This window comes from Leucopleurus acutus (genome assembly GCF_964270905.1).
Source record: "Leucopleurus acutus genome assembly, chromosome: X".
NCBI lineage: Eukaryota > Metazoa > Chordata > Mammalia > Artiodactyla > Delphinidae > Leucopleurus > Leucopleurus acutus.
Genome location: NC_139148.1, coordinates 93,177,500 through 93,233,356, shown reverse-complemented (window position 1 = coordinate 93,233,356; position 55,857 = coordinate 93,177,500). Strand labels below are relative to the sequence as shown.

The 55,857-nt window shown below is 37.1% G+C and overlaps 1 protein-coding gene across 1 annotated transcript; it reads left to right on the top strand.

The window, feature by feature from the left end:
• Positions 1–6,048: 6,048 nt before the first annotated feature.
• NUP62CL (nucleoporin 62 C-terminal like) lies at positions 6,049–52,640 on the top strand (the record flags this gene model as incomplete). The annotated part of the gene is made up of 10 exons (XM_082865133.1): positions 6,049–6,210; positions 9,720–9,744; positions 25,116–25,307; positions 37,254–37,358; positions 38,769–38,867; positions 48,644–48,755; positions 50,100–50,250; positions 50,509–50,558; positions 50,703–50,837; positions 52,520–52,640. The coding sequence occupies 10 exons, from the start codon at positions 6,049–6,051 to the stop codon at positions 52,638–52,640; spliced, it is 1,152 nt and encodes a 383-aa protein (XP_082721259.1).
• Positions 52,641–55,857: the final 3,217 nt, after the last annotated feature.

The window sequence follows — 55,857 nt, the reverse complement described above, 5'->3', positions numbered from 1 at the left end:
ATTTAAAATTTTAATCAACCCTTGATGATGCCTTGCATTATATTGCTGTTTGAGACCTCTAGTGGGTTGGTTCATTAACTTTAGTGAAAGTTCACACAAAATAAATTGTTTTTTTCTGATTATAATAGTGATACTATATATGTCTATTGTGGAAATTTTAGGAAATAATACATTAAAAGTAGAAATAAGAGAATCACAACTACTTGTAATCCTACCAACCAGACATCAGTCTTTTAAATAATCTCTACCGTTATATTTGGAGTAGGAATTCAGGATCTTTAAAAATCTTGGGAGTGTCACACTTTAATGAGTAACCTGAATAAAGACTGTAGAATTAGGCCTATTGTTAGTGATTTGGGCATAAATATAATAGGACTCTTTTTTACACTTCTGCTGATATTTTTTGAATATTATTTCAGAAAATTAATTCACAGGAAGCTTTTCTTTAGTGCTTTTATTAAATGATCCACTAAAATTTTTGTGTTGTGCCTAGAACAGTAATACAAAGGAATTCTCAAAAGTGTGCTGGTACAATCACCTGTCAAAATCAATCTGCATGTAAATGGCGTTTTACAAACCTTTTGTTTTACTATTATATTTTACCATTATCTTGACTTTCCTTTTTAAAAGGAAAACTGATCTGAATGCTTATCGGAGATGTCAAGGGTATGAAACAAATGTTAAATTGCCCTATAGATCTAGCACAGAGGCAAGTATATCATAGTGGTTAAGAGTAAGGGCTCTGGAGTGATGTTGCTTAGATTTGTATCTATCGTTTACTTCCTAGCTCTGTGACTCTGGGCTACATCATTTAAACTAATAATGATGTCGAATAACTTAATGATAAAACTCATTACATTGAAAACTCATTAAATTGGAAAAGGTGAAATAAGAGCCGATTAAAACAATCTTCTCTCACAGTATGGTCTGGTAGTCTGCTATGGAAATGAATAATTGACACATTAAATTAAACAAAGAGGCTTCTGTTTATATTGTTAAAGCCCTAGATGATTATGTGTTCATTAAATATTTACTTAACATTAAAAGCAAAAAGTTTATTGAAACATTTTTTACCTTTGACAGTGAAAGGGAAAAATGGATCCAGATATCAGATGCAATGATATAAATGGTATTTTGAATTGAAATTGTACAATGAGACTTTTAAAAAACAAATATAGCCAAAATTGTTTTACTATTCCAGCATTGCCTACCTTACAATATTGTTGTGATGGCCGTATTATGCACCGTAGGTAAAAGAGTTTGCTGAAATATGAAAAGCTTTATAAAACTATCATTATTATTTGGCACATAGTGACAGCACCCACAGGTACACGATGATGAGGCTTGCTAGAGCTTAATGGTGGGCTGGTGAGAAGGGAAAAAACTGGAACCAGTAGAACTAACCCAGAAGAAGGGTATTCAGAAGTGCCAAATATAGCATCTGAGTTAGCAATCAGAGCTGCTATTCACTCATGCTCATGGGCTTGGCAGTGACATGGCAGCGAGAGTTTCAGGACGTGAGCAGTGTTTCGGCAGAAAGGTTGAATAGCCATGGTTACAGGGAGGCCTATTTAGGTAAAGTAGGATCCTGGTCCATAGGTGGGGGTATAGGAGGCAGGGGTTCTTGAGTATTATGGGGGAGTCGGCAGCTAGAGGAAGGTTCAGAATAAGGCTGGGCTCAACATCACAGCTATAAAAGAGAAAAGGAAACAGGCACTCCATCAGAGGCTTTCTAATGTCCCAGTGGAGGTTATGAAGGAAGGCTGTGGTTCAGTAAGTACACTGGATACTGTATTTAGGAAAGCAGATTAATTCTAAATCCCCATCAGTTGGGAAGTAGCTCTCGCCTGGTTCTCATTTGGTAAGAGGCAGGGCAGTGTGGGCAGTGGGAAGCTACACCGAGAGGCTGAGCGTCTTCAGTAACCAGAGCTGGCAGGTAGTCAGCAGTTGGTGAATACTGAACGAAGCATGACTAAATTCATACGAATGTTGATTTCAAAATAGTCACCTTGAAAGGTTATACATTGATGTAAATTACGCTATCAATGCTCAAAATATTTTGGAACTGCCTTCATATGTATCACCAAGAAAACAGGTATCACTATGGTATCACTCAGTGTGATTACACATCAGATTTGTCTCCAAGTGATTTCTAGATATATCTAGATATCACATCTACTTTCAAAATATGAAGATTTAATACTTTGAGGATATTCAAAAGAATGTGCTGCAAGCCTCAAGGCGATTCTAAAAGAGTAGCTTCAAAAGTAATTTGAGCAATAACAACAGCATTAGAATAAGTGGATAGCCTCCCAAAGTGACTGCTTTGAAGGGAATACCACTCCTTGGGACGTAAAACAAATCATTCACAATAATTTATAGTATGCTCTTTATATCTGAAGTATATTAGGAATCAGACTTTTTAAATTCCAAATTATGCTGGCATACAATGGCATAGGTTCATACTTAGCTAAATTGGAGTAGAAATATCATAATAAAATTGGCACTCCAGCAAAAATAATTTTTGCCATATCAACCATAATAATCATCTATAAACACAAAATAATAAATCACAAGTTTGTTGATATTGTATTTTGACAAACAAAAGAATCAGCAATACTTTATAAGTAACTAATCAAAGAACTCAAAGTATCAAAAGAGAAAAACAATGATCTGAATTTTTAGAAAACTATATTCTAATTTCAATGGAAATGAAGATTCTACTAGCTTTTTTAGAAGTCTAACAAACTAAGAATAATTTGTTAAACTATTAAAAACATATTAAAGTTCATTTGACAAATACATAACATCGGAAAAATTAAAGCAAGATGCCTTTTTATGAACTATGCAGTGTTATTTATTTGTAGGACTATCTTTTATTTGTAAATTTGATATAAAGTTCATCTTGAGCCTGACAGTCAAGGTCCTTCAGGATTTAACCCCAACCTAATTTTCTGCCCTTCCCTCCTATTATTCTCCTACCTGTAATCTGCATTCTGTTAAAAACTGAACTGCTAATTAAACATACCCTATAATCTCCTGCCTTTGTACTTTGGAATGTATTCTTCCTTTTGCTTAGACTACCCAGATAGTATAGTGTAGTGATTAAAAAAAAAAATTCTAGAGCCACACTGCCTGTTTGAATCTGTCATTGCCACTTAAATAGGCCAAGAATAAATTTAAGGCAAATTTAAGCAGGAACTTCATTTTAAAAATATATTGCTAAATCTTTTATTTGAGATTTGGTTATTTAGAAAGTAAATTTTCTAGACCCTTCTTTTTTCTCTCACTCTTTTGCTAGGCCAATTCCAGTGGCAGAGTTTTCTAGACAGTGCTTTTAATTTTTCCCACATCAACTTGAATCCTTAGGGCCTTCATAGGTGATTGGGGTATCTCTTTCGGTACTAGCCACAATGAGCTAAAGAGACAGATGCTTCAGAACCAGCTCTTTACCAAAACATTGGAGCCATTTAGGGACTAAACAAGCTCAACCAGGATGACTCCAGACTCACGGCACCATAACAATAATATCAATAACCCGAGATTAAGTCAGACTCTAGTTAAGAGGGCTGGGGTCTCAGCAGGAATGGCTCTTCGACCTGAACTAATTGGAGAGAAGTCTAGGTTAAATTAGTGAAGATTCTGAATTACACACTATTCAAAAAGAAATGACATTTTATTAATTCAAATTTATATAGCAAATAAAATCAGGGTAATAAAGAATCACCAAATAGTATCATTTGGGAACTTGGTTAATAGGTAAACACATATCCCTATGTAGAGTACTGACTGTTTATAGCTGAATGATTTCAAAGTATTAAAAATTCATTTACTCTCTTAAATAAAATTGGCATTTCTTCTGCAACTTTATGTATATAGTACCTTATTTAACAATTCCTGTATTAAAATTCTTCTGAAAACACAAAAGTAAACATCATCTATGCCTATGTCTGAGTTAAATTATAATATACTGGTTGGTTTTTTCTTACATTTTTTGACAACTATACACATCAGTGATTCCCTGACTATTAAAACTAATTCATTTTGACTTGTTTTTACAATACCAAGAATAATTTCCTTTTTTAGGTCTCTAACTTTCACTGCTATCGAATGTACCAAGTCATAAGTAACTATGGGGACTTAACAAGAGTTTTTGTTACAAATTTAAAATATATTTAATGGAAGATGATTTTTGAAAGTACCTGGAATATTTCATAAATCTAAATGTCAAGAAATGAGCCTCTTGATTTAATATTTCCTCTACCCATTATTCTTTGTTTTAGCCAAACTTAATACACTTGCCAACAATTTTTTTGTTTCTGTCTCATTCCCATACTCCACCTCTATCTAAAAAGGAGTTGAGACAGCTCATTTTCCTTCAGGGCTTTGAAATTTTCTCCCTAAGTCAACAGGCCTGTTTTCTTCATTTCTTCAGGAAATAGTCTCTGTTCTGAATCCCTGTCACAAGAAGCTCTTAGGAAAAGAGGCCCCTACCTCTCTGCTCAAACTCTGTACTCTCCCCTCACTCAGATTTTATTTTTTGTCACAGTCCCTTACCTTTTGACGGGTACAGTCCAACGACATGTAACACTTACTCTCCCAATCAGCCCTTGGTGAGTAGCAGGTTTGGTAGGGACAAGTAGGCTTTTGCACACCACGCTCCAGGCCCCCAAGTGCGGTCTGACTGCTTCTCACTCCTCAACGAATCTGACCAACTGTGGTTGGAACTCTCAGGCCACAGTGCTCACATTCCGACACACAGGGCATTGTCCACGAAATACAGGCCATTTTTTTCAGTCTGAACAGCGTTATACCCCCTAAAAAATATATCCCAACCAAGGCAACCTGGTCCAAGATAAATCATGCCTGTACATGTAAAACAGAAGATAACAGTGGCTACTTCAACTTAGAGCACCCTGATCTACCTACAAGGAAATAATAGTTTTCACTCTCAAATTAGCGTTACAACAGTAAGTGTATGTAAGTGTCTAGAGAAAAACGTCGGGAAGGTTCGCATGTTCATTTTGGCCTTCTGACATTCCATCCGCATCCATCCCTTGTCTGGTAAAACTGCCCCATCTCACTCACATTCTGACAGACTGAGTTTTGTTAAAGCTGAATCCTGCTTCTAGAGCGTCTTGGGCAGGGGGATTTAGAGAACAGATCTGTTCTATCGGCAACTTGTGGCTTTTTTAGGGTATCTCTCAGAGCCGTAAGTATCTAGAGTTCTCCCTAATTTCTCTGATAGCTAAGGCATCTGAGGACCCCTTCTTTCCCCCTTCTAAGGTTCGGGTTTCCTCACCTGGGTCAGTTTTTGGGTGGCTCTCTAGGATCCAAAAATACACTGCGGAGAGCTCTGCGTCCCTCTGTTGCCTGGGTAACAACGTCGTTTAAGATCGCCGCCAACCCCCACCTCCGGGTTCCCGCTTGACTTTCCTGGCCAACCATAGAAGAGTGTCCTTTGAAACCTCACGAGAAGTAACCAATCCGGGCGCGTGCCAGTTGTGGTCAATGGCCGCCCTTTCCAGTTAACTAGGTCGACCCCTTTTAAGCCTGGGTCTCAGCATCGCTCCGCGGAGAAGCGCCCGCTGCGCAGGCTGGCTCTTTTCGGCCGCAGAAGTTCCGGGTCCGCCTCTGGCCGCTCCGCACTTTTAACTGCCTTCGCCTTTACTTTGCAGCCACCAGAGTTACCGCCACCACCGGTTTTCGTTTGTTCAGGAAATCAGCGGGCTCCCTCACTGTTACTTTCTTCCTGCACGTGTATTCTAGATCGGACCGCTAGTTGTGCAGCAGATCCCGAACAGCGTGGGCAGAAAGGTAGGCTCGGTGGCCGGGGGGTTTGAGGAGGTTTTGTGGCGGCTCCCCACGCGCTCCCCACGCCCCCTTTCCGCGCTGTGACAGAGACACGTGTTGTGGTTCCGTCCCGGCTCAGCGTTTGTGTGTGTGTTTGTGTCTATGTGTGTGTAGGGTGGGATCGCGCTTTTTTTCCTCTGCTGTGGGCAAGCCTTCTGGATCCGGAGCCCCAGGGGGAGCACCCCTACGGCTGCCATGCAGCTCCAGCGAGGCACCGGCCGGAGCTACGCGTCGCTCCCACTCACGGGGACGTCGCCGGACCCGGTGCCCCGCTTTTCCCGCTTTGGAGTGCAGAAACGCTGGCGCGGCGCCAGTTTGCTCTGCTTGGCAATCGGAGTGTTTGCACTTGGCCTAGAGGTACAGTTGTGACCCTAGTTTCTCAGGAATTCCGTGGTTTGGTTTTAAATAAAAGGGAAACAGAATAGATGGCTTAATAAATGTTTGGAGTATTCAAAACTGATTAGCTATACATATAACCCCTTCCATGCCCTCAAGAGGAATCCTAACAAGAAGGCCAGGAATCTGGACCTGAGCTGTGAATTTTTGCCCCCTTGGATGTATGGATTTGCCCCTCTAGGTTTCTCTGTGCTGGAGTAGCAGTCATCAACCACAATATGAGTTAGGTTGAATGTATTTTTTTAACTAATAAATATGGACATTTTCAAAAGGATACACTCTAAAAAATGTATGAATCATAGCATATTCAAGCAGATTCAAGTGCCATAATAACACTCATGGTGATTAGCTTTCTTTTTGAATGTCTTTTCCAAAGATTATATGAGTATGTATTCATTTGTAATTTACATTTTTTATAAAGGAAGCAATTAAGTTGACTGGGAGAATAAAAGCTATAATTGGTCTGTATTAGCACATTCCCCCTTTTCAAAGCACACAGGTTGTCTTATTTTCTGTCATTCTAAAACATTCTAAAACTAGAGCCTCTTTTTAAAATTATAAAATATTTCAGACAGAAAATTACAGAGACTATTATACACCATCATCCATGTACCCACGAAAGATTTAACAATTGTTAACCTTTTGCCATATTTTCATTAGATATTGTTTTTTTTTAAAGAACTAAAACATTACACTAAAACTAAACATAAAACTAAAACACTACTCTTTGTACCCCTTCCCAATCCCAGAGATATTTGTTCTTCTGAAGTTGTTAAATATTTTTCCCGTGTTTTTTTTTTTTTTAACATCTTTATTGGGGTATAATTGCTTTACAATGGTGTGTTAGTTTCTGCTTTATAACAAAGTGAATCAGTCATACATAAACATATGTTCCCATATGTCTTCCCTGTTGCGTCTCCCTCCCTCCCACCCTCCCTATCCCACCCCTCCAGGCTGTCACAAAGCACCGAGTCAATATCCCTGTGCCATGCGGCTGCTTCCCACTAGCTATCTACCTTACTACGTTTGTTAGTGTGTATATGCCCATGACTCTCTCTCGCCCTGTCACAGCTCACCCTTCCCCCTCCCCATAACCTCAAGTCCGTTCTCTAGGAGGTCTGCCTCTTTATTCCTGCTTTACCCCTAGGTTCTTCATGACATTTTTTTTCTTAAATTCCATATATATGTGTTAGCATACGGTATTTGTCTTTTTCTTTCTGACTTACTTCACTCTGTATGACAGACTCTAGGTCTATCCACCTCATTACAAATAGCTCAATTTCATTTCTTTTTATGGCTGAGTAATATTCCATTGTATATATGTGCCACATCTTCTTTATCCATTCATCCGATGACGGGCACTTAGGTTGTTTCCATCTCCGGGCTATTGTAAATAGAGCTGCAATGAACATTTTGGTACATGACTCTTTTTGAATTTTGGTTTTCTCAGGGTATATGCCCAGTAGTGGGATTGCTGGGTCATATGGTAGTTCTATTTGTAGTTTTTTAAGGAACCTCCATACTGTTCTCCATAGTGGCTGAACCAATTCACATTCCCACCAGCAGTGCAAGAGTGTTCCCTTTTCTCCACACCCTCTCCAGCATTTATTGTTTCTAGATTTTTTGATGATGGCCATTCTGACTGGTGTGAGATGATATCTCATTGTAGTTTTGATTTGCATTTCTCTAATGATTAATGATGTTGAGCATTCTTTCATGTGTTTGTTGGCAGTCTGTATATCTTCTTTGGAGAAATGTCTATTTAGGTCTTCTGCCCATTTTTGGATTGGGTTGTTTGTTTTCTTGTTATTGAGCTGCATGAGCTGCTTGTAAATTTTGGAGATTAATCCTTTGTCGGTTGCTTCATTTGCAAATATTTTCTCCCATTCTGAGGGTTGTCTTTTGGTCCTGTTTATGGTTTCCTTTGCTGTGCAAAAGCTTTGAAGTTTCATTAGGTCCCATTTGTTTATTTTTGTTTTTATTTCCATTACTCTAGGAGGTGGGTCAGAAAGGATCTTGCTGTGATTTATGTCATAGAGTGTTCTGCCTATGTTTTCCTCTAAGAGTTTGATAGTTTCTGGCCTTACATTTAGGTCTTTAATCCTTTCCCGTGTTTTTAAGTGCACTCAAACATAGATGGCCATAAATGATTTGTAATATATTGTTCTGTATGTCCTTTGACATTTTCATAAATGGTATACTGTACTTACTCTTCTGCAACTTTTTGGGGGTCAACATTGTTTTTGAGATTTGTCTATACTGATAAATGTAGATAAAGTTAGTTATTTTAGGGGGGATAAACTGGGAGATTGGGATTGACATATACACACTACTATTATATAAAGATAACTAATAAGAACCTACTGTATAGACAGGGAGCTCTATTCAGTGCTCTGTAATGACTTGTATGGGAATGGAGTCTGGAAGAGAGTGAATATATGTATATGTATGTCTGATTCACTTTGCTGTACAGCAGAGATTAACACAACATGGTAAATCAACTATACCCCAATTAAAAAATTAATTTAAAAAATTTTAAAAATGAAATAACACATATATAACTCACATAAATACTAAAATGTGAAGTGACTTTTATTTTTTACACAATTATTTCAGTAACACAGAAATATTCAAAAATGCTATCTTGCCATTTAATATGTACAGTTTTCATAGGTTTCTCCCGGTAGACTTATTGCACAATCCAGGAATAAAGCTTAAAACAGAAAGTCATTTAGGAGTAATAAAACCTAAATTAAGAAAAGAAAAAAAAGTTGCTTTTATTGCTGTAAAGTAGCCCTCATATAACTATGCCACTTAAAAATATCTCCATTCCACTATTGTTGTTGGACATTTAGGTTGTTTCAAGTATACAAATATTCATATAAATCATACCACTAAAAGAGGTACCTAAATTAGGCAAATTCATAGACACAGAAAGTGAAATAGAGGTTACCAAAAAGTAAAATAGAGGGGCTGGGGGAGTGGGCAATGGGAAGTTATCGTTCAATGGGTACAGAATTTCTGTTTGTGGTGATGAAAAAGTTTCGTAAATATTGAATAGAGAGTGGTGATGGTTAAACAATGTTGTGAATGTACTTAATGCCACTGAATTGTACACTTAAAAATGGTTAAAATGGTAAATTTTACATTATATTTTACCACACAAAAAATTACAAACATAAGAATTATGCTTATTTTTCAAAGGCATACCTTGAAAAATATACTTGATGACTAGTTTTTTTGTGGAGTAAAGCCCTGAGAAAAGTGAGATTTATTTTAAAAAATAAACTTGAATTAAGTTATATTAGCCAGATCTATTTTTCCTTGTAAAATGATATTTTTTTGAAATCTTTAAATGACTACTATTACTTCATGCTTAAGATTTTTATGAATACTAGTATGCTTCAGAAGTTTCCAGTTTTTCATTTGTTGTTGTTTTTTTTTTTTTTTTTTTGCTCTTTTTCTCCAAGGTTTTGAGGGAGGATTCTTCTAAAAGTGAGTAGGCCTTGAGGCTGTACTTTGCATTTGAATGCCATTCCTCTTTCATTTCTTAGACTAGTTCTCTCCAGTGATGTACTCTCTTCTTTCTCCTCTCCCCTCTCCTAATCCTGTTCTTTCACTGCTGCCCTTTTGGGTCCCTCTGCCTCCTTTCCATTTAGCCAAGCCTTCTCTTTGGGTTTCTCTGCCCTCCACTCTCGTCCTCTATTGAGTCCCCTCCCCTGCCTTGTATCCTTCTCAGCTCCTCCAAGATTTCCCCTCTCTTGAGTCCTTCTGCCCACCCTCCCCTGTGGTCTCATCCCCGGTCTTTTCTTTTCCACTGTTGTAACTGCTAAAGGCATTCACTAAAATAAGACTTGTTTCATGGAAATGTACAGTCTTCTCTGCAGTGTCAGACTTGTAATATTCGGAAAGTTGGTCTTAATTTTGGGATTTGAAAAAACCTTTCTAGCCTTTAAAATAAGATTCTGACATTATGGCCTTGACAAGTTATAGTATGAGTACGAAGGGGGAGAAAAACACTTAACGTGAAAGATAATCAGTGAGTTATATTGCTTAAGATGTTTAATATGAACTGAAAACTAATGTACAATTTTCCATAGCTCTATATTTTATTTTGGCATAAAATAAAATGATTACCATTAGAGGTATGATCCCTTCCTATTTCCATGAAAATGGCTGTGCTAATTTCACCTCTCCCTATCCATTTCTCTCTGGGGACTCAAACATTTAGGATAAAACATTGGTAACTCAGTTTCTACTTCCAGAGTTGGCATCAATAACTGTCAGTGCAAATAAGGACCCTATTGTACTTTGAGGCTTCAATTTTTCTACTTTCTTCTTTAGTTCCATTTCTGTAATGCTTTCTTGGTGGAAAAGGGGTTTCTTCAATGATTTGGTACTTTTCCTTTGCTTCTCTGCCTCTCTCCTTAGTTCGATAATTAATATGTTAAGGAACCATATGTATCATCAGAAGTTACTATTTATTGGAATGGTTTTATACCAGAACTAATCACATTGCATGAATTTTCAGGCCAGGTTGTTTAGTCATGATGTTCTTGAGAAGGTGAACTGAATTCGTGGAATGGTGAATGGAATTCACCATTCACGTGGAATTCATGAATGGTTATCTAGTAACTAGGCATTTTAGGGAGAACGTTGTCTCCAAAGAGGATTTGCTTCCAAGAAGGCAGAAAAACTTTTTAATCCATTACATGGCTGAACTTCTATGCTAGTCACTTCTTGACAGTTATTTCTCAAAGTCATGTGGGGGAATAATGGCATGAGTGATTTCCCCCAAAATCATTTATACTTTGTGAGACAGAAGCCCCTAAACATTTATGTTGAAATGACCTATAATAGGTACCCAGACTTGAACTTATTTTGTTTCTGCTCTTTGAGATGCGGACTTATCTTCCTAATATGCGTTGCTTAAGCTAATGTTACAGTGAAAGTATTGTGTTCAGTTCCTTCATTTACTATTTGTTTGACCTTGGGAAAGTAATTTAGTATCTTAGAGCCTCAGTTTCTTCAACTATAGAATGGAGATCAAAATACCTTTACGGTTTGTTGTAGGTAATTAAAAGATGAGGAATGTCAGATTCGATAAGTGCTTTTATCATTTCCCTTTTATTCAAGAGATTCAAGAACTTAAGTGGTAAAATGGTGTGTCCTGAAATGACCTACCATCATTTATTGATCCTCAGTCAGGTTTCCTACTAACCAGAACACTCCTAGGACCTATAAAGGACGATAGGTAGTACAAAAAGAAGATAATTTGCATGTTGATAAATGAGATAGTTGTCTAGTAATTTTTTTGAATTGTAATTTGAAATGCAATTTATGTACACTCTCTGGGCCAGCTTAGAGAGTGTCCCATAAATACCCCTGATTGACTGATCCTTCACTGACAGTGAGGACAACCCCAGCATTATATTTTAGAAAGCTTTCATATAGCACTTTACATTAAATTAAATTAGACAAGATAATATATGTGGAGGGCCCTTTGTAAACTTATTTTTAAGAAAACATTTTGGTTACTCAGTGAAACTGCCAGAATTTTAGAGGTGAGGAAACAGATTCTAATTCATTTAAGTGACTAGCACAGCCCGATAGGTGGCAGCACTGATTGAATTGTCTCATTTAGATTGGACTACCAGGCAGGGATCATCTGCCCAGTTCCAGGAGCCTTTTCAGTGAGCTCCGATGATTTTTTTAGGCCTAGTGAATTTTCTGCACAAGTCCTTCACCATCTAGTACTTCTTTCTTTGAACATGTGTGCTTGCATTAAGACATCCAGGATGGAACTGTAAGCTGGGCTCAACATAAAAAGCTGTAGTTTTGTCAACTTTAAGCTCCTAGTCAGGCAGTGTGGATAAGGAGAGAGCACTCTGAAGAGGAATAGAAAGAAGTTGGCTAGAGGAACTCAACAATGACAGAGACAGATATTCCTACTCATAGCCACATAGAGGGAGTACAGACTTGTTTTCCATTTTTATTAAAGTAGTGATATGCAGAGAGAAGCTAAAGTGTGCTAAGGTCTTATTTCTTTTTTTTTTTTTAGGCTACAGACATGCAGGCTCAGTGGCCATGGCCCACGGGCCCAGCCGCTCCGCAACATGTGGGATCCTCCCAGACCGGGGCACGAACCCGTGTCCCCTGATCGGCAGGCAGACTCTCAACCACTGCGCCACCAGGGAAGCCCCTAAGGTCTTATTTCTTAAAAAGGATATGGAATACTGATTAACTTCAGGCTTTCTTAGAAGAACATAAATTTAAATGTGTTAAAGAATTCAAGAGAAACTCATACAAATAAATATAATTAGCATATGTAACTTCCAAGTATGGGAAAAATGATGGAATACAGAAAATTCCATCAGTCCAATTACGCAGAAAAAGATAAAAGATAATACAACATGGCAAATAAAAAAGACAAAATAAGGAGAAATATGAATCCAGTTGTGTCAGTAGTCATAATAAATGTAAATAAATTAAACTCACTCATTAAGAGATTCTTAGACTCTATTTTAAAATTTTCAGCTTTGCTATTCATAAAAGCCATGCTAAAAATGACTCAGAAAGGTTGAAAACAAAGGGAAGGAAAAAGATACACTAGGCATATAGCAACCAAAAGAAAAATGGTGAAGCAACATTAATGTCAGACAAAATGTGATCTAAGGCAATTTAGTAATAAACAGATATTTCACACTGATGAAAGAAAGGAGATCTGCCAAGAGAGTATCAACCATGAATCTATGCCCATAACAGCATAGTCTTGAAATATATAAAGCAAAAAAACAATGGAATTATAAGCAGAAATTGATAATCTCTAATAATGAGAGACCTTTTTTTTTTTGGAAACGAGGTTTATTTATTTATTTTTTGGTGCGTTGGGTCTTCGTTGCTGCGCGTAGGCTTTCTTCTAGTTGCAGCAAGCGGGGGCTACTCTTCGTTGCAGTGCGTGGGCTTCTCCTTGCAGTGGCTTCTCTTGTTGCGGAGCACGGGCTCTAGGTGTGCGGGCTTCAGTAGTTGTGTCATGTGGGCTCAGTAGTTGTGGCTCATGGGCTCTAGAGCGCAGGTTCAGTAGCTGTGGTGCACGGGCTTAGTTGCTCCGCGGCATCTGGGATCTTCCCGGACCAGGGCTCGAACCCGTGTCTCCCACGTTGGCAGGCGGATTCTTAACCACTGTGCCACCAGGGAGCCCATGAGAGACATTTAAAACACCCTTGTTAGAAACTGGTTAAGCAGAATAGATTAAAAAGATTTTTTAAAGTACAAGGATGTGACAGATATACGATCTAAATGAGACGGAAGGGAATTTTTAATTCCAAATTCTTAATGACAGATTCATTTTTAGTCCCAAGGTGATTTTCATTTGTTTTATTTCTCAATTTTCTAAGGAAGAAAATATTTAAATGTTCATGCTACATTTAGCAGAGAAATTCTAATAACAGGGTAATTCTTAAATTACTTTCAAAAGAATGGAAAGTCCACAAATGCGAGGGCACAAGAAAAAGTTCCACCTTTTGATGGCTACCAGAAGTTTTTCCTTTGGCCTGCAATATGACATTGATGACACTACCTAATTCTGAAAGTATCAATGTCTATGACAGTATAAGAACCATGGTTTGGCAACAGTATTTCTTCTGTCAACATCTGTGATATTATCATATACTTATATATCATAAATATGGAATATATAATTATATAACATAATAATATAATATTATTATCATATAATTTATAATGCTTATAACCTCAGGAGTGTGGTACCCTTGGGAATATAAGACTAAATACAGCAAGGGCTCTTATTCTGCCCAGAATACCTTTCTTTCTGTGCCTTCCAGGACTGAGTTATTACACCACTGAAATCACCCTTTGGAGCTCACATTTTAAAAGTTCTAAGATGTGTATGACTTAAAAATAAGCATGTCATATTAACACATTTAGATAAATATTGTCCTTCAGAGTTAGTCTTGGGGAGGTGTTCACTTATAACCATGACACAAACACTACTCAAGATACTGTATTTTACCAATTTTAAGAGGTATAGTTTTCCATATTTTAACATCTCTGCAATTGAAATGAGTCTTAACAGTTGATGGTATCTTACAATCCCTTTTGGCTAGGTGGCAGTTGTGATGTCATAGTTGTTTCCATATGCACATTTAATATCAAAATGTCTAGGATCAAAAACTGCCTAATGGGTGTCTTGGGTGAAAATCCCAGAGATAACAGGGGATCACTTGTAACTCCTAGAAACCAATGGTTGTGGGGAGCGAACGCAAAAGATGGTTAATCAGGCTTAGTTATTGATTATGCTGAAGTGGGAGACAAAAGGAGGTTGGTCTACATATTTGCAAAGCTGGCTTGAAAGCATAGCAAAAATGGCTTTTAGTTCTCTTATGAGTTCTTTTAAGAATTGCTGCAGCAACAGTGCTCCTGGTGGCACAGAAGACTTTAAGAAATTTGAGTGGAAAATTGGACTCTGAGTATTTTTTCTTAATATATGCATGTTTGATTAAAATCTGTGTCTACATTGAAAGGAGCTCTTTCAAAAAGTAAAAAAAAAATAAGTGATGATAAGGAACTGTAACAGATTGGTGTTGGTTTTTTTCTTTTTGTTTTTGTTTTCCTTTTTACTGGTGTATAAAGTAATGGGGCTCATAACTTTGATGAAATATTTTTGATACTGATTTCTTAGAATTGCCTTTCAGAGCTATTGTGTAAAACCTGATTGTTAGTCGCATCCCGTTTTAGAAATCTTGACTGGGATAGAATGATAAGTACACAGTGATTTTCCCTTAACACTTCAAGGGATATTTAGAGATATTATTCCATCTTCTTCTAACATTTACTGTTGCTAATGAAGAGCCTGCTGTCAACCTGGTTGTTACTCCTTATTAGGTGAATGATTTTTTCTTTCTGATTACTTTCAGATTTTTTTCTCTATTCTTAATATTTTAGGGTTTCAATATAAAGGGTGTGTGTGTGTGTGTGTATGGTGGTGGGAGGAGTTGCCTGATTGCACTTGATGGCTTTAAGTATGAGGACTCATTTTTCTTCAGTTCTAGCAAACTCATTTATTAACTCTGAATAATGTCTCTGCCATTCTATTTTTTTCCTTCTGACATTCCTTCTGGATATACACTGAAACTTCTCTTTTATTTTCTCCTTATCTCTTAATTTCTCTCTTCTTTCCCATCACTTTATCTGCCCTGTGCTCTGGCAGATTCTTTTCTTCTGTTCTCTCTTCCTGTTCAATGATTTTTTTCCCTCATCAACTGTGTCTAGTCTACTATTTAAATCTATCCCTTGAGCCTTTTTATTTCTAATACTGTATCCGTTTCTTGGATTTCTCCGTGGTTCTTTTTCACATTCACTTGTTTGTTTTTATGGATGCTATTTCCTTCTTGAGCTCTTTGAACATATAAAACATTTTAATGTGCCATTCATATTGCTCTATCACCTCTAATTCCTTAGATGAGAATTTCCTCAATTTTCAGGTCTATAGACTACTTACTTAGACGTTTTTGTAGTTCTTGTCTTTGAGTTAATTTTCTCGGGGTGTTTTGGATCATGGATGACCTAGGAAGTGGAGATATCTCTGATAAGTGATGTCATGGACAACCTGCCTGGGCCCTGAAAGTTTCATCAGCTCCTAATTAGTGTTTTTATGTTACCATCTTAGTTTGAAGTTTCCACACCACAAAGGTAAATTGAATTTGAGCCGTCTGTGTATATCTTCTGTACCAGCTTGGGGTTCCTGCATGTCTCCATTGCCTTTTTCATTCTCCTATAGAGATTTCCCAGATATAAGCTCCACTAGGTTTCTGCTGATTGAGGAGCCTATGACCTTACCCTGTGGCCTCAAATTTACCCACAATCTAGCATATTTCCAGCTTTTAGGGCACACGTCTCATTCAAGTCACCCCCTTGGGCTAAGCAGCTTCAGCTTCTGCTCATAGATATGAATTCCCTGTTTGGCACCTGAAAAATTGTCTTCTTTCTTTTCTTTCTTTCTTTTTTTCTTTTTTTTTTTTTTTTTTTTGGCCATGCCGCGGAGCATGTGGGATCTTAATTCCCCGACCAGGGATGGAACCCATGCCCCCTGCACTGGAAGTGGAGAGTCTTAACCACTGGACTTCCAGGGAAGACCCTGTCTTTTTTCTTAAAAAACTCTGTATTTTTAAAAAAGTGTTTTTAGTAAATGCTTTTGAACTGGTATTTCTTGGAGTTTGGAGTATAAGAGAGTGATTCCAGTGTGACTCCCATCTACCATCTTGACTTGGAAGTCTCATTGAGATCTCTAAAAATTTTCTTCTTCCATTCCTCTCTTACCCCCATTTAGGGTTTGGAGTCAGGAGCTGGTTTATTTTTGGAGGAACTGGTGCCCCTACCGGTTGGTTCACTTCTGGCTCTGCAGAGACAACCACTTAGCTACAGAGTTTACTTTCTCTACACCTAGTATAGGAGGTTTAACTTAGGGACTCCATTCCAACCAGTTAGAAGTTCATCTTCTACTGGCCTGTTCTCACTCTGTAACACAACTCCAGCTAGGCAGAATACAGGATTCAGCTTTGGAGCACCAGTTGCATCAACTCCTATCCCAGTAGGAACTGGATTTCCTTAGGGTAAGAAGAGTACCATTTGATTCTTTTAGTGGCTACAAAGGTAATCATCTTTCAAAGACAAACTTTCAATTCGGAGTATGGAAAGGGTAAAGGGATGGTGTGGCATTTCGAAGTCAATTATTAGGAATTATGCTACTCATTCCCAAGGTAGTCCTATAAATTGAAGTCATTTCTGATTTGAGACACAAGGCACGTTGAATTCTGATCTGTGATATCCCTTCGTTTTATGTGAGCCATAGGAAGAGTACTCACTGGGTTTTGAACATATACCATCTTGAAATTAGACTGCTTGCTTATTAAATGTCTCTCTCTAGAGAGATCTTTGTCTATTGATCATTTTAATGACCTTGGATATACATTCTTCCCTCCTGCATCTCAGAATTTTTAAAGGGAGCATTTTAAAAAATGCCTTTCTATGTAAATTCAGTTGGATCCAGCCCTTTCTTTCAGTAACACCTGATAGCCTGATGAAAGCTATTCCCTCTGGAATTCTCCCCTATACTGTTAGTTATCTAATAACCTGTAATTGAGTGTTAAATAACCTTTCTTAGGATGGGTAATTTAAATACTGAAGCACTTTTTTCGTGGGTCATGAAATACATTTAAAATTTTCTAGAAACTCTATTAAAGGTATGCCTCACGTGACTTTGTGATTCAGTGTCTAAAACTAAAAATTATGTTTTTAATAAAGTCTGCCAGACCGGCAGAAGAAGTGTAAGTTCTGTTGTCTGTACTGAAAATAAAAATTCCGCAGCTACTCCTTCCCCATCAAAACCTTTAAAACTTTTGTTCTCCTTAAAGTAGACCAAATTAGGAAACCTTTATCTATGGATGAGCGAATACGGAGCTCTGTACATGTATTCCTGTAATAATATCTGGTTATCTTTCCTTCTGTATTGAGATGAAATAACCTATGGAATAAAATGTTATAAAACTTAATTTGGGGGAAAAGTCTGCACCTGCCGAAGAGGCAAGAGACTTTTTCTTCCCTCTTTGTTTCCTGGTGCGTGAGGAGAGGGGTTTAAGAACGCTGCTTAAAGGAACCCCAGAGACGGGCGCGAGCCGCGGCTAAAAGCGCGGACCCCAGAGACGGGCGCGAGCCGCGGCTAAAAGCGCGAACCCCAGAGACGGGCGCGAGCCGCGGCTAAAAGCGCGGACCCCAGAGACGGGCGGGAGACGCTAAGGCTGCTGCTGCCGCCACCAAGGGGCCTGTGTGCGAGCACAGGTCACTCTCCACACCCCTCTTCCGCGGAGCCTGTGCAGCCCGCCACTGCCAGGTTCCCGGGATCCAGGGACAACTTCCCCGGGAGAACGCACGGCCCGCCTCAGGCTGGTGCAAAGTCACGCCGGCCTCTGCCACCGCAGGCCCGCCCCGCACTCCGTGCCCCTCCCTCCCCGCCGGCCTGAGTGCGCCAGAGCCCCCGAATCAGCGGCTCCTTTAACCCCGTCCTGTCTGAGCAAAAAACAGACGCCCTACAGCGACCTACACGCAGTGGCAGGGCCAAATCCAAAGCTGAGCCCTGGGAGCTGTGAGAACAAAGAAGAGAAAGGGAAATCTCTCCCAGCAGCCTCAGAAGCAGCGGATTAAAGCTCCACAATCAACTTGATGTACCCTGCATCTGTGGAATACCTGAATAGACAACCAATCATCCCAAATTAAGGAAGTGGACTTTAGGAGCAAGATCTATGATTTTTTCCCTTTTCCTCTTTTTGTGAATGTGTATGTGTATGCTTCTGTGTGAGATCTTGTCTGTATAGTCTTGCTTCCACCATTTGTCCTAGGGTTCTATCCGTCCATGTTTTTTTTAAAAAATTTTTTTCTTAATAATCAATTTTAATTTTAATAACGTTATTATACTTTACCTTCGTTCTTTCTTTCTTTCTTTCTTTCCTTCCTTCCTTCCCTCCTTTAGACAACGAATCATCCCAAATTGAGGAGGTGGTCTCTGACAGCAAGATTTATGATTTTTCCCCCTTTACCTCTTTTAGTGAGGGTGTATGTGTATGCTTCTGTGTAAGATTTTGTCTGTATAGCTTTGCTTCCAACATTTGTCCTAGGGTTCTATCTGTCCCTTTTTTTTTTCTAAATAAGAATTTTTTAATTCAATAACTTTATTATACTTTATTTTATTTTTACTGTATCTTCTTTCTTTCTGTCTTTTTTCCTTCTTTCCCTCCTTCCTTCCTTCCTCCCTCCCTCCCTCCTTTCTTTCCTTCTTGCCTTCATTCCTTCTTTGCTTCTTTCTTTCTTTCTTCCTTCCTTCCTTCCCTCCTTTCCTTCTTTCTTTCCTCATACTTCTACTAATTCCCTCTACTTTTTCTCCCTTTTATTCTGAGCCATGTGGATGAAAGGCTCTTGGTGCTCCAGCCAGGAGTCAGGGCTCTGCCTCTGAGGTAGGAGAGCCAACTTCAGGACACTGGTCAACAAGAGACCACCCAGTTCCACATAATATCAAACGGCGAAAATCTCCCAGAGACCTCCATCTTAACACCAGCACCCAGCTTCACTCAACGACCAACAAGCCACAGTGCTGGACAACCTATGCCAAACAACTAGCAAAACAGGAACACAACCCCACCCATTAGCAGAGAGGGTGCCTAAAATCATAATAAGGCCACAGACACCCCAAAACACACCACCAGACGTGAACCTGCCCACTAGAGAGACAAGATCCAGCCTCATCCACCACAACACAGGCACTAGTCCCCTCCACCAGGAAGCCTACACAACCCACTGAACCAACCAGCCACTGGAGACAGACATCAAAAACAGCGGGAACTACGAACCTGCAGTCTGCAAAAAGGAGACCCCAAACACAGTAAGATAAGCAAAATGAGAAGACAGAAAAACACACAGCAGATAAAGGAGCAAGATAAAAATGCACCAGACCTAACAAATGAAGAGGAAATAGCCAGTCTACCTGAAAAAGAATTCAGAATAATGATAGTAAGGATGATCCGAAATCTTGAAAATAGAATGGACAAAATGCAAGAAACAGTTAACAAGGACCTAGAAGAACTAAAGATGAAACAAGCAACGATGAACAACACAATAAATGAAATTAAAAGTACTCTAGATGGGATCAATAGCAGAATAACTGAGGCAGAAGAATGGATAAGTGACCTGGAAGATAAAATAGTGGAAATAACTACTGCAGAGCAGAATAAAGAAAAAAGAATGAAAAGAACTGAGGACAGTCTCAGAGACCTCTGGGACAACATTAAACACACCAACATTCGAATTATAGGGGTTCCAGAAGAAGAAGAGAAAAAGAAAGGGACTGAGAAAATATTTGAAGAGATTATAGTTGAAAACTTCCCTAATATGGGAAAGGAAATAGTTAATCAAGTCCAGGAAGAACAGAGAGTCCCATACAGGATAAATACAAGGAGAAATACGCCAAGACACATATTAATCAAACTGTCAAAAATTAAATACAAAGAAATCATATTAAAAGCAGCAAGGGAAAAACAACAAATAACACATAAGGGAATCCCCATAAGGTTAACAGCTGATCTCTCAGCAGAAACCCTACAAGCCAGAAGGGAGTGGCAGGACATACTGAAAGTGATGAAGGAAAAAAACCTGCAGCCAAGACTACTCTACCCAGCAAGGATCTCATTCATATTTGATGGAGAAATTAAAACCTTTACAGACAAGCAAAAGCTGAGAGAGTTCAGCACCACCAAACCAGCTTTACAACAAATGCTAAAGGATCTTCTCTAGGCAAGAAACACAAGAGAAGGAAAAGACCTATAATAACGAACCCAAAACAATTTAGAAAATGAGAATAGGAACATACATATCAATAATTACCTTAAATGTAAATGGACTAAATGCTCCCACCAAAAGACACAGATTAGCTGATTGGATACAAAAACAAGACCCATATATATGCTGTCTACAAGAGACCCACTTCAGACCTAGAGACACATACAGACTGAAAGTAAGGGGATGGAAAAAGATATTCCATGCAAATGGAAACCAAAAGAAAGCTGGAGTAGCAATTCTCATATCAGACAAAATAGACTTTAAAATAAGGACTATTACAAGAGATAAAGAAGGACACTACATAATGATCAAGGGATCGATCCAAGAAGAAGATAGAACAATTGTAAATATTTATGCACCCAACATAGGAGCACCTCAATACATAAGGCAAATACTAACAGCCATAAAAGGGGAAATCGACAGTAACACATTCATAGTAGGGGACTTAAACACCCCACTTTCACCCATGGACAGATCACCCAAAATAAAAATAAATAAGGAAACACAAGCTTTAAATGATACATTAAACAAGATGGACTTAATTGATATTTATAGGACACTCCATTCAAAAACAACAGAATACACATTTTTCTCAAGTGCTCATGGAACATTCTCCAGGATAGATCATATCTTGGGTCACAAATCAAGCCTTGGTAAATTTAAGAAAATTGAAATTGTATCAAGTATCTTTTCTGACCACAATGCCATGAGACTAGATATCAATTACAGGAAAAGATCTGTAAAAACTACAAACACATGGAGGCTAAACAATACACTACTTAATAACGAAGTGATCACTGAAGAAATCAAAGAGGAAATCAAAAAAATACCTAGAAACAAATGACAATGGAGACACAATGACCCAAACCCTGTGGGATGCAGCAAAAGCAGTTCTAAGGGGGAAGTTTATAGCAATACAAGCCCACCTTAAGAAGCAGGAAACATCTCGAATGAACAACCTAACCTTGCACCTCAAGCAATTAGAGAAAGAAGAACAAAAAAACCCCAAAGCTAGCAGAAGGAGAGAAATCATAAAAATCAGATCAGAAATAAATGAAAAAGAAATGAAGGAAACAATAGCAAAGATCAATAAAACTAAAAGCTGGTTCTTTGAGAAGGTAAACAAAATAGATAAACCACTAGCCAGACTCATCAAGAAAAAAAGGGAGAAGACTCAAATCAATAGAATTAGAAATGAAAAAGGAGAGGTAACAACTGACACTGCAGAAATAAAAGAGATCATGAGAGATTACTACAAGCAACTCTATGCCAATAAAATGGACAATCTGGAAGAAATGGACAAATTCTTAGAAATGCACAACCTGCCAAGACTGAATCAGGAAGAAATAGAAAATATGAACAGACCAATCACAAGTACTGAAATTGAAACTGTGACTAAAAATCTTCCAACAAAGAAAAGCCCAGGACCAGATGGCTTCACAGGCGAATTCTATCAAACATTTAGAGAAGAGCTAACACCTATCCTTCTCAAACTCTTCCAAAATATAGCAGAGGGAGGAACACTCCCAAACTCATTCCACGAGGCCACCATCACCTTGATACCAAAACCAGACAAGGATGTCACAAAGAAAGAAAACTACAGGCCAATATCACTGATGAACATAGATGCAAAAATCCTCAACAAAATACTAGCAAACAGAATCCAACAGCACATTAAAAGGATCATACACCATAATCAAGTGGGGTTTATTCCAGGAATGCAAGGATTCTTCAATATACGCAAATCTGTCAATGTGATAAACCATATTAACAAATTGAAGGAGAAAAACCATATGATCATCTCAATAGATGCAGAGAAAGCTTTTGACAAAATTCAACACCCATTTATGATAAAAACCTGCAGAAAGTAGGCATAGAGGGAACTTTCCTCAAGATAATAAAGGCCATATATGACAAGCCCACAGCAAACATCATCCTCAATGGTGAAAAACTGAAAGCATTTCCACGAAGATCAGGAACAAGACAAGGTTGCCCACTCTCACCACTCTTATTCAACATAATTTTGGAAGTTTAAGCCACAGCAATCAGAGAAGAAAAGGAAATAAAAGGAATCCAAATCGGAAAAGAAGAAGTAAAGCCGTCACTGTTTGCAGATGACATGATCCTATACATAGAGAATCCTAAAGATGCTACCAGAAAACTACTAGAGCTAATCAATGAATTTGGTAAAGTGGCAGGATACAAAATTAATGCACAGAAATCTCTGGCATTCCTATATACTAATGATGAAAAATCTGAAAGTGAAATCAAGAAACACTCCCATTTACCATTGCAACAAAAAGAATAAAATATCTAGGAATAAACCTACCTAAGGAGACAAAAGACCTGTATGCAGAAAATTATAAGACACTGATGAAAGAAATTAAAGATGATACAAATAGATGGAGAGATATACCATGTTCTTGGATTGGAAGAATCAACCTTGTGAAAATGACTCTACTACCCAAAGCAATCTATAGATTCAATGCAATCCCTATCAAACTACCACTGGCATTTTTCACAGAACTAGAACAAAAAATTTTGCAATTTGTATGGAAACACAAAAGACCCCAAATAGCCAAAGCAATCTTGAGAACGAAAAAAGGAACTGGAGGAATCAGGCTCCCTGACTTCAGACTATACTACAAAGCTACAGTTATCAAGACGGTATGGTACTGGCACAAAAACAGAAAGATAGATCAATGGAACAGGATAGAAAGCCCAGAGATAAACCCATGCACATATGGACACCTTATCTTTGATAAAGGTGGCAGGAATGTACAGTGGAGAAAGGACAGCCTCTTCAATAAGTGGTGCTGGGAAAACTGGACAGGTACATGTAAAAGTATGAGATTAGATCACTCCCTAACACCATACACAAAAATTAGCTATAAATGGATTAAAGGCCTAAATGTAAGGCCAGAAACTATCAAACTCTTAGAGGAAAACATAGGCAGAACACTCTATGACATAAATCACAGCAAGATCCTTTCTGACCCACCTCCTAGAGTAATGGAAATAAAAACAAAAATAAACAAATGGGACCTAATGAAACTTCAAAGCTTTTGCACAGCAAAGGAAACCATAAACAAGACCAAAAGACAACCCTCAGAATGGGAGAAAATATTTGCAAATGAAGCAACCGACAAAGGATTAATCTCCAAAATTTACAAGCAGCTCATGCAGCTCAATAACAAGAAAACAAACAACCCAATCCAAAAATGGGCAGAAGACCTAAATAGACATTTCTCCAAAGAAGATATACAGACTGCCAACAAACACATGAAAGAATGCTCAACATCATTAATCATTAGAGAAATGCAAATCAAAACTACAATGAGATATCATCTCACACCAGTCAGAATGGCTATCATCAAAAACTCTAGAAACAATAAATGCTGGAGAGGGTGTGGAGAAAAGGGAACACTCTTGCACTGCTGGTGGGAATGTGAATTGGTTCAACCACTATGGAGAACAGTATGGAGGTTCCTTAAAAAACTACAAGTAGAACTACCATATGACCCAGCAATCCCACTACTGGGCATATACCCTGAGAAAACCAAAATTCAAAAAGAGTCATGTACCAAAATGTTCATTGCAGCTCTATTTACAATAGCCCGGAGATGGAAACAACCTAAGTGCCCATCATCGGATGAATGGATAAAGAAGATGTGGCACATATATACAATGGAATATTACTCAGCCATAAAAAGAAATGAAATTGAGCTATTTGTAATGAGGTGGATAGACCTAGAGTCTGTCATACAGAGTGAAGTAAGTCAGAAAGAAAAAGACAAATACCGTATGCTAACACATATATATGGAATTTAAGGGAAAAAATGTCATGAAGAACCTAGGGGTAAGGCAGGAATAAAGACGCAGACCTCCTAGAGAACAGACTTGAGGTTATGGGGAGGGGGAAGGGTGAGCTGTGACAGGGCGAGAGAGAGTCATGGGCATATACACACTAACAAACGTAGTAAGGTAGATAGCTAGTGGGAAGCAGCCGCATGGCACAGGGATATTGGCTCGGTGCTTTGTGACAGCCTGGAGGGGTGGGATAGGGAGGGTGGGAGGGAGGGAGACGCAAGAGGGAAGACATATGGGAACATATGTTTATGTATGACTGATTCACTTTGTTATAAAGCAGAAACTAACACACCATTGTAAAGCAATTATACCCCAATAAAGATGTTAAAAAAAAAAAAACTTAATTTGACAGGAGCTATGTTATCTAGCTGCCATTTAATGTGGCGGCGAACTATTATATTGATTTTTTCCTTTCTCTCTTTAGAATAAATGCAATAAAATTAAACTTGGGCAACAGGGCTTTCACACAACCTACAGTGATCCTAGGGGCTTTTGAGCTGGGTGCCAGCACCCGTACTAATGCTGTAACAAGCAGTGCCCTATCACACCACGGGACAGCATCCACTCCTTTTGCTTTTGGCTCTGTCACTCAGTCTGCAGCAGTGTTCTCGTTGGTGGAAGTGCACCTCAGACTGGGTGCACCAACTTCAATATTGTCTTGTTGGGGAACGCCTCTCAACCAACAGTGTTTGCAGGATTACCCCTCACTCCTGCTACTCGGACGTCTAGTGGAACGATTGCTACACAATCAGTTACTCGTTTCAACCGTGGTGGACAGTCCACTGGTAAGTTTTGAACTCTGCTCTCTAATGGAGAAGCACAGTATTCAAGATTGATTTTGAGATTCTTATTTGATTGATTCATCCGAATATGACTGACTTCTCTTATTGGAGGTTAGTGTTATTGATGAATGCGATAGAAATTTAATCTAAACTGCTCCTTCTGGTTTTGCATTTTTAGGTTTAGAACCAAGGAATGTTTGTTTTGGGGAAAAGTTACAACCTTCTGAGAATGAATAGTCTAGACAAATTGGCCACTAGTAATAATAGCGTTACACTGAAATGTTTTGTTCAACTGTTTAATGCTTGTGTCTACCAAGTATTTTTTTTCACAATCTGTTGATATGTTCTGTTTTCCTTTTTTAAAATAAAACTTCTGAAATGAAATTTATCAGGAGGTACGATAAAACAGGAAAGAACATTTCTGGAGTAGTATAAAATTTTAGAGAATATTAATAATGTAATAATAAGTGAGTTATATGGCATAGTTGGGGAATGGTAAAATATTTTGGCTAGTAGAGACATTTTGCATGCATGGGTTACCAGTTTCTAAATAAGTCAGATTCAGTAAAATGCATTTAACCTATACTGAACATTAATGAGAAGACATTTAGGATCTTTCTAAACCAAAATGCAGTTAATAAAAAGTACTGGTTTATAAGCCACATAAGCTTGGTTTTACTGTAGATGCCTCAGATATTTTAGAGCTTGAGAAATACACTGAGTGAGATATTGTATACATTTTACTTTATGGTATATTTTATTGAATTACATATTCATAGTAATGGTTTCAGAGCTTTTGGAAACAACCAAAAAGGTAAAATATGTAAAAAATTATAGATAATAAACAACTTATTTATAATTTGTATTTAGTAGTGATAATGTAACCAATTTTGATTGGTTGGTATGGCATTGTAGGACACAAAGAGATGAAGTGGAGCATTAAAATCATTATGATGCTAGAATATTTGGTCACTACCTTGGGGGGCATTATTTTAATTGTGTACAAATGAATTTTTGATATTACAAATAATACATATCTGTTATCAATTAAAAAACAACCAGGAAATAAGTGTTTGAACTTTGGCTCTGTTGTTTACTAGTTCTCTGACCTTGGACAAGTTACTCTAAGCTCTCAGTGCTTGGTTTGCTCATCAGTAAGTGCTCAGCGTTTTACCTTGTAGGGTTGTTGTGAGGATTAGGTAGGTAAGTGAATATAAATAACTGCTTAGAACCTTGTCGGACATGTATATAATAGGTATTCAATAAACGTTGGCTATCTTTGTCGTTTTTATGAAAGTATACATTTCCCCACGGTGTTAAATATGTTGGATATTATCCCTTTTGTTTGTTTGTTTGTTTTTTAAGCTTTGGTAGTTTAACACTGAAAATAGTATCATAGCATCATGTTCATTTACATTTTCCTTTATTAGTAGTAAGGCTGACTTCTCTTCAAATGATTGATTAATTGTATTTGTGTTTTTTTCGTGTGTTTGTGTGTGTGTGTGTGTGTGTGTGTGTGTGAGAGAGAGAGAGAGGGAAATTGAATGAATTCCCTTTTTGTATCTTTTGCTCAGTTTTCTGTCTTTTTTTCTTTTTTGGCGGGGGGGGGGTGCACCATGCGGCTTGCGGGATCTTAATTCCCCCAACTGAGGATCGAACCCAGGCCCTCGAACCCGCGCCTTTGGCAGTGGGAGTGTGGAGCCCTAACCATTGGACCACCGGGGAATTCCCTGCTCAGTTTTCTAATATGGTGCTTATCTTTTTCTCGTTTATATGCAGTTGCAATAGCCTAACGCTTTGATATTTGTATAAGAAGTATTTTTGTACCTATGATTTCTGTTGGTGACAAAGTCACAGGTACTACTAACCTACGTGGTTTGTTGCCTACCTTTATAACTAAGGAAAGTGCTCAGGTTCTGCTAGATGTTAGTGAAAATAAGAATGTAATTCCCCTCCCCCCCAAAAAGAAGTATTTTCCCCAGTTTGTTTCGGTTTTACTTTACTTAGTTTTATAGATATTAAAAGGTTTTAAATTTTTAAATTAAGCTTTTTATTTTGACATAATTGTAGATTCTCATGCAGTTGTAAGAAAAAATAAAGAGATCCCACATACCCTTTGGCCACTTTCTCCTTGTGGTAACATCTTGTGAAACTATAGTACAATATTGCAACCAGGATGTTGATATTGGTAGTCAAGATATAGAATAGTTCTCTCACCACTAGGATTCCTCATTTTGCCCTTTCATAGCAACACCTACTTCTCTTCTGCTCCCACACTCTATTTAACCCTGGCAACTATTAATCTGCTCTCCATTACTGTAATTTTGACATTTCAAAAACGTTATATGGATGGAATCATACAGTATGTAATCTTTTGGGAATGGCTTTTTTCACTCAGTATACTTCCCTTTAGATCATCCAGATTGTTGTGTGAGTCAGTTGTTTGTTTTATTGCTGCATAGTATTCCATGGTATGGATGTCAATTTGTGTAACTATTTGTCATTCAAATAATTTTTCCTCCGTAGGTCAGATGACATTTTTCTCTTGCTGTTTTCAATATTTCTTCTTTGTCTTTAGTTTTCAGAAATTTAATTATTAAGTGTCTTGGTGTAGATTCCTATCATTCTGTCATCAAGTTCATTGATTCTTGTCTCTATCCCCTCTGTTCTGCTGCTGAGTCCTTTTGCTTGGCTTCAGGTTTGCATTTTGGTTATTGGTTATCTGGTTATCTCAAATTTCCACTTGACTCTTCTTTATATCTTCTATTTCTTTGTAGAGATTTTCATTTCTTTTCTTTTTCTTTTTTTTGCTAAGGGTATTTTTTCTTGTGTTTCAAGTGTGTTCATAATTTCTTTTTGATGCACTTTTATCATGGATGCTTTGAAATATTTGTCAAATAATTCTAACATTTCTATCATCTTGGTATTGTCTTTTTAAATTCCATTTGAGATCTTTCTGGTTCTTGGTAGGAAGAGTGATTTTTAATTGAAACCTGGACATTTTCTTATTATGTTATGAGACTCTGAATCAGATTCAAGACTTTTGCTTTAGCTGGCTTTATGTGACATTGCTCTGGCATGAGACAGAAGGGTTTCACTGTGTTACTGTAAGGTGGGAGTAGAACTTCATTTTCCCTAGTCCGTCTCCATTGCTACCCAAGGCAAGGGTCTCCTAGTTACTGCTGGGCAGGAGTGGGAGTTCCTGCTCCTGATGTGGTTTCCACTGACACTGTGAGGACATGGTTCATTAACTGCTGGCAGAGGTAACATCCTGGCTCCCTACTTGACCTTCTCTGATACCATCCTGGCTGGGGTACTGGGACACCTTGTTATAGCCTCACAATGGTGGAAGTTTAAGTTCCTCACTTGCTGTTCTCTGGAATAGGTAGGGAGCGGGACCACACTTTTTTCTGTGATGTTTGGTTATTGTCTAAAAGTTTTCTGTCTTGTTGGTCTGCCCCATTCTTGTCTTTTGTCTAGAGAGCAGGTTTTTGTTGGGTTTGGTTTTGTTTTTCTATACCCATTGTCATTTCTGACTGGCCAACCTATTCAACTCTGAGCCTGGGAAATACAAGGCAGAAAGAAAACCCATGGAATTCATTACCATAATGTTCCTTGGGTCTCAAGATCCCTAGTTGATTTGCCTTCTCGCCACCTTTCAGGGTTTTCTTGTTCATTTTATATATAATGTCCAGGGGTTTAAGCCATACGTAGTGGGAGGAATAGGGAAAGTACATTTTCCTGGAAATGGAAATCCTTAAGATGTAAATTTTTATGTTGTCAAATCTCTCATTCTTCTGAGTTTCTCTCTCTGGACTTATTTGTATAGGCCTTTTTCACCTTAGGATTCTTAATTCTTTTTGTTCTTTTATGGTTTATATTTTTAGGAATTTCCTGCCTTCCTATTGATTACTTGAACATTTATAGAATTCCATTATATTTTTAGGAATCTTTTTTCTAAATGATTAGTGAATTAAACCATAGTATTTCATTAAATGGCCATTTTTTCCCTATTGATTTGAGATGCTGCCTTCCTCATACACCAAATTATTATATATGCTTGGTTCTGCTTCTGGACTTCCTATTTTGTTCTATTATCTGTCCTTTCTTCCTCTAGTATCACCATTTCGTTATTGTAGCAAGCCCCACTATCTTGTAGTGTATGGCCACCTTCCCCCATTCTGTTAAAAAAATGCCTATTTTCTATGGCTAACAATTCATTAAGCTAGTTGACATTTTCCTCTGTTCTTAAACATGAAGGAATTAAGGCTGATTTTGTTAGCCTTATAGCACTAGATGGAGAAAATTATGGTATTGAACCCTTCCTCTTGTCCAGTGGTTCTCAACTGGAGGCGATTTTTGCCCCTTCTCCCAGAGGATATTTGGCAGTATCTGGAGACAGTTTTGGTTGTCCAGACTGGGTGAGTGTTACTGGCATCTAGTGGGTAGAGCCCAGGGATGCTGCTAAATACTTTGCAGTGCACATAAAGGAAAATTTTGTTGTCCTCAACACACAACCTTTTGACACCAAATATATGGGAGTTCTTCCCACACCAACCAATTCTCCAACTCTCCAGACACCAAATGGGTGTCCTACAATTCAGCTATGATGCTCACCACCTGGAGGTAGCACAGACCCCACAGGGTAAGGGCTCAGTTCCTCAAGACTGTCCCCCACTTCAGATATCAATTGCAAGTCCCAGGTTGTCACCTGTACTTCTGACCAACTGACTACAAACTGGGGGTGCCTGTGACCCCTCCCTCCTTGGGTTGGATGATTTGCTAGAACAGCTCACAGAACTCTGGGAAACACTTGACCTAAAATTTCTGGTTCACTATAAATGATACAATTTAGGAACAGCCAAATAGAAGAGATGCGTAAGGCAAAGTATGGGGGAGCAACCCAGATCGTCCATGTCCTCTCCAGGCACGTCACCCTCCTAGCACCTCCGTGTGTTCACCAACCCAGAAGCTCTCCAAAGCCCTTCATTTAGGGTTTTGATGGAGCTTCCATTATGTAGGCATGATTGATGAAATCTTTGGCCTCTGGTGATTGAACTCAATCTCCAGCTCCTCTCCTCTCCTGAGATGTCAGAGGGTTAGGCTAAAAGCCCCAACCCTCTAATCACTTGGTTGGCTCCTCTGGTAACCAGTCTCTCAGCCTTAGGGGCTTTCTAAAGTTCACCTCTTTGACATAAATCAGGTGTGGTTGAAAGGGACTTGCAGAGGCTCCTTTCACCTTTATTGCTCTTGGAGCTATTTCTGAAACTGGGGACAAAACCCAAATATTATAACAGAAGATGCTTCTATCTCTCTCCTCACTTAGGAAATTACAAGGGTTTTAGGGTCTTTGTCCAAGAAAGGGTACAAAGACCAAATATGCATGTCTTAAATCCCAGCATGGGACAGTCCTCCATTGTCCATTATTATCGGCCCAAGCTGTCAGTAGTGCCATGTTGAAAAACCCTGTTCTAGCCCTATGATTAGGAAAATGAGACTTTGTCTTTTAAACCCTTCCTTATTTAAGAGTCAGGCTCCTTTAGCTTAAAAGCACATCATATTAAATGGCATTTGTTTCCTTAGTTACCTTTGGGTATGTGATTTAAGGTCAGGCCCTGAAATTATGCCAGTATCTGAGACAGATGATCAAGACTTTAAAATATGGGCATAACTTGAGTGTAAATTTAATTAGCGCTAGTGAAGAGATTTCAGTAATACAGTCAGTTACAAAATAAATAATGCAAAAAACAGTCACTTTCCCATGTTTAAACAATAGTAATTGGGAAATATAATGGAGGAATTTTCCATTAACAATTTCAACCAAAGGTATGAAATGCCTAAGAATGAACTTTAAAAATGTGCATGACCTATATGAAGATAACCATACAGTTTTACTGAGGAATATAAAAGAAGACATGAAGAAATGAAGAATACACACACTCGATAGTACAGGAATGTCATTTAGTTCTAAATTAACCAACACGTTGAACATAATTCTTATAAAACCACAACGGGAATCTTTGAGGGAAGGAAAGGAAGGAGGGACTTGACAAGGTTCTAGAGTTTAAATGAAGGGGATAAGTGCATGAGACTAGTCATGTCTTGTTTTTTAAGAAAAGTAATGATAGTGTACTTGTAGAAAAATATATGAAAATATATTGTAAATTTATTCTCTGACTATAAGTTTAAAATATTTAGTATAAAAAATAAATGAATTCTAGTGCTTCAATAATTGGAACTCTCTTGTGGAACAAGGATAGAAGGAAAAATCAGTGAAAAATTTTAAAGTACAGAAACAAACCTGGGTTTATGAAGATGACATTTCCAATCTGGGGAGAGAGGATGGAGTAGTGAACAAATGAATTGCAATAGCTGGCTAGCCAGGTGATTTGGGGGAAGGGGATTATGTTTTGCTTAAAAAGATTAATTGAAAGAAATACTAGGTGAATTAAAGGTAGAAAATGAAACCATAAATATTTAAAAAGCATAGGTGAATATGAAAATGTGTAAATAATATTTCTTGGGTTAGGGAGAGGACCATTTATTTAAGTATAATTTTAAAATATATAATATAGTCTGTCAAATGATTTAAAATTAAGACTATAAAAATAGTATAAATAAGTATACTGCCCCCATCTACCCTGTATTACTCCCTTACCCCTTCCCCACCCCCTCTATTCAGCTAGCCACTGTAATTGTATGTATCCTTCCAGAGTTTCTTCATGGATTTGCTAGCAAATAAAAATATATATTCTTAGCCCTCTGCCTTTTTAAAAAATAATATAAATGAGAGTATACTCTGCACATTATTCGGTACCTTGCTTTTTAAACGTAAAACTTAATACACTTATTTTAAACATTTTGTAGCTCTTTTCACATCAATCAGTATATGGAGAGCTTCCTCAGTATTTTTTATAGCATCATAGAATTCCATGGTCTGGATGTGCTATAATTCATCTAACCGTTTGCTGGTGGACGTTTGGGTTGTTTCCTCTTTTGCTAATATAAACAGTGGTGCAATGGATCTTATTTTACATGTCATTTTGCAGGTGTATAAGTATATCTTTGTGGATAAATTTCTAAAAGAAGTATTACTGGTTCAAAAGATAGATGCATTTGTAATTTTTAAAACATTGGCCACTTATTTTGCATAGGGGTTATACCAGTTTACACTCCCATTAGAAATCTCGGAGGCTGCCCATTTCTTCACAGTGTCCTTAAACAGAGTGTGTTACCAGTTTTTTTATTTCTCCCCATCTGTTAGGTGAAATTGTTCTCAAGGTAGTTATAATGTGTGATTTTCTCCTAAAAGTGAAGTTGAACACCTTTTATATGTTTGAGGGAATTTTGAAACATGATATGGAGACATAAACCATAAAGGAGAAAACAATGGAAAGATTTGACTACATAAAAAATAAAAACAAAATCAAAAAAGCAAATGACAAACTGGGATTAGGAAATATTTGCAACATTTGACTAAATAGCCTCAATATATATATAATACTTTTATTAAAAATCAATAATAAGAAGACAATACTCCAATGAGAAAATGGGCAGATGACATGAATAGGCAATTTTGAATGAAGAAATTAAAGCAGCCATTAAACCCATGATAAAAATTTAGCCTCACTGGTAGGTATTGAATTAGAAATATTAAAACACCTTTGCTATAATTGGTTATTTCTTTAAAAGTATACATGTGGTGCTTCTCTTAAATGAAACATAGGGATATTCCATGATACATATTTTAAATAGTTGGAGGTATGTGGTAATGTTCCCGGTTCCTTCCTAGCATCTCCCCCCTGTCCCCAAACCCCCGGTGGCCCTAGATGTTTTGGATAGCAGAGTCTTACATCATATATTGTCATGAATTGTTCAACAGTTGGATACAGGTATCAATAGATTCAAATGCAGTTACTTATTAAGCACTTTTTCCTTTTGAAAAGGAAGAAGAATATCTGTAATTATGTATTGGAAAATTATGTATTGGAAAAGGTTGGCTCGATTCAGCATAAATATTTATTGAGTACTTACTATCACGTGCCGTGTGCAATGATCTATAGTGAGGATGAAAAGGTAAACTTTGTTTTCAATTAACCAATTAAGCTTATTTGTGTTTTTATGTACTTAATTTCTCTAGCTTTATTTCTTTTATAGATTTTATTTTAAATTTTCAAGAAGAGTCCAGGTAATCTGTTTTCTGAAACTTTATTCCAGACTTCTATTTATTACTTTTTCTCAGAGATTTATTATTGTATAATTCACATACCACATAATTTACCCATTTAAAGTGCACAATTAATTGGTTTTTAGGATGGTCACAGAGTTGTGCAGCCATTACTGAAGTCAATTTTAGAACATTTTCATCACCCACCGAAGAAACGTCATACCCATTAACAGTCGCTGCCCGTTCTCTTCTTACCCCAGTTCTGGCAACCATGAATCTGCTTTCTGTCTCTATAGATTGCTCTGTTCTGGACATTTCATCTAAATAGAATCATACAATATGTGGTATTTCGTGATTAGCTTCTTTTACTTAGCATGTTTTCAAGGCTCATCCATGTTTTAGCATGAATCAGCGCTTCTTTTTTATGGCCAAATAAAATTCCATTGTATTAATATACCACATTTTATTCATCCATTCATCAGTTGATATTCATTTGGGTTGTTTCCTTTCATCTTTTTCTGTTATGAATAATGCTGCTGTGAACATTCATGTACATATTTTAGTGTGGATATATGTTATCATTTCTTTTGTTTGTATACCTAGGAGTGGAATTACTGGGTCATATGGTAACTTTATGTTGAACACTTTGAGGAAGTGCATACAGTTTTCCAAAGAGATTACACTATTTTACATTCCCATTAGCATTGCCTGAGGTTTGCAATTTCTGCATATCCTTGCTAACACTTGATATTATGTCTTTTTGGTTATTGCCATCCTAGTCGATATGAAGTAGTATCTCGTCGTGGTTTTGATTTGCAATTCCCTAATGACTAATGACATTGAGTATGATTTCAAGTGTTAGATGGCCGTTTGTATCAACAACCTTGCATCTTTATGACCATTCTTTTTTTTTTTTTTTTTTGGCTGCACTGCGAAGCACATGGGATCTTTGTTTCTCAACCAGGGATCAAACCTGTGCCCCCTGCAGTGGAAGCACAGTCTTACCCACTGGACCTCCAGGGAAATCCCCTGACTATTCTTTTGTAGTCACCATCTCCTTCTGACCACAGCCTGGAAAGGATCTCTACTTTTAAGGATTCATGTCCTTAGATTTTGCTTACCTGGATAATCCAGGATAATCTCCCTCTTCCAAGTTACTTAACCTTCACTTCATTTGTAAAGTCTCTTGTCAAGTAAGGTAATATGTTCACAGACTCTGGGTATTAGGATGTGGCCATCTTTGGGGACCATTTTTCTGTCTACCATACCATCTTAACAATATAAAATTATCTGATCCATGAACATGAGAGCTTTCTGTTTATTTAGGATGCCTTTAATTTCTTTCAATAATGTTTTTTATTTTTCTGGATACAAGCCTTACACTTGTTTTGTTAGATTTGTTCTTAACTATTTTATTCATTTTGAACAATCGTAAATGGAATTATATTCTTAATTTAATTTTTGGATTGTTCATTGATAATATATAGAATTGAAATTTATTTTTATATTGATCTTGTATCCTGCAACTTTGCAGAACTTGTTCATTGTTCTAATAGATTTTTTTTATTGGAGTATAGTTGCTTTACAATATTGTGTTAGTTTATACTGTACAGCAAAGTGAATCAGCTGTACTTATCCATACATCCCCTCTTTTTTGGATTTCCTTCCCATTCAGGTCACCATAGAGCATTGAGTAGAGTCCCCTGTGCTATACAGTAGGTTCTCATTAGTTATCTATCTTATACATAGTATCAATAGTGTATATATGTCAATCCCAATCTCCCAATGCATCCCACCCCCCACTTTCCCCCTTGGTATCCATACATTTGTTCTCTCTACGTCTGTGTCTCTATTTCTGCTCTGTAAATAAGGTCATCTATACCAATTTTTTCAGATTCCACATATATGCGTTAATATATGATATTTGTTTTTCTCCAGATTTTTTTATGGGTTCCTTAGAATTTTCTGTATTCATGATCATGTCATCTGTTTATAGAGATAATTTTACTTCTTACTTTGCAATCTGGTATCCTTTATTCGTCTTCTTGCCTAATTGTCCTGGCTAAAACTTCCAGTGTGTTGTTGAATTGAAGTGGTAAGAGCAGACATCCATGTTTTGTTTTTGATGGCAGTGGAAAAGTATTGTTTTTCACTGATAAGCATGACGTTAGCTGTAGGTTTTTCATAAATGCCCTTTATCATGTTGAGGAAGTTCCCTTCTCTTTCTAGTTTGTTGAGTGTTTTCATCGTGAAAAAGTGTTGGATTTTCTCAGATGCTTTTTCTGCTTCTATTGAGATGATCATGTATTTTTTAAGTAACAGCATAATTGAGGTATAATTCATATATCTTAAAAGTCACGCTTTTAAACTGTGCAATTCAGTGTTTCTTTTAAACATATTCACAGAGTGTGCAACTATCACCACTATGTAATTCAAGAACATTCTCATCACTGCAAAAAGAAACCCTGTAACCATTAGCAGTCACCTCCCATTACCTTCTCTTTCCAGCTCCTGGTAACCACTAATATACTTTCTGTCTATGGATTTACCTCTTCTGGACATTTCATATAAATGGGACCATACAATATGTGGCCTTCTGTGTCTGGCTTCTTTCATTTAGCAAAATGTTTTCAAGATTCATTCATGTATCAGTACTTAATTTTTCTGATCCTCAGGAGGGCTCTTTTCAGCCTTCTCTTTCCCTGGTTATCTCTGCTAAACTGGCTGGCCTGCAGCCTAAATGTTGCTCTCATGAAGCTTACTTCCTCTTAATTGCTTACCACCAAAATCTCTATTTTTTTTCGAGAGAGTCCTTTGGCTTGAACTTCCTCATACTCTGTTTCAAATAAAGTCAGTTCTTCTGGACATAGCTTTCTGTTCTTATGGGCTACCTTTATCCCTGGGCAAAATCTTTGAACCAGTGCTTTGGGTGCTGGGCAGTGACCGTTGCTTCTGATCTTCTTGCTTCTCTCTTCCGGCATGCAACCTCAGCCCTACAGGTAAGCTGGGGCAGGGCAGTCAGGGTGATTGATGGGGCTCCAGCATTGCAAGCCTACTGTGCCTGGTGTAGACCCTCTGCCCTATGAGTGGGGGCTAACTGGAGGAAAGGAGCCCCTCAGCTCTTGGCTGTACTCACCAGGAATTTCAATCCTTTAACTGTGTGTCAGGGGTGATGAGGAATGCTGGCTGCTTCCCCTCCTAATGAGATACTGTATTCATTGGTTGGGAGCTGAGGGAAGAGGGAGTCCAGTCTTCTTGGCGGCTCCTGCCTGGAGTGTAGCTTCTCTCAAGGGGAGCAAGGGGATGGAGGGAAGAGCGTGGGTTATGATTCATATGCTGTAGACTCTCACCTGTATTACTGAATTTTAGCAGATTTTCTTGAATAAATGTTTCTTTATTTGCTGTACCTTCAGGACAATTTCCAGAGATTTCAATTTTTTTAAAAAAATATTTTTTACCAGTTATGGTTGCTTCACTGGGGAATGGGTCCCTAGGACTTCTTATGTCACAAATTTGGAAGTGGACCCCCCTGTTAGGTTGCTCACTTTTTTAGTAGAGTTTCTTTCTTATGATGGTGCTAGAAGGCTGGCTATACTAAGCAGTACTGATGAACTATTTTTTAAATCGGGATTTTACTATGTCACATTTATTAACTATCAGGGTACTTGATTTTCCTTGCTTTGTTGTTATTTCTCCATATAAGTGAAGTTTGTTATAATGGTGTTTTACTTATTAAAAATTATTTTTATTGGCATATTTTTCTGCTTGTTACTTTAATTTAGGGTTGGTTCCAGCATCTACTGTTGCTACCGCTACTAGTTCAAGCACCATGCTGTTTACCTCATTTTCAAATGTTTCTACCTCCACTGCTGCTACTGGACTCTCATGTAAGTTACTGGTTGCAAAGAAAATACTATTATTTCGCATCAGGCCACTTAACTCAATTTGCCAGTATAAGCTATGGATCTCCGACGTCTCATAAATTATCATTATGCTTGATCCCGTTTGTAACTGTTGATATCAATAGTAGCTTTGCTAAAAACCTGATTGTCATGGCTTTCACTATGAATTTTATATTAACATGATTATTACAGCCATGATGTTCATCATTAGAGTTTGTTATTGTAATCCTAGCAGTAATATGGCCCTCCCAAAGCCCTGTTATAGCAAGCCTGTCACCATTTCTGGGAATAAAACTTGCCAGGAATTGCTGATGCCTAGTTGAGCCTGAAAAATGGCGGCCGCCATCCCCCATTGCCTTGTGCAGTTGGCGTAGGTGGAACATTACTTGAAATTGCAGGTTGCCACTTGAATTGTATTTTCTTCCAAGTAGATACAGTTCCACTCCTGAGACATGACTGAGATTCTGGAAACCTTTTGATATATGTAAGCAATATCCTTCTCAAGTATAATAGATTTTGTGAATATGACCATGTCTGAGGTTGGGAGTTAAAATTATTGAATGAATTCCATTTCCAATCAAAAACTTGACTTCTGACCTTTTCTTAAAAATTAATTAATTAATTTATTTATTTATTTGGGGCTGCACTTGGTCTTTGTTGCTGCGTGCAGGCTTTCTCTAGTTGCGGCAAGTGGGGGCTACTCTTTGTTGCGGTGCGTGGGCTTCTCATTGCGGTGGTTTCTCTTGTTGGGGAGCATGGGCTCTAGGTGCGCGGGCTTCAGTAGTTGCAGCGTGTGGGCTCAGTAGTTGTGGCTCGCGGGCTCTAGAGCTCAGGCTCCGTAGTTGTGGCGCACGGGCCTAGTTGCTCCATGGCATGTGGGATCTTCCCGAACCAGGGCTTGAACGTGTGTCCCCTGCATTGGCAGGCGGATTCTTAACCACTGTGCCACCGGGTAAGTCCGACTTCTGACTTTTGACAGGTTTCTTTTTTCTTTCCTGTCTTTGATGTCCTTGCCTACAAAATGAAAAGAAACCTTGACCACAGTGTTTTTAAAATCAACTTTAATGAGATATAATCTACATGTCATAAAATTAATGTAAGTGTATAGTTCAGTGATTTTTAATCAATTTACCGAATTGTGTAACTCTCACCATAGTGCAGTTTTAGAACATTTCTATCATCCCAGTAAGATCTCTCAGCCCGAGACAACTACTAATCTGTTTTCTGTCTCTATCTATGCCTTTTCTAGACTTTTCATATAAATGGATTGACTGTAGTTTTTTGAGGCTTAGCCAAAGTTACTAAAGGACTCAGATGAAAAATACCCTATATAAATTCTTCATTCACTGTTTTTGATTAAAAGAGTAATAGGTAATATTATGTTGTTCTCTGCAGTTGGTGCCCCTACAACTTTGGCTGGAATGCTTGGTGGTACAGCATTGGGATTTGGATTAAATTTCCCTGGAGCAGGTGGAGCAGCTGCTGTTGCATCTAGTAAGATTTTTAGAACTACTGGGATGTGTTTGAATGCTCACTGGAAATGTACTGCATAACAAAAGCAGTAAGTAGGTTGTATTCCTTAGCTTCTAGGACTAAGAAGGTTTTGATCATCTCACCAGCATATCCAAAAGGTACATCAGTATTGACAATTGCCAAAGGGTAGAATGAGACAGTTGATGTCAATGAGATTACTTCTTTGAGATGACCATAATCAAAGCTGCTATCAAACTCTTGTCAACTCTGAAACTTAAAAATTCTTATTATTGATCATACTATTTAAAGTGACCCAGTACACTGGGATTCATAGAGTTTTATTCTCTAAAAGTTAATTTAAGGTTTGACCTGTATTAAAGTTGATCCTCTCCTTAAGCTGATTACAGGAGTTTCTGTGGACCTATCCTAAATTTGTTTCTGCCAGTTAGGCACTAGTTAGGTTGTAAATTAAAGAAAACTTGGTTATCCATTGCCTTTTAGCTGTTGTGAGCTGGGTGGTTAGAGGTCAGTTACTACTTAAACCTACCATTTAAGTCAGACTCCACTTTAGGGAAGTCTTGTTTGTTCTGACTTTTAAAAGTTTACTTAGGGCTGAAATGAATCTTTATTCAAACCTGTCATAAACTAAAAGTCAGTCCTTGTTAAGTTTAAAATAATTATTCCTAAACAGAGATGTAAACCATCTTTTGCATGACCAACACTTAACTGAATTTCTACTGTGTACTCGGCTAACTGGCCAACCTATGAGCATTATGAAGGGCATGGCTTGAGAATTTTATAAGTAACCATATTTGCAAGAAATATAGCACATAGTTTCCCTTATAAAATGCTGAACAAAAAATTGATTCTTTCAGTCGTGGGCAGAGTCACTGAAATATGAATTTGCAGGCTTTTTGGTGGCTCTGCCATAACTCATCCCCTACCTATCTGAGTCTTAAGATTCCTTCCTGCAAACTGGTACCTTTGCTACTAGCCCATTCCATCCACCACTGCCTTATGTACTTACCCACCTCCCCATCAGATATGTCTCAACTCAATACCCCCAACCCACTGTTGATTTTTTCCCCTACTCACCTTTCCTTCCCCCCAAGTATATTTACTTGCTCAGATTCTTCATCTCACAAATTAGCCCTGTAGGACAGCTTTCGGGTATCTGTATTTGTAAATTTATAGCCATTTGAGATTATTCTCTGCCCTAGGTATAACCAGCAAGTTTTAAGAGAAGCTTGCTTGTTATAAATCTCATCTTTTGCATTAGTCTATGAAAGTAATGATGTCCATTCCTAGCATGGAGTAAGATACATAGTTGTTGATCAGAGACAAGATAGGAAAATTGGATAGTAGGATCTTTTAAGGGATGGTCTCACTATTTTATGTAATGATTTTTAAGATCATCAGAATGAGATTTATTTAAATGTAAATCCAAATTTGGTATGCAATTATTTTCTATTATTTATAGAACAGTGCTTCCCTTTTAGTACACAGATAACATAGAGTTGACTGTATTTAGTTTAGACCAAAGTTGTAACTTGCAAAATCAGACTGTGATAGAACCTTCGTTCTCAAAACCATTGCTTCTTTTGGTATTAATTGAAATATTATTGTTATTTGAATATTGCCTACTATGCCAGAGCTAATTTATACCTTTTAAAAATACCATGAAAATAAGGAACAAAGATAAATACTATATAAACAGTTTAAAATAATCATACCATTTTTTTATGACTCAAGATTCCTTTGTGTTTAGACTGACAGGTATTAATTTCCTGAAGGTATCGCACAGAATCTTTGGAGAGCTGTTCATTTGTCTGTTAACCTCTTTCTTTAGTGGTAGTGATGGTAGTTGCTTTTTTAAAAATTATAAAAACCATACACACATGCATATATACATATATCACACCCTCTAGAGAAAACAGTTTGGTGCTTGTCTTAACAGGCTTTTTTCCAAATGCTTACAAACATACATTAAATTTATTTGTTTTACAAAAATGGGATACACACAGACATAATCATAGAATTTGCTGTTTTCTCTTAAGTATACATTATCTTTGGACATCTGTCCGTGTCGGGAAATTCTGACTTAAAAAAAAAAATCTTCTTTGGGCGAAGATAAGCTCCCTTACAACAAGGACTTGTTTTTTTCTTAATTGTTTTTCTGGGTTTTTTTTTTGCCTTGAATATAGTAGTTACACAATGTTAGAATGAATTAATCAATAAAGGGGGGGGTCTTGATAATGTCATTAATTTTCAGCATTTCTGGGGAGGGAATTCTTTTCAAATAAGACTTTTTATTCTCAGATGAAGAGCATGGTGACCACATGGCTATAAAGAATGGAACGTGGGATCCAATCTTTAACCTCTCCAGTGTCCTGAGTGATAGTGACCCCGGGGATCCTTTGTGACTGGGCATGGTCTTCTCTTGTGGTGCTCATTCCACTTTCACAAAAGCTAACCAAAAGAATGGGGGAATTATTGTAAGGATCCTTGTGGCCAAAAGGGAAATGAAATCTTATGGAAATCTAATACAGGTATTATCGTGGCAATGAACTTCAAGGAATGTGGAATTTAGAAGTTGTTCTAAAGTCAGCTTTAGGGACCTCCTGGATCTAATATTGCATAAACATAATTCAGCTATTTTCCTTTTGCCTGTTTTTTTCTTTTTTTAACTTCCTTTTGGTTTCTTTACCTCTTTTTCTGCTTTATATTCTTAATTTTGACTTGCTCATGACTCTTTAATTCTACTTTATGTTTTTCCTCTGTTAGTCCTTTCAGCTCCCTTTGCCTGTTGTCTGATTCTTTCTACATACTTGGAAATATTTCCAAATTTCTGCTTAGAGTCTGATTCTTTCCATATTTCTGGAAATATTTCCGTATTTTTACCTACCGTCTGATTCTTTCCACAGTTCTAAATTTTCGAAAATGAGATCTGACCTACCTTATCCCTGTTTGGCTAGAGCTTTTTGTGTCAGACCCTCTTATAGGCTGCCAGTAGCATATGGGATGGCTTCCTATACTTCAGATGCCCACCCTTGTCAACTGTGAACTAGGATCAAAGAACAGAGTTACTGAAATAAAGAATGGGTGTCTGAGCCTGATCCCTCAGCAGGAACAGAGTAGGCCAGTTTCCCTAAGAATAGGCAGTGCATGTTGGCAGTCACCATGATATATGTATTTATCTAGGGTGGCAGTTAACCTGAAAGTATTGCTAATTGGGAAAACAAGGCTAACGTAAAACAAACAAATAATTGTATACATGTTATAATATATTTTTATAACAAATTTCTTGTTACAGAAGCAGCATTTATTAATTATAAGAACATTTGAAAATACAGAGAACCAAAAAGAAGAAAACACTTCCAGTCTCCACCAGCCACAATTTTCTGTGCATTGTTTGTTAAGTGCTCACTGTGTAAGGAAGAACCAAAAGTGCTATAGAAGTTCAGAAAACCAAGAGATAACCATGAGTAGAAGAGAAGTGGACAGTAAACATGGTGAAGGAAGAATGTGAGCTCGGCCATGATGTGTACCGAGAATTTCATGTACAGAAGACAGGGCATTTTAGTAAGGGTGTAATAGAAAAGACACATAGAAGAGAGGTCTGGGCTGTAGACAAAACTTTGAGAGGCTTTTAACTATAATACTGGCTAAGATATATGCCTACTATGGGCTATGGTGTAGAGAAACAGGCAGTCTCCCCTATTGATAGGAATGTAAATTGGCAAAGTCTTTTTGGTAGGGGAATTGGAAAGTTATATTACAATTTAGAGCATGCTGACCCTTTGATCTAGCAATTTCATTTCTAGAAATTAATTACACAGATATATTCACATAAGTATGCAAAGTTATAGTTGTACAGAGATTTTGTGTAAGATTGCAATTATTCTTTCCTTGCAAGTTTAGCAGAACTTACCGGTGAGGTCATCTGGGTCTGGAGTTTTCTTTATGGGAAGAGTTTTGAGGATTGATTCAATTTCTTTAATGGTTATGGGTCTGGTTAGGTTATAAAATGTATTTTTCTATACATTTATCCAGGATTTTAAGTTGTTAGCAGGAAGCTTAATCCAAATACCTGGCCTGCCATATATTATAGCAACATTGAGTTAAAATCATACAACTTGGAGTTCAAATTCACATTAAAAAATACTTCTATAGTTTTTCATCCTGAATAATCAGGGACTGAATTTAAAAATTCCTTACTTATTACTAACATTATACACTTTATTTTCCAGCTACAACGTCAACCATCACCACTACCACGGTCACCACCACCAGCACCAGCACCAGCACCACCAGTAGCTTTACCATGAATCTAAAACCACTGACATCAACTGGCATGAATAACACTGTTCCATTCGGCATGATTCCTAAACCTTTTACTTTGACCATTAGGTAAGCCTATTTGAAAATTCGTGTGAGTCTCATTTTCTTTGTCATATAGAAGGCATAGTTTGCTTGTACATCTTTAGAATAGTGTTTGAATGTTAGGTAAATGACTCAGAGTCAAGGAGCAGTTAGGGAAAGAATTTCTGTTGCTTAGGAAGTTGAACAACGAAAAGGATACCACTGTCTTCTGAATACCATTATAATACAATTATTACTATTGCTAATAATAGATAACATTTATTGTGCAATTACTATATGTTTAGAAATATTACAGTGCTTTACAGCATCATACCATTTAATCCTCACAATAACCTTATGAGGTAGGTACTATTTTTGTTCTCATTTTATAGATGAGTAGACTGGAGCACATAAAGATTTTATAATTCACCTCTGGTCACACACTTGGTAATGGTTGAGCCAGGATTAAAATTCAGGTAGTCAAGCTCTAGAGCCTGTATTCTTACAATTTATGCCATGTTCATCTCTAAGTATTTGGGTTTTTTTTTTTACAACTTTATTGGAGTATAATTGCTTTGCAGTGTTGTGTTAGTTTCTGCTGTACAACAAAGTGAATCAGCTATATATATACATATATCCCCATATCCCCTCCCTCTTGAGCCTCCCTCCGACCCTCCCTATCCCACCACTCTAGGTGGTCACAAAGCACCAAGCTGATCTCCCTGTGCTACGCAGCTGCTTCCCACTAGCTATCTATTTTACATTTGGTAGTGTATATATGTCCATGCCACTCTCTCACTTCGTCCCAGCTTACCCTTCCCCCACTGTGTCCTCAAGTCCGTTCTGTACATCTGCATTTAATTAAACTTTTTATTTTGAGTTAACTGTAGATTCACATTTACTTCAAAGAAATAATACAAAAAATTCTGTGTGTACTTAACCTAGTTTTCCCCAATAATAATATCTTGCGATACTATAGTACAATATCACATTCAGGATACTGACATTGATATAGTCAAGATATAGAACAGTTCCATCACAACAAGGATCCCTCCTGTTGCCCTTTTATATCCACACTCGCTACCCTCTTCTCCTTTCCCTGAACCCGGGCAACAATTGCTCTGTTCTCCATTTCTATAACCTTGACATTTAAAGAAATGTCATACAAATGGAATCATACAGCGTGTGACCTTTGGGGACTGTTTTTCCCACTAAGCATAATTCCTTGAGAGAAAGTTGTCATGTGCATCAATAGTTTGTTCTTTTTTATTTCTGAGTAGTATTCCATGGTATTATAGATGTGCCATCATTTGTTTAACCATTCACCCATTGATGGACATCTAGGTTGTTTCCAGTTGGGGACTATTATGAATAAAGCTGCTATGAACATTTATGTACAGGTTTTTGGTGAACCTAAGTCTCATTTCTCTGGGGTAAATGCCCAGGTGTACAGTTGCTGGGTGATATGGTAGTTGCAAATTTATTTTTTTAGGAAACCACTGTAAATCTTTTCCAGAGTGGCTGTACCATTTTACCTGCCCAGCAGCAATGTATGAGAGATCCACCTTGTCCACATTGTTGCCAAGATTTGGTGTTGTCACTATTTTTTACTTTAGCCCTTCTAATAGATATGAAGTGGTATCTCACTGTGGTTTTAATTTGCATTCCCCTGATGACTAATGATGTTGAACATCTTTTCATGTGTTAATCTGCCATCTGCATGTTTTCATTTGTGAAGTGTCTTTTCATATCTTTTGTCCATTTTCTACTTGAATTTGTTTTTTGACTGAGTTTTGAGAGTTTTATGTATTCTAGATACCTGCCCTTTGTCAGATATGTGGTTTACAAACATTTTTTCTAACTCTGTAATTTGTCTTTTCATCTTTTAAAGAGTATTTCACCAAACAAAACTTAATTGATGAGGTCTGATTTATCAATTTTTCCTTTAATGAATTGTGCTTTTAGTGTCAAGTTTAAGAACTCTTTGCCTAACCCTAGGTCCCAAAGATTTTCTCCTAATTTTTTTCTAAAAGTTTTATAGTTTTACATTTTATATTTAAGGTTGTGATCTCTTCTGAGTTAATTTTTGTATAAGGTGTGTGTTTTAGATTGAGATTCTTTTTTTTGGGTGGGGGGGTCTATGGATGTCCAGTTTTTTCAGCATCATTTGTTGAAAGGCTATTTTCTTCCATCGAATGGCTCTTTCACCTTTGTCAAAAAACAATTGGACGTATTTGTGTCAAATGCTTTTTCTGCCTCAATTGATAGGATCTTTTAAGATTTTTGTTCCTTAGCTTCATGATATGGTGAAATATAGTCAATGATTTTCAAATGTTGAACCATCCTTGCATATGTGGAATAGATCCCACTTGGTCATGATGTATAATTTTTAATACATTTTTGGATTCAGTTTACTAGTATTTTGTTTGTGGGCTTTCATATCCAAGTTCATGAGAGATATTGGTCCGTAGTTTTGTTTTCTTTGTTTTTTAAATTCTGTCCTTGGTTTTGATATCTGAATGTTACTAGCCTTATAAGATGATCTGGGAAGTATTCCCTTCTCTTCTATTTTATAGAAGAAATTTTGTAAAATTTGTGTTAATTCACTAAAAGTTTGGCAGAATTCTCCAGTGAAACCCCTTTTTAAGGAGCTTTTAAATTATAAATCATTTTCTTTAGTGGTTCTAGGACTATTCAGGTTATGTTTCATCTTCCATGAGTTTTAGTAGTATGTGGTTTTCAAGGAATTGGTCTGTTTCTTCTAAATTGTGGAATTTATGAGTGTAAAGTTGTACATATTTCCTTTTTGTCCTTTTAATAGCTATAGGCGTACTCCCCTGTTTCATTTCTGATATTGGTGATTTGTAGCTTTCTTTTATCAATTTTATTCATCTTTTCCCAAAGGAGTAGCTTTTATTTCACTGATTATTCTCTATTATTTCCATTTTCAATTTCATTGACGTCTACTCTTTATGAATTTTTGCCTTCTGATTGCATTGGTTTTATTTTGCTCTTTTTTCTTGAGGTATGAACTTAGATTATTGATTTGAGACATTTCCCCTTTTGTAATGTAAAGCATTTAGTGCTATAAATATCCTTCTTAGCACTGTGTTAGCTTTGTACTACATCTTCTATAATGTTGTATTTTCATTTTCATCCAGTTCTATGTACTTAAAAAATTTCCCTTGTGAATTCCTCTTTGACTCATAGATTATTTAGAAGTGTGTTAATATCCAAGTGTTTGGATATTTTCTTGTTTTTTATTTTTATATTGATTTCTAATTTGAGTCCATTATGATTGGAGAACATGCTCTGTATGATTTCAGTTCTGATATATTTGTTCAGATTTGTTTTACAAGCGGGGATATGGTCTTTCTTGGTCAGTATTCCATGAGCACCTAAAAATTGTTTTCTGCTCTCGGGTAGAGTGTTCTATATATGTCAATTAGATTCTGTTGCTTCACTGTATTTTCAGATCTGTATCCTTGCTGCTCTAGTGCTTCTTTTCAGTTGTGGAAAGTGGCTTTTTGAATTTCCCAACTGTAATTGTTGATTTGACTATTTTTCTCTTTAGCCCTATCAGTTTTGCTTCATGTATTTTGGGGTCCTGCTGTTTGGTTGGTACATATTCAGGATCATTAGCTTTCCTGGTGCTTTAATTCCTTTATTACTATGTAATGTTCCTCTTTGACTCGGGTAATTTTCTTTGCTCTCAAATCAACTTTATCTGATATTAATATAGCCATTTATTTTTAACAATTAATCTTGCATGTATATCTTTTTCCATCCTTTTACTTTCAACATGTGTTCTTGTATTTGAAGTGAGTTTCTTATAGACAGCATATTAATGGATCATAATTTTTATCCATTCTGCCAATCTCTCTCTGTTAGTTAGTTGGTATATTTAGCACATCTACATTTAAGGTAATTATTGATGTGTTAGGGCTTAAGTCTGCCATTTTATTATTTTGTTGTTGTTGTTTTTTGTTACCTCTGTTTTTTGTTTTCTGTTTCTCTTTTTTTAAACTTCCTGTGGGTTATTCAGACATTTTTTAGGTTTCCAGCTTGTTCTGTTTATAGTGCTTCTGAGTATATTGCTTTGTATAGTTTTCTTACTGAGTGCTCTAGGTGTTGCAATATACATATGTAACTTACAACCATCTAGCCATAATGACGTTTTACCACTTTGGGTAAAGTGTAGAAACCTTACTTCCGTTTAGTTCCCTTTATGCTTCTTACCTTTTAAGTATAGTCGTCTCAGGTATTTCCTCTATGTACTTTGAACACCACATTCCATGGTGTTATACTTTTTTGCTTCAACCATCAAATATGATTTATAAAACTCACGAGGGGTAGAATAGCCTATTATATTTACCCTTTTCCATCCATTTAGCTGGTCTTCTTTCCTTTATGAAATTCCATGCCTTCTTCTGTTTTCAGTTCCTTTCTATTTCACCAATATTCAAGGGTAGTTTCGACAGCAACAAATTCTCTTTAGTTTGCTTTGCATAAAAATATCTTTATATTCCCTTCATTTCTCAAGGACATTTTCACCAGATATAGCAGTTGTGGTCAACAGTTTTTTTCTTCAGTACTTGAAAAATGTTGTGACACTTGCTTCTAGCCTCTATGGTTTAAGATGAGAAATCTCCTGTCATTCAAATTAGGGTTGCATTTTAAGTAATGTGTTGTTTCTCTCTGGCTGCTTTCAAGATTTTTTTCTTTATTTTTAGTTTTCAGAAATTTAAGTATTATATGTCTTAGTATAGATTTCTTTGAATTATTCTCTTTGGGATTTGCTCAGCTTCTTGAGTCTTTAGGTTTATATCTTTTGACAACTTCGGGAATTTTTCAACCTTTATTTTTCAGAATACTTTTTTAATCTCATTCTGTCTTTTTTTGTCTTCGTATAATTCTCTGATGATAAGTATGTTACCTCTTATTACCATCCTCCAGTTCCTTGAGATTTTTTTCATTTTTTGTCTCTATTCTCTCTCTGCTGTTCTGTAAGTTCTATTAATTTATCCTCAAGTTCACTGATTCTATTCTCTGTCATCTCTACTCTAGTATCAAACCCTTCAAGTGAGCATTTATTTCAGTTATTTTTCTTTTCTTTAATTTCCATCTGATTGTTTTTCATAACTTCTATTTCTTTGCTGAGGTTTTCTTTTTTTCCATTTGTTTCCCCAGACTTCATAATTGCTTGTTGGAACATTTTTTTGATGGTTGCTTTAAAATTCTTTTCAGGTAATTCCAACATCAAATACCTCTCAATGTTGGGATGTCTAGGTTGTTTTCTTCTCTTTTGAGTTGTCGTTTTCCTGGTTCTTGATATGATGGGTAATTTTTGATTGTATCCTGTACATTTTATCTATTATGTTAGGAGATCTTGGTCCTATTTAAATCTTTGTTAATTAGGGAATCCTTTTGTTAAGGTGTAGTGCAAGAGTTGGGTACGTTTGTATGTTCAGCCTCCCACTGGACCCTGCCCACACCACCTCAGCCAAAGTGGTGCAGTGACTCACACTGCCTCAGTGCAGATGAAAGGTGTGGAAGTTCAGTTCCCCCTCCGCCCTGCTGACTCATTCCCCATGAAAGTGGGGGCATTGCATCGTACTACTTCATTGCCTCTAGTGGGGTTATAAGCTCAACTCCCATCTGGGCCCCAGGGCTCCCAGAACAAGAGGAAGCGGGGGACTAACTCATATTGCTTAGTTGCTGCAGAATTTCAGCTTCCTATTGGGCCTCACTGACATAGGCAGAGGGGGGAAGCAAGATGTCAACTACTCTGCCTCATATCACTTCATTCAGCCTCATTGATGGTGGGTTGGTATGGAAGCTTAGCTCACTACTGGGTCCCACTGACATAGGCTCTGGGAGACGGGGAACAAGAGTGCTGACTGAGGCTCTGGGAGAAGGGGCACAGAGTGCTGGCCCTGCTTTGCCCTGCCTCAGTCAGTCTTAATTTTTGCAGTGGATATAGAGGTTAAGCTCTCCACTTAGCCTTGCTGACATAGGGGTGGTGGGAGGTGGAGTCCTTATTAGCCCGAGTTGCATTACCTTGTTCAGTCTCAATGATGCCAGGTGGGTATACAGGTTCAGGTCTCCACTGGCCGCCACTGACACTGAAGACAAGGGGTGAAGCCTCATGGTAACTAACACTGTCTCACTCTGCCTTATTAAGTCTTGTTGCTGCTGGGTGGGGATTTAGGTTCAGCTTATCACTGGACCTCGCCAACAATGCCCTGGTGGGGTAATTGGAATACTGCCTGCCTCTGCTGGGCTCGGAATTGATGATCACTTCTCCACCCAGCCCTCCTGACACTGCCCCAGCAGGGAATCAGAGCATTGCCTGGTTCCGCCAGTCCCTTGATGGAAAATAAGGTATCTGTTCAGCCTATTTGATACCACCTGGTAGGGGAATCAGAGTTCCCCTTAGTTCTGCCCAGTGGAGGGTGGAAGATCAGCTGCCTACCGTGCCATGGATACTGCTTAGATGGGGAGTGGATCACTTTGACTAAGAGCTGAGGGGAGAGGGAATCCCATCTCTTTGGCCGCATAAATGCAGAATGGAGCTTACATCATGCTGAGTTGAGGGAGAAGGAAGGGAGCAGTTTGTGGCACAGACTTTAGCTGTTCTTACTGAAATTTAGTAGATATCTTAATAAATCGTTATTGCTGTATTCTGTTAAGATAATTTCCAGAGAGTTTGAATGGTTGTTTTTAAAATAATCTTTACCAGTTATGGTGGTTTTGTTGGGGAGCAGGTCTGAGAAACTCCTCATGTGCTGTTTTCTTCTGTAAGTCCTCATATGTTGTACTAAAGTATAAAAGAATCTGATCATACTTTTGAAAGTATGATCATATGATCATACTGTATCCTTTTTTTAGTGAAATCATAACTCCTGTGATGACATATGGTCAGCTGAGTGGTCTGGTAAACAAATGGAGCCTTGAGTTAGAGGATCAAGAGAAACACTTTCTTCACCAGGTCACCCAGGTCAATGCTTGGGACTATACATTGATTGAGAATGGTGAGACGGTAAGAAGATATTCTCATTACTCTACCTGCATTGTACAAGTACTTTCAGATGAACACAGGAGAATAGACCTGTGTTTAGTGGTTAATTTTTCCTTCCAATATTGGTGATAAACTTAAAAATATTTTCTGTAGGTAATAAGTGCCCCGAATTAGGAACTCTTTCATACTTGAAGTGTATATGAGAAAAAAAAATACTACTTTAAAATTAAAACGTAAATTCAAATATTTACACTATTGTATTCTTATTTTCCTTTATAGATTATTGCTTTACATGAAGAAGTGCAAAAGGTGAAACAGGATCAGAAAAGGTAGAATCTTAGATTCCCTAGGTTGAAAGATTAAAGATCTATTTCTTTGTCCAGTTGTTTTTCCTTGTTATAGTTTATTGACATTTATTTTGTCACTCCACATTCCTTTCGTCAGCCCTTCTATTGACTTGTTATTTTTTTCAGGCTGGAGCAAGAATTGTATTTTATCCTGTCACAGCAGAAAGAACTAGAAGATCTCTTGACCCCTTTAGAGGAGTCTGTAAAGGACGAGAGTGGGTCTGTTTGTCTGCAGCATACAGATGAGGAGCGTGAGAGGATGTAAGCAACTGAATAAAGATTGAGGAATGGGGCAGGACTTAGCTACCAAAAAAGGGAAAAAATGGTATTGAAAGGCAGGGAATAAAATAATTGGTAGAAAAGTGCAAGTTCTGGTAGTTACCATTTATCACCTTATTTGACTATTATCTTTTCAGGCTGCTTGAAAATGAAGTAATCATTCTGGCAATTTTGTTTTATAGCATTTTGTACAATGTTATTAATCTCAAGCTTACACATGACCACTTATATAAAGTTTTTATATTTGTCAAATTTGTTCTTAAATCAGAAATACCAATTTTATATATGTGGTGTCATGATATTGTGGAATATTTATGATCTCCTATTTATACCGACTCTTTTAAACCTAATGTTCCTTCAGTTGCTTCAGTGATAAATCCATTTCCTATTTTAAAGGCAATTAGTTAATCTGGGGGCAAACTGCATGGCTTTTAAACGTTGAATGATTTTGTCAATGTCTTGGGCTGGATATATTTTATTTGTGTGTGATTTAGTCTTCACCTTTGGTCAATATATTGCCAATGTTCCCACAGTAACTCTATCTCTTTGGACCTGAGATTTGTTAATCAGGCCAAATTATAAAATGCTGTTAGGAGAACTTGTATGAATGGCTACATAAACTAGATTGAGGTTAAATCTGACTCATTTTATCAATGGCTTATTAGTGAGTCAAGACTGAGCTTATTTTTTAAAACCTTGCAAGTTAGCTTTTTTGTAGGTGCATTAAATGTGATAAGTACAGCTAATCTGTATGGACCCTAGTTCTGTTTCTGCTTTTGTATTTCAGCCTTTGTGAATATTTCTTTCCTTTGCATTGACTATTCTATGCATTCTATCATTTTTGGGGGGAAACATAGATTTACATTTTCAGCCATGAGATCCTAACTGTAGGTTGAAGAAATAATTGAAACATTAGGTTCTTTCCAATTGCTTTTAGGTAGTCAGATTTACATTGTGTTGGAATCTTTACTAGAATCTTCAACAATCTAGGCAACCAATTACCTATAAGTACTTTGGGACAGAAAAGCAGTAGATGGTTATCAATAAATCTAATTGAATTATTTAATATTTATAGACGTTAAGATTGAAAAATCCTCTGGTCACTTTAATTCTTATAAACATATTCATTGACTAGGTTAAGAGTGTGTGTGTGTGTGTGTGTGTGTGTGTGTGCATGCACAAATAGTTGGTGTGGAAATCTTGAGAATTTAGTCAACTAATCAATTTGTTGTGAACTTAGCAGATTTATCTGCCTTTGATTATTGTGAATCTCATTTCTTAAAATATCTTTTGTTGGATGATGGAGGATATTTGTATAAGTTTTTACTTTGAAAATTTATGTATTCAAAATTGTTGAAGACATCTCAGCATTTACTAAATATTGCCAAACACCAAATAACTTCTCACATATCTAAGTGACCTATGGGTTTATTCTGATACCTAAAAAGAGGGTAAATAGGTGACTGTAAAAATGACAAGATGGATAAAAGCCTTCACCTATGGAGTCTTTTTAGAATATGGTCATGAATGCTACATCCATTAAAATGAGAAGGTAGGGGAACTGGGGCAAATCCAGTTGGTGGTATCATTCTTTGTATGTCAGTAACAGTGCATAGTGGAGAAAACATTTCTGGTTAATCCCTTTATTTTACCTACCTTTTCAGTTACCAGTTAGCAGAAGATGTATATGCTCGGCTGAAACGAACGGCCCAAGATCTCAAGGACATTATTGAGTACCTGAATACATTTGGAAGTCCTGCTGACACTACTGGCCCGGTGTGTTAACTGCTTTATCTATTTAGGCAACCAGAATTTAGTATGAAATTAGCATTCTGTCGTTCCTTTAGCTAGTTACCTTCTCCTGTCCACTGTAGTGCTCCTTACCTGCCTCCAGATATATGAAGCTTTTGGGTGTAGTTAGTGGGGCAGGAAATATTTAGGAGCAGAAAAGGTTGTAAGTTTTTTTGGTTATTCCCAGGAGGGTAAAAAAAATTACTGTTCTCCCAAAATTTTCAGGGTTTTCTCTCTGTTCTTCCTATAAGTATGTCCTTGTTCTTTTTTTTTTTTTTTTTTTTTTTTGCGGTATGCGGGCCTCTCACTGCTGTGGCCTCTCCTGTTGTGGAACAGGCTCCGGACGCGCAGGCTCAGCAGCCATGGCTCACGAGCCCAGCTGCTCTGCGGCATGTGGGATCTTCCCGGACCGGGGCACGAAACCGTGTCCCCTGCATTGGCAGGCGGACTCCCAACCACTGCGCCACCAGGGAAGCCCTGTCCTTGTTCTTATTTTTCTGTTCACTTACTCGTTAGCTAGTTTATCCTTCCTTTTACATATTAATCTATATATTCATATAACTGTAAGTGTGTATATATACATATATCTGTATGTATATACATGTTTGAGTCTGTTAGGTATATCCAGGCAATCCTTAACTTATAATTAGGATATATCTCAAAAGTTTGATAAGTCAACTATAAGACTTAAAAATATATTTTTCCATAGATATTTGTTAAGTATGCTTATTAGGTTTCCACCTGCCTTGTGGAATCCTAGTTAACTCATAATGTAAATTTATTGTAACATGAGAAAATACAGCAGAGACTCCAATTAGAGAGTTGAGATTTTTGAGTTAATTTGGAGGTAAGGAAGGACTGGTTTATTTTCGTTTTTCTATACTCTAATTAAAGAGCTTATTTCCTCAACCTTTCCCTATTGTCTTAGCTGCTAAATGTAGTCCTCCCTTTCCCCTCTCCCACCCCATGACAGTGACGGTTAGAGGAATCTCCCCTTGTGGGAGCTTCCATTGTACTTTCTATCAGTTGATTATAATTAGGAGTGGAGCCAGGAGCTGGATAGGCGAGGATGAGTGACCTATCTGTAAGTAGTAATTATTCTTTAGTGAGCTCTTTGTCAATTATACATAGACAGTTCTTTATCTATATACATATTACTAGCTTTTTTAATTAGAAAGAGAGCATGGTATAGTTGAGAAAGCACTAGAATTTTATTCAAGTCACTTAATCTCTCTGGGTCTTAGCTCCTTTTGCAGAATGTCAAGGGTGGACTAAATGATCTTGAAGTCTCCTCCAGCTATAAATATTATGCCATTCCCTACTTTGCGTGAATCTAAAATTGAATAATTACAAATATAAATTAGTCTGGGATTATACATGCTACCATCTTCCTGTGTTCATGCAGATGCAGGAGTTGACAATATAGGTTTTCTTTTTAGTGAAAGATTAGATCACCATTGTGATTCTAAAATTCAAAATTGTTTTGTTGTCATAGAACTTTGATGCATAGATAAATACATGCATACTTAGACATGAAGCAGAGTTGATGTCTAATCTCTCTGTGTTGAATTAATATAAAATGAGTGTTCTGAACAGAGTAAGTAAAAGGAGACTGTAATCCCATCCTTATCCTTTTTCTCTGCTTAGCCTTGGATTGTTTTATTTTATTTTAGTAGTGGGGAGTAAATGATTTGAGTCTTTTGTTTTTTGTTTTTACTGGCAAAGGTGATTGAGATGTTTAAGATGAGTGAATTAAAGGATAATTGCTTCTTGATAGCAGGACAAAAGAAGCAAGAGATCAGCAGCAATTCATCTCTTTTCTCAGATAGCATAAATCATTGGACAGGAAGCAGAGAAAACATTTGTTGAACAATAATATTCTTGTAGATAATTAAGTGTAACCAGATCAACAGAGCTTTGTTATTGTGGACCATACACCAGGGTAGAAAAATACCAAGTATGTTCAACAGTATTCACGATGATGAGACTTACCTGTTTATTTTCACCATTTTTGAGGGGAGATAGGAAAGACCACTTAATTTCTAAAATTTTTATTAAGCAAGTTCATATTATGGTATATGATATTCAGCCTCATATTTTTATAAAAATTCATTGTTCCAACTACAAATTATATTTCTGTTTGTTATATTAAGATACACTGAATTTGCTGTTTTTATTACATACTGTTTAAGTGTGGTAACATTTTCATTTCTTCTTGTTTTCAGTATTGTCCTGGACTTTGCCAGAGTATTTGTCAAAAGTGTTCTAACATTTTTAAAAGGATTAGTATTTTTGTTACAAAGTTAATGCATATGCTTATTCCATGTATTAAGCTCGGGAAATATGGAAATCTGTAAAGAAAAGTAAAACACCTGTGTTACCAGTACTATGCTGATATATTAGTGTATTTCTTCCAAGTATTTTTGCTATGCTGGTAAAAATACTTATTTTCTTTTAAATAGCTTCGGAAACATACCTATATAAAGTTTTGGATTCTGTCTTCATTTAATATTCTTTCACAGTATTTTCCCAAAATTTTAACCATTCTTTGAAAATATGGTTTTAATGACTCTATAACATTTCATTAGAGATGACTTTACCATAATATATTTAATCATTTTTTATAGATGGAGATATTGTTTCAAATTTTTACCACTGTGAAATTAACCTGTAATGACCAGTTGTGTGTTTAGGTTTCATTACTTCCTCTGGATAGATTTCTAGAAGTAGAATATACTGAGTTAAAAGGTACGAATGTTTTAAGACTTTGGTATATATTGCAAAAATTTACATTTTGAAGGGCTGGGTCAATTTATATTACCATAGGCTGTATATGAATGTACCTATTTCCCCCACACACTTGACAACTGAGTATTACCGTTTATTAAAAATTGCTATTTGGAAATCTTGCCACTTGTGACAACATGGATGGACCTTGAGGGCATTATGCAAAGTAAAATAAGTCAGATAGAGAAAGACAAATACCATATGATCTCACTTAAATATGGAATTTGAGAACAAAAACTAAAACTAAACCAAGCTCATAGATACACAGAACAGATTGGTGGTTGCCAGCGGCTGGAGGTAGGTGGTGGGCAAAATGGCTGAAGGGGGTCAAAAAGTACAAACTTCTAGTTATAAAATAAATAAGTCATGGTGGCTATAGTTAATAATAATACTGTATTATATATTTGAAAATTGATAAAAGAAT